The sequence below is a fragment of the Parasteatoda tepidariorum genome, chromosome 7, assembly GCF_982258835.1.
Source record: "Parasteatoda tepidariorum strain Cologne lab strain chromosome 7, Ptep-v5.0, whole genome shotgun sequence".
Taxonomy (NCBI): Eukaryota; Metazoa; Arthropoda; class Arachnida; order Araneae; family Theridiidae; genus Parasteatoda; species Parasteatoda tepidariorum.
In genome coordinates this window covers 1,274,549-1,346,637 of record NC_141761.1, presented here as the reverse complement: position 1 = coordinate 1,346,637, position 72,089 = coordinate 1,274,549, and the positions used below count along the sequence as shown (strand labels likewise).

General features: G+C 31.2%; 1 protein-coding gene across 1 annotated transcript; it reads right to left on the bottom strand.

Annotated features, from left to right (window-relative positions):
* Positions 1–26,224: 26,224 nt before the first annotated feature.
* On the bottom strand, positions 26,225–60,542 carry Grasp65 (Golgi reassembly-stacking protein 2). Its single transcript, XM_087167003.1, has 10 exons — positions 60,102–60,542; positions 52,596–52,676; positions 50,172–50,375; positions 49,860–49,946; positions 45,140–45,270; positions 40,184–40,301; positions 37,229–37,322; positions 33,523–33,564; positions 31,166–31,330; positions 26,225–27,813 (listed from the first exon to the last, which is right to left on the bottom strand). Exons 1-10 carry the CDS (start codon positions 60,162–60,164, stop codon positions 27,737–27,739), a joined length of 1,062 nt encoding a protein of 353 aa, XP_087023129.1. The 5' UTR covers positions 60,165–60,542; the 3' UTR covers positions 26,225–27,736.
* Positions 60,543–72,089: the final 11,547 nt, after the last annotated feature.

Genomic DNA, 72,089 nt, shown 5'->3' with positions numbered 1-72,089 from the left:
AAAATTTCGTCTTTCACTGGTATTTTATTCTAAATAATCAAGCAAATTTTTAAAATATTTGCAATAATATATAATTTTTCTTACACATTTAAAATAAGTAAAAAAAAACTTGCACTTTTTTTAGACTATGGGTCGAAAACGAAGTAAAAACAGTATGAGCGTTAGGAATCGTCAATAAACATTTAAGGGAGGGGGGGGGGAGAAAGCTATCAAAAACGTTTTTCTTTTTGTGAAAATTTCCGATTTTAGATCCTTTTTTATAATGATTAAGAGGCCCGGATTTTGATGACATTTGAATTTTTTGCATTTTTGGACATTTTTTGTCCTTTAGAGCATTTTTTGAGATTTATAGGGCATTTTCTTTAAATTTTGGAGCGTATTTTGCATTTTAAAGCATTTTTTAAATTTTTTGTTAATTTTTATTATTTTTTATAATTTTTTATTATTACACTGGCTTCCAAACAATGAATAAAATCTCTAGGATATTAAAAGGTGAAGCAACATCTTTTCAAATTGAAGAAGAATTGTCAGTAAGTGTGATCGTCCTTTTCAAGTACGCACCAATAACATCAGTAGACGTTGAAAGAAGCTTCTCCTGGAATAAAAATTTTCTTTCAGACAAGAGACGCTCGTTTACATTTCAGAATCTATATATATATTTCTCTTACACGGCACCAAAAAAAGGCCTCATTACAACTCCCCGAATGGCAACGTTAGAATATCGACCAATGATAGCTGCTGAAAATGTCACATGGCAAATGTCACATGAGGTGGCTCAACATATAGCGCTTTTAAAAACGGAAACAATAACCAGAGTGAGCATTATCAGGTTGTTCAATTCAGATTCATGCCTGGTCGTCGGGCTACCGAAGCGGGGGTGCCATCCCTTCCGCAGAGGATCAAAATTGTGATGGCATGTCTTCGGATCATCCTCCGGGATGTTTCCCAGACCGTCGCCAATAGCCCATTGTGCAGCTCTAGTGCGACGTAAATTAACAACAACAACAACATCAGATTCATGCCCTTAAAACATGATAATATTTAATTTAAACTGGCTCAACATATAGCGCTTTTAAAAACGGAAACAATAACTAGAGTGAGCATTATCAGGTTGTTCAATTCAGATTCATGCTCTAAAAACATGATATTTAATTTAAACTCAATTAGGAATTAATTAGGCTGGCCTTCTCCATGACTATAAATAAGTCACAAGGTCAGACTTTTGAGAAAATCAGTTTAGTATTGACTACAACAAGACAAGTTTTTAGTCATATATTTCTCTTACACGGCACCAAAAAAAAGCCTCATTACAACTCCCCGAATGGCAAACGTTAGAATATCGACCAATGATAGCTGCTGAAAATGTCACATGAGGTGGCTCAACATATAGCGCTTTTAAAAACGGAAACAATAACCAGAGTGAGCATTATCAGGTTGTTCAATTCAGATTTATGCCCTAAAAACATGATAATATTTAATTTAAACTGGCTCAACATTTAGCGCTTTTAAAAACGGAAACAATAACCAGAGTGAGCATTATCAGGTTGTTCAATTCAGATTCATGCCCTAAAAACATGATATTTAATTTAAACTCAATTAGGAATTAATTAGGCTGGCCTTCTCCATGACTATAAATAAGTCACAAGGTCAGACTTTTGAGAAAATCAGTTTAGTATTGACTACAACAAGACAAGTTTTTAGTCATGGACAACTTTATGTTGGCCTGTCAAGAGTTAAGTCATTTGACAGCCTTTCAGTAATTGCTCCAAGATGCCAATTCTATAATTGCGTTTTCAAAGAAATTCTAAATGCTTAGTGTTAATTTCTTAGAGCTTTGAAGAAAAAAATGTTTTTTGGAAAAAATTTAATTGAAACTTCTATTGGCAGTAGGCAAGGGAAACTGCCAAAATCAAAACTCCCGGATTAGAAATGCAGCATGGCGACCTCCACGTCGTATTTCTTGGGTAATGCTAACAGCCATGCATTTTAATTTATTGTATGTAAAACATCCTTATTTTGTTCTAGAATGTTACAATCACAAATGTTAATTAATATAGAAATTGATTTCAATAATGCTGATCACCAAAAAATATTTCATTTGGCGATAAAACAAATTTTTGTGTTCTTGAAAATGAAAGACTTTTTGAGGGTTATTATCTCACAAGGAAAAAGTTGGGGTTCAAAGTTTATATTTTTAAATAATAAAATTTTTTTATAAAACTTTCAGAATTTCTAGCATTAACTAATTTATTATACACATTTAGTTGAATTTAGGTGAGTAACTGCAATTTTTGATAATTTATTTTGCTTATATGTTTCTCATTTAGCTAATGTTCTGATTTTTTCACCATGTACAATCTAAATAGCTAATATACTTTTTTAAAAGCCAATAAGAACATTGATAGAATTCTTCTACATAAGTACAATACTATGTCTTTGATGATAAAATACTATGTCTTTGATTATAATATACTATGTCTTTGTGCTAGAACATTGTGTTCATTGGCGAGCGAGCGCAGCGAGCCATGGTTCACGGCGTGAATCACATAGGATTGCGTAGCAATTCTCGGGGGTTGGCGAGCGTTAGCGAGCAGGGGGCGGAGCCTCCTAGTATTAAGAAAAAATTTAATTATCCACTGTAATTCTGATATTTAGTAATATTATGAGATGGAAGTTGTTATATTCATTAAAGTTTCTATACAAAATGAAAATGTTTTGGAGTCAATATATTTTCCTTTTGTTTGTTATTTTAGGATATAAAACATATTTTTCAAATTTTAATGAGCGTAGAACAAGTATTGCATTGCTTTATATTTTTTGAAACGACTCATAATAATTTTAAAGAGTAAAACATTGTTTTAGTTCAATATTTTTACTTCTATTTAAGTCATGTCATAAGGCATTTTTAGCGCAATTTAAGGGCATTTTTCCAGGTTGTACCGTCCTTTTTTGCACTTTTTAGGGGCATTAATTGAGATTTTTTAGGTCATCAAAATCCGGGCTCTAATAATGATCCTTCATACTTTAAAGAAACCAAACCATGCAAGCAATGTTTACATCCAATCCCGATGATTAAAAAAGATTCACAGACTATCTCAACAGCTCCATGTTATCTATACTGTACAGTTCCTGGCCACATTGAGACTCACTCTGAGATTCTGTGTAAAATATTAATTATCAGGCGATAACTATACAACTTTATTGTTTTTACACGACTATTTTCACTTGTTTACGTTAGTGTATCAATGGTTTAAATAAGGCGATATATATTATAAATTCTACGATTAAGATAAATTAGAGGATATATTATATCGATATAGAATATTTATAATATTATTATATTGTAATAATTAGGTCAAATTATTAGACGAACTGCAGTTTTTTAATAACGAGTTTATATGGGCAATACTTTTATATTTAAACATAGATGTAGTGAGTTTTTTATTCAGATTTTTTACACGCTTCCTATTTATATTTATTTTTATTTTTAGCGTCACCATGTTGACCCAGTGATAGACGAACGAGTGCAAACCGCGTAAAAACACTAAAGCTGTTTCACCCGATAATTAATATTTTACACAGAATCTCATAATTTGGACTGTCTTTCAATCTTGCCCATTAGAAATGGAATCTCGGAGTAAGTATGGTTTCTTCTTTGTAATATAATTGTTGTTTCTTGGACATAAAACAGTTTTTCAACATTAAGTTGAAATTATTTACTTAAAATAAGTGTACCTAAAAAGAATTCCCATCTTCAAACATATCCTTTTCTGATTCTATCTGTTAGTGAACATCAATCATTTTATTTAGCAATCATTCTTTAAAGTAGCATCGAAGGTATACATTGTTATGAATTTGGAACCTTAATTTAATATTTTCCTTTTTTCGCTTTTCAACTTAAAGCAATTCTAATAGGGTAAATACACCGAAGATATATTACTTTTATTAGTGAATATAACCTTTTTCTCGTTTTCTTAATGGCACAGGAAAACTACTCAATAATTACCAAGGGGTAAGTAACAAAAATATATTTAAATCATTAACATGATCAATACGGTACAATGGTATACATAACTACTACTACATTACAATGTAGATGTTCTTGCTTTTTACAAAATCTTTGTTTGCAGTTACGGTTACAATCTAATGATAAACTCCGCCATCTATCGGTGGTTCAATAACAAGTATTTCTATACCTTTACCAAATAGGCTGGTGATTGTTAAGTTCTTAACAATCAGCTACGAACTTATTTGACTGTAATTCATAATAGTGAGGGGAATTATACATCTCAACCTATCAAAAGATGCCTCAAGATAGAACACTACTGAACAATATTTATAGTTATTCCCCTTCCAGAATTTTATCTGTGATAGAATTCGATGAACAGATTCCGATAGTTGATTCATGCTGGGTTTTTTTTTTCATTTATATCCATTTTTGCTCATTATATTTTCTTAATTTTTTTTTGTTGCTTATATCATTTCGCTCATAATTTTTTTTCTTTTTTTTTTGTAAAGTATTTCGCTCATTATTTGTTTTTCTTCATTTTTTGTTTATTGACTTTATTTACTTCACCGGATTTTTTCTTTCTTTCGTTGAGCAGTATATTTTTAAGCAAATCAACTGTTTAAGGTGGATTATAAATCAATCAAAAGATAGTATAATGTCTTATATACACTTGTGAATTGGTATTCAATATTTATAGTGGTAGTGTGGTGATATTTATTAACATCTTGTTTTAACTGTAACTGTGCTTGATTTTCAATTGTTTTACTATTTAATGTTTATAAGTATGTAGTCCTCAGCGGCTAGCCTAATTTTGCTAATTAAAGCTTTATTAAGTTATTATGTCTGCCTAAATTGATTATCACAACAATTTAATTAGCAAAATTATATTCTGATAAATGTGAGTACTGGTATTCATCGTCATGGAAAACTTTCTGAAACCGGAACGTTTCGACTTCGACCCCACGTGTGCTAACGCTGAAAATAAGTGGCTACATTGGAAGAAAACTTTCGAAAACTTTTTGTCAAAGGTGCCTAATCTTGCTGAAGATAATAAACTCCCACTCCTAATTAATTATGTATCAGCAAATGTTTTCCAGTCAATAAGTGAAGCCACCAGCTACTCGGCCGCTATCTCTGTTTTGGATGCACTCTACGTAGTAAAGAGGAATGAAATTTTCGCTCGTCATTGCTTGGCCTCAAGAAACCAACTATCTAATGAAACTGTTAACGAATTTCTTCAAGTTTTAAAGCAACTAAGTAAAAACTGTAACTTCACACAAGTCTCGGCTGAAACTTATAAAAATGAGTATATACGTGATGCTTTCATTAGAGGGTTGCGGAATACCCGCATTAGAGAGCGTCTGCTCGAAAATACAACAATCACTTTAGACAATGCAGTCAACCAAGCCCGTGCTCTTGAACTGGCTGAAGCTCATTCTGCTTCATATCTCACTAACTCACAATCTATGCCTTCTGCTGCACTAGACTGTACTGATGATGCTTTTGAAAAAGAAACCCTTGCAGCAATTCCTCGTGGATCATGTTTTTTCTGTGGTAATAGTGATAATCATATACGAAATAACTGTCCGGCTAGAAACAGTGTTTGTCATTCGTGTGGAAAAAAAGGTCACTATCAACGTGTGTGTAGAGCGAAAACTCGGCATAAAATAAATACTACTGCCTCTGCTCATCTAATTGCTTCTGTGTCGCCAGCCCCTGGTTGTCTCCAAAAATCCCTCACATTTGTTACAGTAAATAGTGTAAAATTGGTTGCTCTAATAGACACTGGGAGTTCACTCAGTTTCTTAAACTATAAACATGTTGAGAAATGCAATCTTCAACTGAAGTCATACTCTGGAACTATCACTATGGCCAACTCTGCTGTTACCTCAAGTGTGGTTGGGCGTGCAACTGTAACTCTTGACCTTCTAGATCACAAGTATGAACAGATTGAAGTACTGGTTATGAAGAATTTATGTGCTGACTTTCTGATTGGTCATGACATTCTTAAACTCCATTCCTCCTTAGTCATCAATTTTGACGGCAGCAAGTCGCCCCTCCAAATTTGCTCATTAGCTGTTGCTAAAATTCAACCTGTATCATTGTTTTCTAACCTGACGCCTGATTGCAAACCAGTGCAAACTAAGTCAAGACGTCTCCCTCTAGAAGATCAACGGTTTATTACCTCAGAGATACAAAAACTCATTGAAGAAGAGGTCATCGAGCCCAGCAACTCTCCTTGGAGAGCACAAGCTTTTGTGGTGAAAGGGGAAAACAAAAAATCTAGGATGGTCATCGATTACTCTCAAACAATCAACAGATTTACAATGTTAGATGCTTATCCTCTACCTAAAATTGAGGAACTCATATCTAAGGTTGCTACCTACCAAGTGTTTAGTAAAATAGACTTAAGAAATGCATATCATCAGCTCCCGATTTTGGATTCTGAAAAACACATGACTGCTTTTGAGGCAGACGGAAAGCTTTTTCAGTTTAAACGTGTCCCTTTTGGAGTTACCAATGGTGTGGCATGCTTTCAAAGAACAATTGATAAAATCGTACAAGAAGAAGGTCTTACAGATACCTACCCTTACTTAGATGATGTGACTGTTTGTGGTACAAACCAACAGGAACATGATGAAAATCTTGCAAGGTTCAAATCTGCTGCAATCAAGTTTAATCTTACACTAAATGAAGAAAAATGTAACTACTCTTCTCAATCTATATCCCTACTTGGTTACATAATTGAGAATAAAAATATTAAACCTGATCCAGAACGTCTGAAGCCACTCTTAAGTCTACCTGTCCCTAAAGATACTGCTTCATTGCAACGTGCTCTGGGAATGTTCGCCCATCATGGAAGGTGGATCCCTTCTTTCTCAAAAAAAATTCGCCCCCTCTTGGCTTGCAACTCTTTCCCTTTATCTCAGGAAGCTACCACAGCCTTCCAGTCAGTAAAAGATGATGTAGCCAATGCATCTCTTGCTGCAATAGAAAATGACATTCCATTTCGTGTAGAAACTGATGCTTCTGACTTTGCCATTGGGGCAACATTGAGCCAAGCTGGTCGCCCTATAGCCTTTTTTTCACGTACCCTAAATCAATCAGAGCAAAGACATTCATCTATTGAAAAAGAAGCATATGCCATAGTGGAATCTCTAAAGTATTGGCGGCATTACCTTATAGGGAGACACTTTGAGGTGTTTACCGACCAACGCTCAGTCTCTTTTATGTTTAATCAACAACACAATAGCAAAATAAAAAATGAGAAGATACTGCGATGGCGTCTTGAGCTTGCCTGCTTCAAATTTGATATTGTCTACCGCCCAGGAAGCAAGAATTCGACTGCTGATGCTTTGTCCAGAGTGTCCGCATCTATTGTCCCTCAGGTTTCTGACCTTAAAGGCCTCCACTTTTCTCTTTGTCACCCAGGTGTTATCAGAATGTTCCACTGGATCCGTTCTAAAAATTTACCATACTCAATCACTGATGTGAGAGCTACTGTCAACAATTGCCACATCTGCAGAGAACTGAAACCAAAATTTATCAAAAACTCTGGAGTCCTCATCAAAGCAACCTCAGCGTTTGAAAGACTCAACTTAGATTTTAAAGGCCCCTTACCATCCTCTTCTAAACATCGATTTCTTTTGACAATTGTTGATGAATACTCCAGATTTCCATTTGCTTTTCCGTGCTCCGATATCTCCACTTCAACTGTCATCTCCTGTTTGCAGACTCTCTTCTATCTTTTTGGAATGCCTGCATATATCCACTCAGACAGGGGCACTTCTTTCATGTCTCACGAACTAAAATCATACCTGACAGCTCAAGGAATTGCTACCAGCCGAACAACAGCCTATAATCCAGCGGGTAATGGCCAGGTCGAGAGATACAATGGCATAATTTGGAAAACTATTGAGCTGGCTCTTAAATCTGAAGGGCTTCCAACAAATCAATGGCAAGCCATGCTACAACCTGCTCTCCACTCGATTAGATCATTACTATGTACTGCCACTAATGAGACCCCTCATGAAAGAATGTTTGCACATCCGAGACGCTCCCACACTGGCTGCTCTCTACCTACATGGCTCACCATTCCTGGCCCAATTCTAATGAAAAACCACAATCGTAGTAATAAGTACCAGCCCATGGTTCAAGAAGTGGAGCTGTTGGAGGCTAATCCGGGATATGCTCATGTCAGGTTACCTGACGGCAGGGAAACTACTGTTAATGTCCGTCACCTGGCTCCTAGAGGGTTACTTCCTGAAAAGGCCCTTGATGCAGATATGCTAGCAACCCCTCTACTAAAAACCCCACTTGCTGACAGCTCCCACGAGGCTACTGATGATCAACTTTTGGAATCCTCACTTGATGAGACCTGTTCTTCGGAAAACACTGACTCATTTTTGAGACCAAAACAGGAAGAGACTTTGCCTCCTACTACATCCAGAATACGAAGACCACCTGCTTATCTTTCAGACTTTGTTACTGACTGATTCAAGTCACTCCCTGAACTCTTAAAATAGCTCGGGGTGAATGTGGTGATATTTATTAACATCTTGTTTTAACTGTAACTGTGCTTGATTTTCAATTGTTTTACTATTTATGTTTATAAGTATGTAGTCCTCAGCGGCTAGCCTAATTTTGCTAATTAAAGCTTTATTAAGTTATTATGTCTGCCTAAATTGATTATCACAACAGGTAGTTACGCCACAATAGTAGAAACAACTCCTAATTTAGGAACAATCAGAGAAAATTTTGATTCGTTATTTTATATATGGGTCATTCTCACAAAAACAGTCATTTTCATGTCCCCAGTATATTTTATGTTTGTTTTACAGCTTACGAAAAAAAATTCAAGGAAAGTGTACTTCGGAATGCAAGCTAACAAAAGAATAAAAATAAAATTATCAATTTTTATTTTTTATTTATTTTAGGTAATTAAAATATACCAATATGTCATTCCCTCACTTGTCCCCACTGCTGATTTAAAAAAAGAAAAAAATTGATTCTGAAATAAGTTTTTTTTTTTTTTTACAAATTCGTGTTTTTTATTTCAGAATACTGAAATATAGAATTCAGAAAATCAATTTTATATTTAATTTCTGATAAAAATATTAACGCAGCACTATTTTAAACTTTGTCCCCAGTGTTTCGCGTCATTCCCCCACAACAATGTTCTTATCACCTGCAATCTTCTTAAAATAAAAATATTTTAATAAAAACTTCAGAAGTTAACAACTGGCATCATAGAACAAAATTGCAGTATGTTTCCATCTTCAACTTAAAGAAGCTTTGCTGTGGAATAAATTTGAATGAATCAAACCAGGTAAAATTTTTTACATTTGTCATTCCCTCATGTCATTTTTTAGAGTAAAATAAAATACAACTTCATCGAGAAAGTGGATAATTATATGTTGCTTTCCTGTATGAATATAATTGTATGTGATTGACTTCAGAAATTAATTAGGCCTGACTGTTATTTTTAAATTTTCTTGAATTCGTCATTCCCTCACTAGTGTATAAAGTGAGGGAATGATTCAAGATGAGTATATTATCAAATTTTTTTTTTGTTCAATCCTGCCAGCCAATTTTATTTCCCAAACCTGTAAAAACTATTGAATATATAAGACTAAATTATAATAAATATTAGATGTACTTAGTATGTTATCATTTTCAAACTTTAGGTAGATGTAACTTAGATAAAAACATGTATTAAAATAAAATATCATTCCCTCACTATTAGTGTCATTCCCTCACTTTTTAAATAGTGAAAATAATAAATTTACTTATTAATTAATTTGAAAAATAAATAAAAAATTAATAAATTAATTTATCAATTAATTAATTTATTAATTAAATTAATTAATTAATTATTATAAATTAATTAATTATAAATTAATTATAAATTAATTAATTATAAATTAATTAATTATAAATTAATTAATTATAAATTAATTAATTATAAATTAATTAATTATAAATTAATTATTTAAAAAATTAATTAATTTAAATATTAAGTATAATTTATAGGATATATACTTTCTTTATAATGCCATTACATATTTCTATTAATATAAAAAGTTTCAGAGCTTTTTATTCACTTTACTTTTTCGGGATTTTATGAACTTAAAAATGACAGTTTTCGTGAGAATGGCCCATATATAGGATGAGTCATTTTTGAGACTATTCAATTTGCTCAAAAAATGAGTGTATGATGTATCTATTTTGAATAATGAGTACATGGCGTTTTTAAATTAGACTCTATTTGTTTGGTAAGTATTTTGAGTATTTGATACGTTCAAAAATGACAAATAGAATATCCATATTTCTCATGGCAGAGGTGGCTCATAAGTCACTTGTCAAAATTTAAGAACATATTACAGTGCACGTTAGGACATCACCAGGTTTACGGTGAGACTTGAACCCGTTACCTCTACCCTACAGAGCTACGGAATTCAGTTGATGAAAAGGATGCTCTTTTATTCGCTGTATCTTGAAAGAGATGAAATGGTAGGGTTATCGTGAAAGTAGCTCAGCAAAGATTAAGAATTTAAAAAAAAGTCTGGTTTTCAATGGGCAAACAGCAAATAGGGTGTACCAACCCTTTGGAGAGTATCAAATATTCTAAGGTACCTATTAGATAAAAAATACCATCAGAGATAGGTAGGTACTTTATTGACGTCGCACTAGAGCTGCACAATGACTATAGGTCTGGTAAACATCACTGAGATAAATGACATCGAAATTTCTGTGAGGCTTCTTCCTCAATTTAGACATAGATCAGAAGAGGAAGGAAATTTTCTCCAAATCCCTGTATCCATGGTACTGATCAGCGACCCACCACAGGACTTTCGATTCCACTGATTTTAAGAGCAAGTGTATCGCATTGACTCGATGGGTCTTAGCGGAATCCAGGATCGAACTCCGGTTCTTCCAGAGCGGAGTCCGATTCTCCAACTACTAGGTTACCACGACTCCATCAGAGCTAGTTGTAGGTGTAGTTTATTTACGTTGCACTAGAGCTACACAATGGGCGACTGTCTAGGCCAGTGGCGCGCAAACTAGGGGTCGCGACCCCTGTGGGGGTTCGCCAGAAGTTCTTTGGGGGTCGCCAAATTTTTATGAAATGCATTATCCCTGCATGCTGCATACTATACAGTGTACATATAAAGAGTGAAGCGCCGTCACTCACTGTTTAATTGCAATTTCATGCTGTCCACTCTTTCTTTGACCGTAATGTATTCTCTATCTGGCTATCCGTGGAAAAACAATATCCCGTTTTATGCAAGAATGCCATCAGAGTGTTAATACAATTTGCATCAACGTATTTATGTGAAACTGGATTTAGCAAACTAGTTTCAATAAAAACTAAATACCGCTCGCGTTTAAACCCTGAAGATGATATGCGAATTGCAATTAGCAACATACATCCAAACATCGATGAGATAATTAGAAACTTGCAGCCACATACATTTCATTAAAGGGCAATTACTGATTTTTGTGTTATACAAAAAGTATTTTCTTAAAATTATAAATAAAATTAATATGAGTCAAATATGATGACGTTTTTATTCGATGAAACGAAAGAAATGCTCAAAATATACATCGTATTTGTGAACATTTATCTCTAGGGGTTGCCAAAAATTTTCTCTCTACAAAAGGGGTCGCAGTCGAAAAAAGTTTGCGCACCACTGGTCTAGGCTATCACAAATTTTTATCCTCATCAGAGGGGACGGCACCCCAGCTTCGATAGTCCGATGACCTATGCTTGAAGTCGAGCACTTTACGGCAAAACAGTTTAATGGCGACCCATACCGCACACCCTCAGACCTTGCAGCGACTGAGGTTACCCACCCGCAAACAGATCGTAATGCTTGTCTTCGGTAATCTACTGGGAACCGTGTCTTAACGATCAGTTCACAGCGGAACCCATGAAAGGGTGAAAAAAGTTTTTCGAAATATCGCAAACAAATTATGGCAAAAGATTTTTTCCCTACTATGTAATCCTGACATTTTGAATTAAAACTTTTCAGCATTTGAAACTTTAGGGCTTACTCTGGGTTTATTCTAGATCAGAGGTGGCGAACCTTTATACACCAACGTGCCATTTTTCATAAAAAATTGTTTAATGAGGTCATAGACGTGCCGTCAAATAATTTTGCTTCCGTGATTATTGGGAAAATAATAATACTAAATACTATCAACTCAAAACTCTTTATTGACATTGAAAATAAATACATTGTGCCATGTCTCAGTTATACGCGTGAAGTAACATCAGTGTGACTTCTGTTGTTGCAGATTAGATGACAAATAACTTAGATTAGTTTGTAAGATGTTAGTTTAAGCAGGACTGTTAATTTTTTTAATAGTTATTTATTGTTAGCTTGTTTTTTATCGTTATTAATTGCTTTTTTAGCATTAATTGTTAATTTTTTTATTAATAATTGTTTATTATTTTGTTTTGCTTTTGTGAATTTTAATTTAATTGTTGCATATGCCTCATAGTGTAATAACAATTCATAGTTTAATTACAATTGTGATCGGTGGCGTGCCCAAAATATTGTGTCTCGTGCCATAAATGGCACGCGTGCCATTGGTTCGCCATCCCTGTTCTAGATTATATCAGTCGTTGAAGAGCCGACTTAATTTTGGGCTTACGATTACTCATGTTCAACTCCGAAGCCTCGTCATTTTGAACCCAATCCAGAAGACAAGGACCCCCAGAGGTATTGATTCGTTATGAGAACATGGAGGACTTTGTGACTTGACAGATTTAACGTGTATCAGTCACCATTTACTACATGGGGAGTCTTCGGCCGGATGGGATCTAACTCTAGAACATGTGCCCAGTGCCACGGCCCAAAGGTACTTATTAAAATTAACTTAAAGGGAGCAATGGTTCAACTCATGGGAAAATGGTACTTTTTCAACTAAAAGAAACGTAAAAAAACCCATCATGACGCCAATGATGCTCTATTAATTTTAATAACAGGTTTTAATAAAAATAAAAAAGAGTTATGTACTAAAAAGCAAATTTAATGGATAAAGTTACTCACTTGTATAGGAGAAACAAAAAAAAAATTACCATATTACAGTGATGCTTCATTAATTTTGGTAATAAGCATTACTTGGTATTATCAATGCAATTTAAATAGATACCAAATATTTTAACATGGGTATTACATTACTATATTTGATACCTATTAAATCCTCCCAAAATGTTGGAAAAGGATTTTAACAGCCCTCGAAATGAATAAATTATTTGATTGCATCAGATTCTGAATATCATGAATTGACCTCAATAATAATACTTTTTTATATTTCTTTTGATGGAACGAACTACTAAAAATCTTTTTTGCTTAATGTAATAACGTAAAGCTACAATGTCAGGACAAAATTGGAATTATTTTAGCTTTATGTTTACGCTACGTAAACGCTAACCTTATTTTCCGCTCTGTGGTGATATTGCAACATATTTTCAAAATCTATTCAAATATTGGAGTATGCGGATGATTTAGACATCATTGCAAGATCTGTTCCTGCATTAAAAGAAGCTTTCCTTTCTTTGGAGCTTGCTGCTAGGGATATGGGACTAATCATCAATACCGATAAGACCAAATACATGCCTGTACTTGCTAAATTAAATTTTACTGAATCCTATCTGGAGATTGGTTCCCACAGGTTTCAGACTGTTCAGAATTTTACTTACCTTGGTTCAATAGTTACTGCCGACAATAACATAGACAATGAGATTCGGAGTCGTCTAATTTGTTCAAATAAAGCTTTTTATGGTTTAAAACGTTTTTTCAAATCCTCTCTTTTATCAAAAAATACAAAACTTTTACTCTATAAAACATTAATTAGGCCAATACTTACCTATGGATCTGAGACCTGGAACCTAACTCAAGCTGGTGAAAATAAAATTGCCATTTTTGAGAGAAAAGTTTTGAGGGCCATCCTTGGTGGGATAAAAATAAATAATTCCTGGAGAAGACGATATAATACTGAACTGTATAAAATCTACAGAGAGCCAGATATTGTGAAATTCATTAAAATTTATCAAATGAACTGGGCAGCTCACATTTTCAGAAGGAATGATGACTCAAATTTAAAAAAAATCCTGTTACACAAACCCCTAACGAACAGGAAAAGAGGTAGACCCAGGCTGAGATGGTTGGATTTAGTTGAGACTGATTTCCTTACTCTAAAGGAGAAAAACTGGCGAACAAGTGTCAAAAGTAGAGAGAAGTGGATTCGAATTCAAAGGAAGGCACTGGCCCACCCTGGGCTGTTTAGCCAGATATGATGATGATGATGAGTGATATTGCGCATGCCCAGAAAAAAAAGTATGTACGTTAGTTTCAACGCAATTATTATTTTAAAAATAGAGATAAAAAAAACACCTAAGTTTGGGACAAAATATTTTTCCTCAGAGAAGTTTTAATTTCGGATACTTGTGCAGAAGGATGTACATGAAAATTAAGTCAATGCTACTAGAAAGAACACAGGAGAAGATCTGAAAGGAGACAGATGGAATTTTATAATTATTTTTATGGAATCATCAGTTGGCCAGACAGCCCAATGTGAGCCAATGCCTTCCTCTGAAGATTTCTCCATAACGACTTCCGATTTATCTTTCATCTCCAATTCTTTTCATTCATTGCAGGAAATCCATTGAGTTCAGCCCGTCTCAATCGCCTTCTTGTTCCAGTGGATCTAAAAAGAAGCATCTTTTTAATTGTATTGTCATCACTCATTCGAATCACCACCCAATTCATTCTATTTATTTTTATGTATTGAATAATATCGTATTGTTTATAAATCTCCTTCTCCAGTTATTGTTTTCATTTACACCGCGCTAAATCTTTCACATATTACGATACAATTTTCCTCCAGTTTTGTCCGAGCTTCAGAAGCATATGTCAAGACTGACCTGACAAAAGTCTTGTAAAAAGATTTAATAAATCTCCTCATCCCATTTTATGTGAATCTTAAATTATTCCAACTGATATATAATAGAAATATAACTACTTGTTCAATACTCTTGTTTATCGTAACCTTGGTCTGAATCAGCTTGTGGGGATTTTAATTATAGACTATGTCAACCTTCATCTATCAAAAGGTACCTCTGGTGGATTCAGGTTAACATGTCTTATATACTATTGATTTGGTATTTAATATTTGCAGTGGTAGTTACGCCACATTACTCCCCTTCCAGAATTGTATCTGTGATAGAATTCGATGAATGAATTCCACTAGTTGATTCATGCTGTTTATTTATTTATATAAATATTTGCTCATCATATTTTTTTTCTTCATTTTTTTATTTATAGCATTTCGCTATTTTTTTTTCTTCTTAATTTTTTTGTTTATTAACCGGGAGACTTAATTTGCTTCACCGAATTTTTTTTCTTCTCTCTTTCTTTGAGCAATTTATTTTTAAGCAAATCAACTGTTTTATTGTGGATCATCCATCGATATTGCCATGTTCTTGTCACGTCCGGAGGTCACCAATGTGGGGATTTAATCTTAGACTATGTCAACCTTCATCTATCGAAAGGTACCTCTAGATCAGAGGTGGCCAAAGTGGTCTATATAGACCCCCAGGGGTCTATTTAACAACAGCGGGGGTCGATTTGAGACAGGGGGGCGAATGGGGGTCGATCCGAATCGGAAGGGTCGATTGTGGGTAGAAAGAAAAAACAGTTCTCAATTCGCAAATCACACGTACCAAATTAAGAATGTAAAATTTGTGAATTTTTTTTATAATTGACTCAATATCAGTTTCTTTATAAAACATAAATTAATAAACGTATATTTATTGGGGTGAAACAAGTATTTACGTACCACCGCGCAGTGGCACGAACACAGCGCAGTTTATAAGTCATGCATATGTGCGTTTGTCCGAATGTCACGTGTGACGAGCATTGACGTTACAAATGCAAATATCATACACAGTTTCAGCTATCTTTGCAAACTGCGTTGAATATTTGCAGTGTCATTATTAGAATTTTTATAGTTTTGGATAATTATTGTTTCGATAAAACCATTCGTTTGGTTTAGATATCAATTTTAATTATCAATGCCCAAAAAAGAAGGTAAGCATTAATAATATGGATTAGTACAGCCCGCGACAAAACTATAGCACACTTTGCATTTTTTTACGAAAATTACAAAATTGACCAATTTTGAACCCAATATAGCGAACCTTGCAAAAAAACACCAGGCACACCCATCTCATTGATCAAGAAGCAGTTAATCTTTAGTTACTTTACTTATTATATCTACTCATGCATAATTACTTATTATTTAATAATAAGGTATTTAAATTTCAATATTAATATATTTTTCATAAAACTATTGTTACACAATGTACTATTACTTTAATAAAATCATAAAATAAATGTACAAACACAGTATCTAATAGAGTTTTATTTTAATTAACAGAAAATTACTTTTGTGGGGGGTCGATGGAGATTTCGAAAAATTATATAGGGGTCGATGATCAAAAAAGTTTGGCGACCCCTGCTCTAGATAGAGTCAAGTTAACATGTCTTATATACTATTGATTTGGTATTTAATATTTGCAGTGGTAGTTACGCCACAAGCTAAAAAGATATACTTTCGCTATTAGTTCGCGATCTGAAAAAAAAAAAAAGTATTTTTATAGTGAAATTAATATTTTTACACTATTCCTCTCTCAATCTATCAAAAGGAGTACATTACATATAATTAGAATGCACGTTTTTTACAAAATTAAAAGAGTTACTTATTCAGGTTCGAATCCCAGCTATAACTGGCCCTTACAAATTCACATCTAATGTGAGAATGCAGATTTACTTCGTAACTTTCAGAGAGAAAATTTGATCTTTATAGGGTGATGGAGCGTTCGAATCCCAGCGATGGCTGGTCGATACGAATTCCGCATCCAGCTTGCATCGACCACAGTGCTGATGTAAAATATCCTCAGTGGTAGACGGATCATGGGTGAGAGTCCCCTTGCCCTAACCGTGGAAGGTGATCTTGGTCTTTCTATCCATGTAATGCAACTGCGGGGTTAGCTCTATCAAGAAGTCCTCCACGAAGGCAAATTTTTACCCATATACTTTATCAGGAGTGTCTTTGTCTTCTGGATTGGGTTCCAAATGACAAGGTTACGCAGTTGAACATGAGTAGTCACAACCCAAAACTCTGTTGGCTGTTTAATGACGGTTATAAAATAAAATAAAATCCTTATAGGGTTCAATCTCTGTTGCGACAATGAATTTATTTTTGTTGCGAAAAAAACCCCCCTTCTTCATGGTTTTACTGAAATAACTTATTATTGTATGGAGGAAAAACTGTTGAGGCTACGGATTTTGTTCAACCAGCACAGCTGCCGGCGTTAAAACCATATATTATTTCCGTCTTTATTTGAATGTTACCAGCCAAGTTCCCCTTTAAAGGGTACCTAATCTGCTGATTAACCCTTTCTAAGGTAAGAATACTTAAAATCCATTTTTAAAGTCCACGTTAACTTTTCTACCATTTTTAATTTAGGTTGTTAATTACTTCAGCTTTCTTGAAGTGTGTTTAAATAAAATTGGCAACCATTTTTTAGTATAAGAAAAAGTTACAAAATGCATAATTCCTTCTGAAGTTTGTAACATTTATAAAATTAATTTTATAAATAAAGAAAAATTAAAGTTAATAAGTTCCGAATAGGCCGTGGTAAATATACTTACCACCAAAAAAAATAGCATTAAAATTTAAATTAATTTTTTTTAAAGCTAAATGAGTTTTTTCTTTTCTTATATCAATTACGTAATTTTCATACTTATATCTTACGTAAATTTCAATTCCAAAAATTCTTAAATTTACCTTTACTAGAAATAAATGGCCCACTAAAGAGTTCATTTGGTTGATCTGCCCAAGTGCTAAGTTTTACCTTAGGTTAGGGGTGCACAACCTGCGGCCCTTCGACTACTGAAGTGCGGCCCGCGAGAGCTTCTAAACACAATAAAAAAAATTTAAAAAATGGCAATTTTTAATCGCACTTTTAAGTCATCACGTTTTGAAACAGTCAATTTTAACAGATTCTTTAGTAAATGTACGTTTAACGCGCTTTCTTTTAGCCGATTTTATCGTAAATATAAATGATTTTTTTAAACAGTTATTTCCGCTTTTCTACGTGATTTCGAAAATCCCGAATTTTTACTACGACGCGAGTTTCAGATCGCACATTTAAATAATCACTTTTTGTGCACTTTATTTGTGACGATTTCATTTTAAATCCAAGTGATTTTTTATGCAATTATTTCTTTATTTTCAACAATTTCTCTCGGCAGTTATTGCTATGCATTCCCACGTATTATAAAAAATTCCAATTATTCTATCACGACATGCAAATTTTAAATCATGCATTTGACACGCTTCATTCGTGCTGAGTTCAGCGTAAATATATTTTTTCATAAATTTATTTAAAGAACATAAAAAGATAGAAAAGACTTTCTTAATTTTTTAAATGAAAATCTTATGCCGAAAATCTCAATTTAAATTTTTCTCATTGCCATAATTTTAGAAGAAAAAAAATTGCTATGAAAAAATTTTTATTTTTTAAAAGTAGTTTATTAGTAAAAGTAAGTTTATTTTTTAAAAAAATGCTGAGTCATAATAAAAATGCCTAAAAAAAGAAAAACAGAATTTTTTTTTTTTCTTAGTTCCTGAAACAAAACTTTAATACTGAAAATCGCACTTTTCTATGTAACTGGTTATTTATGTTACAGTACAGGGAAAGAGTGATGTGATAATAAAATAATAGTATGAGACATTCTGTTAAAATGCTGGGTTATAATAAAAACAGCAAATAATGGAAAAAAAATCCTTCTCGAAGTATCGAAAAAATGACAAAATTGACTTGTCTGATTATAATTTAAAAAAAAAAGTAATATCTATAAAAATTCAAAAAAACTTAGAAAAATACATTTCTAAAAAAATATTCTGCCGAATATTTGACTGATCATTGAACCAACTATAATTTTTCACAGAAGGGCCAAATACTCGTTAATTTAAATGCAATGTTATAGCAATTTGAGAAATTCATAAAAATGGCGGAAAACTTGAATTTTTTGATACTGCTCACTGTTTGTTCAATTTTTTGTTGCTTAAGTGATCTTTTTCGATAAAAAAAAAAGGAAAATGTTTACGATATAAAAAATCTAATAATTAATAAAATAAAATAATAAAGTACATTACAAAATAAGCATTGAATTTTATTTTGAACTATCACAGTTTTTATTTTAGGCTTTTGTTTAAAACCTATAAATTTTCTTCAATTAAAATATTTAATTTGAATTTATATTACGACTAAACTTTTTCCTACTTTCATTCTGTGGGCATTGCAGCTTTTTTTTATTTATTAGAATTTAATTCTAAAATGAGTTTTCGTATTGCATGATTTCTAAGATGAGTTTTCGTATTGCATGATATGATAGAAAAAAAATATTTCTTTTCTTCAATGTTTATTTATTTTGATAAATCTATTGTTCATATGATAAAAAAAGCAAATTTTTTTTTTTTAAAGTATAAGTTTTTTTTATTTTTGAATGAATTCTAATAATGGAATACTACTAAGTTATTGATATTACTGAGTTTATCGATAAAAAAAATGGAACGCTAATGTTTAAATAAACATTACAACATTTGTCATTAGCATGTCTAAATACAAGTGCGGCCCTTCACTCAAAAAGGTTGTGCACCCCTACCTTAGGTCATATGACAATCAGGGTAAACAAAAAGTTTGTCACATTTGTCAAATGGTGATTGTCATTGTTGTTTGTCAAAAGTAAGTCACATTTTTTTTAACTGAATTACATATCAAAAAATAAGTGAAAACAATCATAAATAGTGTGAATTCTTTGTACAAACTGCTTTTGTATTATATTTTTTTATAGCGATTGATTCTATCAATGAATGTGTTTATTTCGCTCACTTCATTATTTAAAAAAAAATAACTAACTAACAATGTGTTGCTTTAATCGTACAGAAACTTTTCACTTTAGGTTGCAGAAAACTTTGAAACAGTGAAAAATTTCGGATATTTCAACACTCCTTTTATATAAATTCAAATTATACGAAATAAAGTATTGCAATGCCACAATTACATGTTTAAAATATCTCTTTCATTACTTAAACTTATTTTTCTAATCATTATGAATCGAATATGTTATTCTTTTCTCATAGATCCACGTAAACGACTCACTTTTTATTTCAAATACCAATGTCAGTGATTCTCAACCTTTTTTTCATGGTGGCACACTTTTAACGATTTCGAAATTTGACGGAACACAATGAAAAAAATTAGTTCAAAGGTTGTGTACTTACCTATAATACATTGTGTTAAATAGTTTGTGACAATAATTTTGAATATGAAATAAAATAATATGTACTACAAAAGCATGTTTATTAAGGGGGTTAATTATTTCTTCCGACTAATTTTTTATTAGTTAATAAGCATTATTCATTTTTTGGCTAGATTTTAATTGTTAGCTTGTTTTCCTCAGTTATTAACTGTTGTTTTTTTACATTGTTAATTTTTTGTGATATCTTGTTAACTAGTTTTTTTGCTAATTATTAATTGTTAGCTTATTTTTTGTTTGTTATCCTTTGTTAATTTGTTTCTATAACTATTAATTGCATAGCTTACTTTAATGATTAGCCTTTATTTCGGTTTGAAAGTTAATATTTAGCTTGCTTTCCCTTATTAATTATTAATTTTAATAGTAATTAAATTTCTTACTTATTTCAACATTTTTTTAAATTGTGTATTTGTATTCATAACTATTAATTGCATAGCTTACTTTAATGATTAGCTTTTATTTCGGTTTGAAAGTTAATATTTAGCTTGCTTTCCCTTATTAATTATTAATTTTAATAGTCATTAAATTTCTTACTTCTTTCAACATTTTTTTAAACTGTGTATCAAAGACAATTTAAGCACTTCCTTCTTATTTTAACTAATTTTATGATTGTTAGAGACAAGACAATCGCCGACAAAGATGATCACGCGGTTAAAGCGTGGAAAAATTATAAATATTATATATATATATATATACACTTTTCTTTAATTTAAACAATACTCGTAGTAAAGAAAAAGCATTATAACTTTTATTGTATCATTTCTAACATTTGGCGGCACATTTTAAGGACTTGGCGGCACACAAAAGTGCCGCGGCACAGTGGTTGAGAATGACTGACCAATGTAAAGACTCATTCATCGAAAACAAAGATCTATTTATTATTCATTTCTTACAGCAAATATGTTATAATAATTCTCACAGTCTTGTTGGCATTTTCAAACCTAATATTGATTATGTTATAGTTTGATCTTTCTTGGATCTCTTCTCCATGCTGCCGTTAGGAATAGATTGAAATAATCAAATACTTGGTATGTTTTTATTTTATCGTAAAGTGTTTCATCCACTTGGGATGAATTATTAGAGATTTATTTTAGATTGATTCATTGAGAAAACCAGATTGACAATATTACACTATTCATTTTTGCTCTCAATCAATCCATTTCGTAAATACATTAATGGGTTAACTATATGCTATATAGAATATAAAAACTACATTATTTTTTGCATTTTATTTACATTTAATTTAGCTCTTTGCCTGCAACTTTGATATTAGTATCACTCAAATTTTGGCTCTTGCGACACGAAACATACTTTTATTTATGTTTCTAAACCATTTATTCTATATTCTTTAATTAACTGCTTCCTTGATTATCCCGGGTACGTATAGAGTGCAAAAATTTATCATTCCCAGAAATCTCTGGGTTAGTAGAATTTGTTTTATCACGTTTTTACTCCATAGGAAGAAAAAAACATTATCTGCTGAGATTGGAACTTTTATTTAAGAGTTTTGCTGAGAGTGTTTTAGATAGGGCTGAATTTTCAAGATTTTTTAGAAAATCCTCAATTTGTTCTTATTGTGATTCTCAACAAGATATAATACACTTGATTTGCCACTGCCCAAAATTTCATGCACAGCGTGGCACGGAATTCCAGAACAAAACAGAACATCAGCTATTCTCAAACTTTACCTGCAGAAGAATTATTAAAGAAATCATCAAAACTACACTTGAGGACATGTTAAATCCACCAGATTCAACTAACAATGTAACCTAACTGTCACTCCGTGTCAACAAACTCTATCAACCCATCTTACAATATTTGTTTTAGTCAAACTCTCAAGTTATCCATGACTTTTGTATCTTGAATTTCTTTGTGATTCTAATATTTTGCTTCATTTATTCTCTTATACTTAATTTTAGAGTTAAAATGCATTTTAACTTCTGTGCTTTAGTTTAAAGTTACGTAAAAATTATTTTCTATGCTTTTGTTTAAGGCATTTCACTATGCCTTTGTATTTTATAGTGTAAATATTTTCATATTTTAATTTATTCTTTATATGCCATTTATACTTGCTGCTAATGTAATTTTTTGTGTTTTATGTATGTTTTGTCTGTAGAATGTTTGTTCTACTCTCGTGTGCCTTGAATAGGGCGGGTCGAGGTATAAATAAACAATATAGGGCTGAATTGACAGAGCAATAAGAAAATGGTGTACTCCTTCACTGACGTTTGAAAAAGTATCACTGTGTTGTCCCTTGTTTTACAAACTATTATACAAAGACTAATATTTAACTTTTTTCTTTTGCTCCAGACAACTCGGGAAAGTTGTTGTTGTAGTAGTTCATTTACGTCGCACTAGAGCTGCACAATGGGCTATTGGCGACGGTCTGGGAAGCATCCCCGAGGAAGATCCGAAGACATGCCATCACCATTTTGATCCTCTGCAGAGGGGATGGCTCCCCCTGCTTCGGTAGCCCGACGACCTGCAAGCGTAGTCGAGCACTTTACGGTAGAACAGTTTATCGAGGACCCATGACGCACACCCTCAGTCCCTACACAGACTGATCCAAGTGGTCACCCACCCACAGCCAGTGATGCTTGACTTCGGTGATCTGCTGGGAACTGCGTCTTAACGATCAGTCCACTGCTGGACACTCGTGATAGTAAATTAAATGGTTCTTAAACATAAAAAAAAAATTAAAATTTCAACTTAAAACTTGTGTATTATGTTTTGTTTCAGCTCCTTGTATTTATTAATAAAATAAAAAAATATGTTGATTTTTTGAAATTTTTTTTTATCTTCAAAATAATTGTTGAGGGAAGCGGTTAAGAAACAAATAAATGTATCATAAAATATTGGTAGTATCCTTTTGAACGTAGTAGCCTTTTGCACGTATTATTGGTAGTAGCCACAAAAGTTCACTGTATACAAACTTTTTATTATCATTCCATGTTTGTTTTAAATCCTCTGTTTAAATCATCCAAATTTTCCACAAACATTATATAGTTTGAAAGCAAGGGGATTTGTCCCCCACTTCCATAAAGTGATACATTCATTCATTTATAAAGAGAGAGAAATAAGTTGGATAGAGATGGGAAGAAAAAAAAATTTAGTAGCTGAACAAAACATTTAGCAAGTATACAATAATTTATTTCCAAATATCATAAATTCAACAAACAAAAAAAATTAAAATAAATACTTTCATAAATTAGATTTCACATACGATATAAATATATAGAGTTTTGCTTATATAATCTCCACTAAAAATGCAGGATTTGAGTGCTTAAAAAATCATAACAAAGTGACTTGAAAGATATACAAGTTTGAAGGGGGGGAGGGAGATATTTTGATAATAGAGTTAGCTTAAAATACAAAACAACCCAAATAGTTTTTTTTTTCTTAAGTAAACCAACATCTTTTTTTTAAAAAAAGGATTTTCGATTTAAGGTGATGGGTCAATTTTGTGAAATTCATGTATTACTGATATTGCTCTTTTAATATGACAGAGTTCAGCAAAATTGTAAACAAATTGACTTACAAAAGAAATACAAGCTTGAAGGAAGAAAGAGGAAAAATATTTTGATAATGTTAGTCAGTTTAAAAATAGTGGATATCAAACAATCCGAGTAGTTTAAATGTAAACCAAAATTTTTTTTCTTCAAGAAAAGGTCTTTGATTCAGAGAGATGGGTCAATTTATTCAAAGGTTTTGTAAAACACATACAGGGTATCTGCTATATTTTACATTTTCAAATTCATGACTTTCCATGAATAAGTCAAAGTATTTTTCATGACTTACCAAAGTTACTATTTACTCCAACAATAACACAAAGCTAAATTTAAAAAATTATTATAACATTAATTGAAATGATAGGTATAACCAAAACTGTTATACTCTGCATCTTCATGTTTATAGATTTCAAATTTAAAAAACAGAGTAAAGAAAGAATTGAAGCCATAAAATAATTTTTTCTTCCTTCTTTTCATCAGAATTATATCCTAAAGATATTTTTCTCGTTCATTGGAAAGGAGAGAAATATTCCTGATTTTTCTATTCTCATTTCTAAGTAAAAAAAAATTCGCATTGTTTTAAGTAAATTTGAAAATTCATTTCAAATTTACTTCATTCTTATTAATTTCAAACAAGTTTTTATTTAGGTTAATCTGGACCATAAAGACCGTTTTTTGGAAGAAAATATTGGACTTGGCATCAAACTAGTTCATTTTCCTTGATATTTTGGATATTTTAATAAAATTTCTTAACATTTTCTTAATTTTCCTAGCTTGATAAAATTTCCCAATTTTTCCTTGTTTTTCAATTGAATTTTGGGATTTTTACAATCACTATTTATTACTTAAAATAAAAGTAGCATAAAATATCTTTTGATTCTTTATTATATTAAAACCAGCACTTGTATTTGTAGAACTTGGGACGTTGTGAACATACACAAAAAACAAGAACACCAAGACAAAAAGCTAGAAATCAGGAAAAAAAGATTTTGAATCGGGAAAAACCCTGGGATAGTCCATTATTTCAATAAAACTTTTTTTTTTTGTTGGTAAAAAAGAAGATTAAAGTTTACGTTAAAATATTTTAAGTTAAAAAAAGAACTGGAAATTGTACTTAATGTATGCAATGAAGCTAACTGTTCATTGGCGCACACACATAAAAACAGTGATAAAGTATAATACACCATGAAATGCAAATATACAAAAATCCATAATCTGACAAAAAACAGTCTTCTCTCCCCCTTCAAATCATGATTTCATTATTAAATTTCTTTTTTAAATTAAAAAACTAAATTTATATGCTTTTTTTGTTGCAATACTAGATTGAATGAGATAAGTGAATTTAGGGGATAATTCACAAAATTGGAAAATCTTTTATCCACACTATCTCCATATGTAACAGGAAAAAAAAATAGAATAACATGCAAAATCTATAATTTAAAAACATAGCACTCTTCCATTTCAAATAGCATTCATTATTAAAATATTTTTTAGAATTGAAAAACTAAATTCATATGCTTTTTTTGTTGTTGTAATACAGGGGATAACGAATAAAAGAACTTTGCGAATAATTCACAAAATGTAAAAAAAAAGTAAAAGAAAAATAATAGCATACAAAATCTACAATTTAAAAAGAAAGCATCTCCACCCTTAAAACAACATTCATCATTTACTTATTTCTTTAGAGTCACCAAACTAAGTTCAAGATTCTCACTCAAAAAGTATGACTTTTCATTGCCAATTTACATAAAATTAAAAAGTAAAATGTTAACTATATTTATATTTAACAAAAGTGTAAATTATATTTGTTATACCAAATAATGTAGGAACCTAAACATAACATTATGTAAAAGGGACTATTTTTAAAAATTAGTTAAAAAGTAAAATTAAATTGAACATGTACCATTATTTCAACTATCTTAATTTTCTAAAAAAATGAATATTTAAAATATTGATGTAAAACTCAATTATTCACCACATTGTAAGGCAGTGAAATTTGAGGATAATTCATAAAATGAGAAGATACTTTATACCTATTACTTCCATTTGTCATTGTGAAAAAAAAAACATGCAAAACCTATAATTAAAAATCCCTTCTCCTTCAAATAGCATTAACATAGTTTGAATTTCAAAATTAAATTTACATGCACATTTTTTTTTATTTTGAAAAAGGGAATGATTTAAAGGATAAATTATTTTATCCTTTTTAGAGATGAGAAATTATTTTTATCCACATTATTTCTGTTTTTAATAGCAAAAAAATAAAAAATAAAAGGAAATCTCATCATATAAACCACAAGAATCAATAATATATATAATTTATTTATTCAACAAATAATTAAAAAATAATGGATCGGTAAATAATTATCTAAATGTAAATGCAAAACAAAAGTTTCATTTTATGCACACATTTAAATGAAAACTTATCAAAAGAATATTTTAAGAGTTCTTGTAAGAAAAAATACTACAAAGAATTTTGAAAACAATGAAAGTAAATTAAAGCCTGGTGTTGTTGGTTGCAGCGCATGGAGGCCATTCAAATATTACAAATGCACATCCCCCCCCCTTGTTAGCACAAATAAGCAAAAACGCCTTCCATGTTTCATAAGAAATTCATCATTGTTTTATACTTTTATTGTCGCAAACTAATTTTAGAATTAAATTCAAATATAAAGATGTTTCTTAGTGCTAAGTACATATTTAGCACAAAGTTCGTAACTTAGCATAAAATACATTATCCAGGGGTCTGTCCAGGTTTTTTTAGAGGTATCTACTTTGTGAAAATTTAGACATAATATGCGATAATTAAAAGTTACATTAAAAAATCAACACCAAACTATGGTAAAACAAGAAATTATTTTTAAAAATGGTCACTACAAATAAAAATCATTTATAACTGGTCAATTTCGATATATTTTCCCCCATATAATAAAAAATAATTTTGCTACTGTAAAATTTCGAGCTTAAAATTCTATCCAAATTTAAAAATCCATTCTCCATATTTAAATTTCGACTTGCATTTAACAGTACTAGAACTAAAAGAAAATTAAGAGAACATTTTCAACTAGCTCATACAGAAAAAAGTTTCATAGGGAGAAAAAAATTTAATAAAAAATAAAGTTCTGTTAGAATAAATTTACAATAATGTTCAAATGTTTAGAATGATATTCGAATTTTGACTTGCTGTATAGTTTACAGAGTGAGAACCTCGTTGTTTCATTTCAAAAAAACTTGGGGATTTATAGTTTTTTTTGGGGGGGGGGGGGGATATAAAAACAAAATTTTAAGAGGCGGAGAATCTTAGAATACCGCTAAACGGTAGTAAATTTGTCCTGGACAGACCCTTGTCATCATTCATTTTAGAAAATGTTGAGTGGAATATTCTGTTTGAATCTTTTGAGGTAAAAAATCTGAATCTCGGAAATCTTTTAAGAAATATTTTCTTTCTTTTCCTATTACAAATTTGTACTCTTTACAATTGTAATATTTCCTTTTTTCTTTTAAAATTTTTTTTTTTTTTTTAAAAAAAAGAAGTTTTTTTTCTTCTTTTTTAACAAAAGCATTTCTCCTCCCTTATCAGCAAAAATAAGCAAATTACAAACCCTTCTTCTGTCACTAATATTTGAATTGCTCCCTGGCAGTGCCAAGTGAATACATAACATACATAAAAATTTTGCAAAATAAACACCAGTGCAGAGAGAGAGAACAGAAGTTTCTTTTTTGAAGCTAAAACAAGTCTGATGATCGATTCAGTGTTTGGTGGTAAATACAGTGAAATAGAAGGGTTATTGTTCTAGTAGAGACAAGAAATGACAAGTTCAGACATGTTGAGGTGCAGGCATAGCAGGGCCTGAATATGAACTACTATCACCATTTCCAACTTCTGTATGAGAACCTATAAGATCATGCATGTTAGAATAACCATTTTCTTCATTAAATAATGTTATTTTAAATACAGTCAAACCCCACTATAGTGAGCTCCCGAGATAGAGTGAACGAAATGTTCGCTCCCGTGCCATGCTTTACACCTATAATATTTTTTGTGGATACAGTTAACCAAAAGAGAGGAACTTTTTTCTGTTTCCCACTCATTTATTTTCTTCATTTTTTATGTAATAATTTTGAAACTTCTACTTCAAAATAAATACATATACCAATTTTCAAAACCATCTATAGCATGGAATGCAGCAACAAGCATTTTTTACTGTTTGCTTCATTATTGAATGGGTTCAGCATTCAAAGAAGCCGCAATCTTTCAGTATCTGGACAAATGTTTGAAGTTAAAGTCGATGAATTTGCTAAATGATTGGATGAGACTACTTTTATGTGCTAGAATGGCTGGTTAGACAGGTTTAAAAGCAGAATAACAAAAATTCAGGAAAAATTATGGGAGAGTCGGGAAGTGTGTTTCCACATCTGATGTGGAAGATAGCGCATCATCTAAGGATTACTATTCTTTTGTACACAAGGCGAAGAGTAATAAAAAATAAAAGTTAACAAATTTTTTTTATACTGCATATTATTTTTCAGTAATTTTTGTATTTCATTTTATGGGGTCATTTATTTAAATAATGTGTAATAAAAAAGAGGAGTTTGAAACCATTAGTTAAAATTGTTTGTGGAATGGATAGAGTGAAGTCCCGGTTATAGTGAACCAAGTTTTCAAGATCTTACTTTTTCATATTGACTTTTTTTTTTTTAAGAATATCAAGAAACTTTAGATAATGATTTTAACTTTAGGTTTGGTTAACTTTAGGTTTGACTGTATAACAGAGTTGAACCAAGTTTTCAACATCTTACTTTTTCATATTGACTTTTTTTCTTTTTAAGAATATCAAGAAACTTTAGATAATGATTTTAACTTTAGGTTTGGTTAACTTTAGGTATGACTGTATAACAGAGTTGAACCAAGTTTTCAAGATCTTACTTTTTCATATTGACTTTTTTTCTTTTTAAGAATATCAAGAAACTTTAGATAATGATTTGAATTTTAGATTTGGTTAACTTTAGGTTTGACTGTATAACAGAGTTGAACCCAGTTTTCAAGATCTTACTTTTTCATATTGACTTTTTTTTATTTTTAAGAATATCAAGAAACTTTAGATAATGCAATTCTCATGATTGTAACTAAATATTTATGAATTCCTACTGTCTTTATCAGGAATTTTTTAACATTTCATTTTATAAACCTATTTCAAATAATAACTTTACCATTTATTAAATTTCCAAATAAAAGTTAAGATTTGTATTTTTTTCTGATTCTTACAGGCAATATTTTCCATTCTGAAGTCATTTTTAAGAATTTTAATTAGGTCATTCATCAGGCCTGATTTTGATGACATTTACTGTATGCAAGTTGATCCTCTAACTTTGGTTACGAGACAGCACATTTTTGGTAAGTTTTAAAATAATTAAAAACCTAACATAAAAATTTCTAAAATTAAAAAAATAATAATAAAAAAGCTATAAATTGATACAGAGTTGTTTATTTCTATCTCATTGCTTAAAATGCATAGATCAATGAATCTCTTTTCATTATTATTTTGACTTATAAGTTGACCCGCTGATTTTTATAAAATTTTGGAGGTTTGCACAGGGATATGCGGTACTTTATTTTAGTTTTTGCCATTCTTTAAATTTTCATTTTATTATTATTATTATTTTGCATTTCAGAGCATTTTCAAGTTTAAGGGGAATTTTTCTTTAGTATTCTGATATCTAGCAATATTAGAAGATATCATGTTCATTAAAATTTAGATTTAAAAAAAAAAAGTTCAGATGTACATACATTTTCTTTCTTTTTAGCAAGTGACACTCATTTCAAATTTTAATGAATGTAGAACATGTATTGAGCATTATTTTAGTTTTAATACTTTCATCGAATTAATTGTGCAGGGTTGCCACAGAAAAAAAATGAACAAAATAGTTGCTAAAAACTATGAAAATAGTTGCCTAAATAAGAACAAAATTTGTTCAATAATATGACTAAAATTTTATTAAATGACTTAATTGTCATATACCATGATCCCTTTAGTCAAGTATGTGGCAAATATGATAATTTTTATATAAATGTTAGTGTAATTTTAATATTATCGTTAGTGTTCTAGCACTAAATATTTATGTATAAAAAAAATTTGTATATTTACAGAAAATAAATTTTTTTTAATTTTTAGAATTCATTCAAAAAAATACTTTTATTTTAAATATATATATACACATATATAGAAAAGTGATCACTTGAATTCGAAATCCATGCACCGTAATATCGTATAAAAAATTGTTTTTCTTTTTAAAAACCACGCAGAATTTCGTAGCAATAACCGTTGAAAAGAAAATAGATCTACAATGGAATCTGAGCAAATTGAAAGCATTAAAAAGTAATGACTCAAACTTGCAGTTCAAAATTTTCAACATATTTTACCTCTTTTTATTGAGAAAAAAAAATAATACTAATTGTGTTTAGAAGCTCCTGTGGGCCACAGGTTGTCAATATGTCAATACAATTTATGCTAAAGAACATCGCTAGGAGTACAGAAAAGTCTCCTTTTCCTGAAAATAATTGCTTTTCTAGCCCTTTCAGGCAAAAAAGTTGTCATAGTCTCCTCAGAGGCCAAAAATAGTTACAAACAGTCGTTTGTGGCAAACTTGAGTGCAAATGAGTGGCGTAGTTTTGGGGAAGATTGGGGGACAAAACCCCCTCTGAAATTATATATATTACTTGATTAATTAACTATTGTAAGGTAAGTAGGATGCAGATATAAAAAAAGTATTATTATTCACTTTATGTAGTTTAAGTGCTTGTTGTTGTCGGCCGTTAAGGCAGCAGAGGGGGTGCAGTTGGTCTTGTTTTCCCGTGCTGCCATCTATGGTTACGAATTTGACTTCTTACACACCCGCTTATAGGGCGGACTCATTCATACATCCACAGATTGTGATTTTGACCTGAACCAGAGAATGATCCATCTCCAATTCAGTAACCCCCAGATATATTGATTTGTCATGGAGGACTTTGTGACTCCACAGATTTAACGTGCACCAGTCACCATTTCCCACAGTTTTCTGTCGGCCGGATTTGAACCCCCGTTCTCACGAACGCGAGTTCAGCTTCCTACCAACCAGGCTTAAACGTATTGAGTATATATATATATATATCAGGAGGTGAGCGATAACCCCCCTCGAACATGCACTAAAAACTACGCCACTGGTGCAAATAAGGACAATTTAGGAGCATTAATGAGGATACATACCCGTTGTTGTTGTTGAATCAGGTGATGAGATAGTTAAATTTGCTAGAGTATTTGTGGGCAACGTTGCACTCACTGTTATCACAGGCATTCCAGGCAGACTGAGGGTTGTCGTTAGAGGCTGAATGCAAACATTATTCAGAGACGCATCCATTTTGTCTGCCTTCACTAAAAATATAAACACCTTCATTTTATTTTCTATTTCTACAACACTTTTTGATACACATGGCCACTTTTTTTTAAAAACTCTAATTTAAAAAAAAAAAAAAAAAAAATTTCTCAACCCATCGTAAACATTACAAGGTTTATTTCTCAAATGAAGAAAAATGTTAGGAAACAAGCATGGAATAAAATAATTTTCAGAATGTTATAAAATATTCATGATAAGAATTTTCATATTAATTATACGAAATAATAAAATTATGGGGTGCATTGGTGACAAAAAGTGACAGAAAAATTTTGAATCGCCATTTTACATTCCATTGCTCAGTGATTAGAGGCAGCCGTCGATTTTGACCTATACTATAAACACTAAGAAAATTTCCTTTCTTCAGATTTTCAAATCAAATTTCTTAATTTTTATAACTAGTGTGCGAAAAAACTTTACTTAGCCAAATAAAATAAAAAATAAAACCAAATAAAATAAAAGGAACAAATATACTGCATTGATTTAAAAATTCTGTTACAAATCTTGATTTGCAACTAAGTCTTGTGAAAAACTTAAAATCAAACATGATTTTGGGCTGCAAAAAAGGGGGGGGGGTTAAAGAGGAGGTAAGAGAGGAACAAATGTGATATTAACAAGATTTCGCAAAAATTATAAAAGTTACATTTACAGTTACATCAGCGAAACTCCGAGGAAATTTTCCCATAACATAAATATTTGATTTGCAGAGTTTCCCAAATCAAGGGTTTGGGGGAAATTAGTGAGTTGGTGGAAATCTCTCACGACTGCATTTTAAAGCCACTAGAGCATAATCTATTGGATTAACCAATAAGACAATTTTAGCCTTCATGAGGAAACTAGCCTTGCATTTGTATTGCATGGAAACGAAAACTTTCCACAGTTAAGGCATAGGGATTCTAACTCATGACCACTGATCATATGGTTTATATCCAGGGTTCATACAGAGATCAGAAGAAGAAAAACAAGGAGTCCAAAATTTTAAGGACTTATCAAAAATTTAAAAACTTTGTGTAAAGATAACTAGAAAGTTTTTTTTTTAATTAAAAAGAAGTTATTATAAGGAACTTGCAAAAATGTATATTTTGCATATTTTTTCTAGCCCTTTTGAAATAAATTTTGACTCTGTCAAACTTCATCAAGAAAAATAAAGTTATTACTTTTACACATAAATACATATTCCAGTTTCAAATATTTTAATAAATCTTGTTTAAGTACAGATATTAAAGATTAACATAAAAACCTACCAATCTTATATTTTTAAATTTGAATGCGTAAGAAAATCTAAGACATTTTATAAAAAATAAAAAAAATCATTAAATTACTAATTAAGTTTGCTTGAAACATGTAAAATTAAAATTATTTGCTGTAATTTTTTTCTTCTTACTCTTGCTATTAAAATTTTTTTTCTTTTAAAATTTTCCTGAAACTATTAGATTTTGACAGCTAAGTCATATTATTTAGTTTCCCTGGAGTAGGACTTTGTAAGTTCATCTATGCACCACAATAATCTAAGGAGTTTCTAAGGACTAATTTGGAAATCTAAGTAGTTCCAAGTACTCCTTGGAGATATTTTTATTTCCAAGGAGTTTCTAAGGAGTCTGTACCCACCAGTATGGTATAAAAACATCAATGCTAAATACCCCTTGATATGCAGATATAAAAAAAAAAGTGATTATTGCTCACTATGAGCTTAAAAATTATAAGTTATACATTAGGAAATCAACTTTAAAATGATCTCAATTCTTTAATGCTACTTTCTTTTAAAAATTTAAAACATACATATAATTACACACTTGGATTAGGGTGTGCACTCTATTCACAATTTTAAGTAATGAATTTCTTTTTAGCGATTGTTGATTGTTAAATCAAAGCTAAAAATTTGTTAAATGAGAGCATTTAAGCACCATTTTTGTCACGAGATAGGCATCTTTTGAATATAATTCTGAAGATGAAATCTTTTGAAAATTTCTGCAGTAAAGAAAAGCTAAATTTTTTACTTCTCTAAGGAAAAATCTTTCTGCAAGAACTCAATAACATTCTGCAACAATGTTGCAGCGTCGCCACGAATCTGCCCCTGAGCCCGCGAGTCACCACAGCTCTCCAGTTAATAAATTTAACATTCAAATTATCATACGACTTTAATAAAATAAAACAAAATATATTTAAGTATTACCAGCATCAGCCTCCATTGTAGGTATTGATGGTACAATGGGCACTATAATAAAAAAAAAAACAATTCAAAATCATGAAATGCAATAAAAAATATCAAACTTATATTTTGAGAACATTATAGCAGTTTCATACTTGAAAAAGAGACTATCACAAATATTAATAATAAGAAAAAAGAAAGTTCTCGTGAAAATGTGTTAAAAAAAATGCACTAATAGTAGTTTGATTTTCGTGTGTTATAAAAATCATATTGTAAGCAACCACTTTTAATGTAAAACCAGACTATATTTATGATGAAAAATATAAATACAAACACACTCAATTGTCTGCATAATTTATTTACTATTTTGTTACCAACAAGGGATTTCAAATTATTAAAAAATGAGCTTAAAAAGAACTTTTAAAAGCTATCAAAAATGACCTCTAAATGAAAAATAATGTACTTTTAAAAAACATATTTTCTATTAGTTTTTCTTTAAAAAAATATATAAATTTTAACTTATAAAGTAATAAATAAAATATATAAGCAATTTATGAATTAAAATAAAGTGTCAATAAATATCTTAAAGATGCAAACAAGAATTGCATTGTATCATTAAAAGCTTTTAGGTATTATTAAAACTGAAAGATTGTCTAGAGTCAAAAAGCATCTTGAAAATCTAAGAAATTTTCAAACACTTAGATCTTCATTTTTAATGATGTTATTGTATGATTTTTAAGAAGGGGAAATATCTAAGCTGTCTGAGTTATTCACAACTATGTCACAGGTAAATAATTTAATCTTGTTCAACACTTCTTGAAGAAAACATAGACAGCCAATCTACTGAATTAAAAATCTGTTGAAAAAAGTAGATGTTCTGAATAGGTAACTTATCACCATATGGAAATGCTAAAATTATTATAATATATACAGTGCGCCAAAAAAAAAAGAGATCACACTGAATAACTTTTGATTTAATCAGGGTTCCCACTCAATTTCAGAAAAAAAAATTCCCTGACTTTTCCAGGTATATGAAGTAAATTTCAATGAAAATCAATACCATCTATGCTACGAAATTTTTCATCAGAAAATTTTGATTCTTCTATCTGTAATGCCAAGTTTAGATTTTCTATGTAAAATAAATATTATGTGAGGAAGGAAGCATTTCAGTTTGTCTAAAATGTGAAATTTTTGCAATAAATAATTGTAATAGATGTTAGAATTATTTAACTCGAATCTCAACAACTGAGTACTGTTACTGATAATTTTAAGATGTTTTTTTTCCAGGTATAATGTAGGAATTTTCCAGGTTTTTGTAAAAAAAATTGCAACTTTCTCTGACCATTCCCTGATTTTTGGAGTTGAAATAAAATTCCCTGACAATTCCAGGCTTTTCCTGTTCTCCCTGACTGGTGGAAACCCTATCTAATGATCAGTCAACAGGTCATTGCAGATAAAGTAGTGAAAAAGTTACAAAATTGTTTTAAAAAGTGATAGATAGTGACTTAAAAACGATGTTAATATATAAGTTAAAACATATAAAAGTAAAAAAAAAAAAAAATACATATATAAATATATAAGTTAAAGAAAAACAATTTGTTTAGAAAAATTTAATGCTGTAGAAATGAAATATAACTTTAAATTATATTTCAATTAACTGTTATTGATTTTTTTTTAAAGAAATATTTACTTTTCCCAAACTGAAAAAAAAAGGAAAAAAAAAGGCCGAAACATTGTTGCTATCATGTGAAATCAATAGAAATTTATTAATTGTAGTTATTTGTTATTGTTTTCTTTAAATAGATTTTTATCAGAGAGGACTTCTTTTGAGGAATCTAAAAAATGATGAGTTTTTAAATACGAAGTGAAGAGCTGAGATGTTAAATAACTGTTATTATTGCACAAGAAGAAGGAAAGAAAGAACTAGAGGAAAACAAAGTAGTTTTACGATGAAATTGGCATGAAACAAATGCAGCAAAAAGTGATTACTAAAATAAAATATAATGCATTAAAGTATCAAATGTGAAAAAATCACTAGAACTGGCAGAAAACAACAAATAAATGTGGGTTCTCGATAGAATTGTTGCTAATATATTGCCTCAAAAAGTGATACTACCTCAATCTCTTCAATGTATGGAGAAAAAGTAATTCTCAAGGTTCGCACAAGTTTAAATGTACTAAAACTAGAATACCATATTGAGATCACGTCCATGTGATCTGGAGTCCCACAGGTTTTGTTTCATATAAGATACTTGTGCAGTGAAGAAAGAATTGCATGAGCATAAACTGTGATTACAGCCCTAAAGGGATTAAATTCAAAATATGCAGGGTATAATAACATCAGATAATATATATATACAAGGGTGATTGTGAGCCCAAGTCAACATTCCGGAAAATTTCTTGAGTTAAAAAAAAGAAGTTTAAATCAAAAAATATTTAAAATTTTCCACATACCTATGATGACCTGGAGAAGTAATTGAAATTTCCAAATATATCTTTCTTTCTTGAGTTTATGATTATAATAACTATTTACTGATAAAAAATTAATATTAATCTTGAACATAAGCTTATAAAGTAGCTCTGCTTACAAACAAATAAAATAAACTGTGTTTTTAAGTTCCACCTTTGAAAATTTGATTTCCGAAAACTTTCGTGATTAATGATTTTTTGAAACATCTGAACCTTCGATCTCCGGAAACTTCCGGATAACGGTTAGCAAAATATCCGGAAATCGGGATTTTTTTCCGAAGCACAATCAGCCCTGTATGTATATATATAAAATGGAAATGGTAAAAAAAAAAAAAGTGGAATCCTGACAGAACTAAGTGCGTTAAAAAGTGATCTTTGAATAAATCATTACAGAAACCTGAAACGAGCATTTCGTAACACATCAAAAATATAGCATTGTATTAATATAAAACAAAATGGATGACAAAAAGACATGGTTTTACGATGGAAAAGAGATCACTCAAATTCACATGTCACAATAACAACTTTATTTATTTATTTTTTAAAATTAGATTCTTCAAAAGGAAAAAATAATAATAATAGATAACATAATAAACACTTTCAATGTAAAATAAGAGCTTTTAAGAGTGCTTGATTTCTATGAAGCAAAATTAAAAAGCACTTTCAAAGTGCCATGGAAAAAGAAAATCCAGTTCAAGAAGAAATCCACAACATTTGAGATAAAGAAACAAAAGACAGATGAATAATTCCTCGATCGACATTTCAAGAGGTATATTCAATTGAAAGTGGAATTTCCCTATTTTTCTTCATCCCTTTTATGACCATTTGGATGAAATGCAAATTTTAAAGAAAAGTGACTAAGCTTTAAAAAGAGTGAATAAAAGTAATCATTTTTTAACATAGTGACATTAAATGAGAAAAGTGAGCCCTGAGATTAACAACAGCTATATGATTGAGGGTTGGTGAGCAAGGCGAGCCCCTACTTTAAAGTAATTTCTAAAGTGTTAACACCAATAAGACATTTTTGAGAATGTTTATAGTTCCTTAGAGTGAAAATTTTGTATCAAAAACAAAAATAATAGTCACAGACAATAAATGCAAGTGAGATTTTCACACAAATCTTTACTAAAATAAACTTTCTTCGTTTTAAAATTCATTTAAATAAGAAAGTCATTGAGGTTAGTTGTTAATGAGTCAGATAATTGTTTTGATTGTAAATAAACAAAGCTCCTTCAATGGGAGAATAAGTTATTAGAATCACCTGATGCTGCTACAGGTGGCATGCTTTGATTTCCATTTTGCTCTTGTTGGACAGTTTGTGTGATGAAACTTGGGTTAGTCGCATTCAATTGGACCTGAAAAAACACATCACTGTCATAAAATATTTATTTTTCTGAAAATAAGTAAAGCATTCTTTTTGAGTAGTTCAGTACTAGATTCTTCAATAAACATAAAATCTGCCCACTTTTTATAAGAAGATAAAAATGAGATATTTTCTGAATCATATTTTGTATTCCTAATTACTAAGGTATAATAAAAATTGGCCAGATTATAATAAAAATTGTATTTTTGGTCTCTATTTGCTCTATTGGGACTGTTTTATTTTTAGGTTTCCTGATTTTTTAAAAAAATTCATTTTCAGGCTTTATTTTTTTTAAAATAAACCTTCAGAAGTACTGTCTCATTCCTACATTTCAGTAGAGTTTTACTATTTAATGAATTGCAGATTCAGTAGTGGCTACTCAAATAAAGTTTCAAATTTATCTGATTTTTCCAAATCTTTAGCATAGTTTATTTTCATTTTTTTCTAATTGAAGAATAGGTACTTGACTTCGAAGAAAAATGCCAACATTCTAAGGTATTTTTATTTAAAATGTAGTTGTTTTCGCAAAAATATTTAAAAGAATAATTAGATCAGACTTATTTTAACAAACTAACAAGGTTTTATTTTTTCATTTTCTTAAAATTAGTCTTTTGTAAAGCATTAACTTGTCGATTCTCAAAGTCCTCCATGTTCCCATAACAAATCAATACCTCTGGGGGTACTGGATTGGAGATTGACCATTTTCTGATTCAGGTCAAAATTACGATCTGTGGATGAATGAATGAATGAACCCGCCCTATAAAACGGGCCGTGACATGTGTGGCTAAAGACGAATTCTTGGCCATAGGATGGCACCACTGAAAAAACGAGAAACACACACTTTGCCTTAAATTTGCTCGGTTTCACCAAGCAGGCTTGCCCATGTGGCAAGTGACATTAGAAACAACACATGTTTTTCACATATTTCTTCGTTCTTTAGTCATCTTTTAAGGACAAAAATAGAAATATCTTCAGAATGCACCCAACAATTATTAACTTCCGGCACAAATATTTATCAACAAAACAGTATAATTAAAAATATGTTTTAAAAGGTAAAAGCAGAATCGTGAAAATTAGTGTCAATAGAACAATTGTAACAATTTATCCTAAGCAATTTTAAGAAAAAGATGTGTAGCTTGAATGAGAAAAAAGTAATTTAACGATTTCATTGGCTAAGAGTACAAAAGTTGCTAGAGAAAGAGCGCAAAATTGTTATTCAATAAGGACCAAATAACTTTTTGAGAATTTTATAAAATTAAATACCCTAATAAATAAATAAATGATCTTTTACAAATTTTCATTAGTTTTAAGTACAATGCGCAAACAGAAGATATTAATAGATTTTTAAAACATATTGACGATTTTATTCTATTTACAACAGAATTTTATTCTTTTCCGCACTAAAGCATTCTGAAATTCAAAAATTCATTTTTTATTTTTACCCATTCTATGAACAACTAAACAGAGTTATAATGGAAGCAAGGAAAATATTTCTAAATTTGCAATATTTCAACTGTTTAGCAATAAATTTCCACCTAAATAAAGTGAGCATAATGGATGGCAAAATTAATAAAATTCTTACGAATGAAAATAGATAGATTTTTAAAACATATTGACGATTTTATTCTATTTACAACAGAATTTTATTCTTTTTCGCTAAAGCATTCTGAAATTCAAAAATTAATTTTTTATTTTTACCCATTCTATTAACAACTAAGCAGAGTTATAATGGAAGCAAGGAAAATATTTCTAAATTTGCAATATTTCAACTGTTTAGCAATAAATTTCCACCTAAATAAAGTGGGCATAATGGATGGCAAAATTAATAAAATTCTTACGAATGAAAAAGATTCTTTTTCTTTAAAATTTTTATTTAAATTTCCCTGATTTTTCTAGAAAAAAATTAATTCAAGGTATTCCACGTGGCCACCCTCTGTAAATATTTGCCTCAAGTCTTGTCGTTATTTGAAGCCAGGAAAGAGATTCAACTGTTACGTAATAAACCCAGAAAACATGTAACCTTACTGAAATCTCGTATTGGAATTTTCTTTTCATTGTCACGAAAATGTTTGTACTAAAAACCTTTTTTCAACAAAGCAAAAATATTGCAGTTTCAAACCTTTCTTCCTAAAAGGGTCAAAAATTATTTTTGAAACTTTTTAAAAGAATAATGTTATTGAGGTAAAATGGTCACTTTAATGACGTTTTAGCTGATGTCACACTAGCGATAGGATTAAATTGCATTGCCCATAAAAACTTCACAACAAGGTGGATTTTAACTGAGCATACAAGACGTTGTGAAATGAAACTTTATAATTTCCTAGATTTAAGACTATTTTCACCTCGATCCTAGCCCTATGAAAGGATTTCTTCACGCTTGAAAACCACAAGTCAACCTCGATTTAGGGCTTTTATATAGAAGGTTGTTTTCAAAGGTTTTGGATTAGGGTAATGTGCGTTGAATAGAGCAGATGGTCACAGATCTCGTTTTAAGATTAGAAGGTTTACACGTAAACCGCATAAAAAGCCTTTTTAGGTTTACATTAAAAGGTTTTTACTGGGTGAAAATAAACCTTAATTTGACATCTGGGAAACCTCGATTAGAGTACACTTCAAAACCAATACTTGTTTAGAACGAAGTTGAGAGAAATATTTATGATCTGGCAGTAGGCTCAACTAACAGCCATCAACTGAAAAGATTACTAGTTGTCCATTATACAATGACTATGAAATTCAACGTTCAATTACAGCAAAAGTTGTTTAAATAACAGTTTCTGTTTCAAAAAGTTTTTTTAAAAAGCATTGCTTCTGTCACTTAATTAAAAAAAGGAAATTCAAAATTGTTGAAATTACTGTTGAATATCCATCACTCTTTTGAGGCATCTGCGTATATGGAGATTTCACGACATCCACTTTTGCAGGTCTGGTCGGGATTCGATGAAGATACCCATATCCTATTCCACATCCTAAGCTGTAAAAATTATACAGAGCAAAGTTAGAAAGCGTATCTACATTTTTAATGGCAACCACTTGTTCAAAAATTGAAAATTCTAAACAACCAAAAAATAGTTTAAACAATTTCTAAAATGAATAAAAATTATTCATACATCTCCAAGTAAGTATAAAAATTAAGCAACTCATAAAAGGTTTTAGTTTTGAACCAATAATACAAGTTATTAATAAGTGCTTAAAATTTGTTCTTTACATCTGATCATAACTGTGAAATGACATTAGATTAAATTAAAATAATATAGACCATAAACGCAAAAATGTGTAGAACAGAAACTGAAGAAAAATAATAAAAAAATTTAAATAAGTCATTGAAAATAAAATAGTGCTACAAAAGAGAAAAAAAAGATATTCAGAAAATTATATATTTAATGCCATCTAAAAATCTATTTTCAATTTGGAATGAAAACACATTAATGTATTTTAATGACTATAATCATCTGTTGTTTATGTCTGTAGAAATAAATAAATAAAATAATGCAGGTGAGCAATTAAGCAGTGGTAGAGAAAATTGCCCACTGGATTAAAATATTTGCTCAACACTATTTTCATGAAAAATATGAACAATTTTATGAAATTTTCGGTAATCAAAACTAGAGAAGGATTTACAAAAATTGAATCATATTTATTACAAAAGGAGAATAATAATAACATGATTGCAAAAAGGGTTCCAATAGTTCATTCACCATTAAAATTATTAAATGAAAAGAATAGCAGCAATGTTCCTAAACTTCATGTTTGAAGACCGCTGCCTTTCAATACTAAAATAACATATATCAAGGTCAAAATATTTTAGGGACTCAAAAAACATAATAGAAAGAAGCAAACTAGATTTGAAATGAGAATTTGTATCGAGTCTATAAACCATGCATTAGAACAATTTATTAAGCACAGCAATAATGATGTGGCTTATAATTCAAATAATCATTTAACAGATCTTTAAACATTCTCCTAAAGCACTAAAAGTTACAGCAGTACATTACAAGCAAATCAAAAGAAACATAAAAATTTTTTCAAGAAATTGCAAACATGTTTCTAAAACATCACTATTGAAATTTTGTAAAAAAAAAAAAAAAAAAAAAAAAAAAAAAAAAAAACAGTGCTTACACTAACATTTCTGCAAAATGGTTTTTTAAATAATCTAAAAAAAGGAATTCACAAAAACCTTTTTGATACTACTATACTTATAAGGATTTTTTTGACCATGTGCAACACATGATTTTGCGCATTCATTTTGCTGTAAGCCATTCCAGTTCAAAAGTTCATTATAGTGGCAGAATAATTCTCTAGTTATTAAAAATATTTTGTTTATCAGTCAGTCAGCATTATTTAATCTTTTAATACCTTTGATGCATCAATAATAGCTAATTTAAGTAGGTAGTGTTAGTAAGAATAATTTTAGTTAAATAATAGTACTATCTATCTTATGAATCAAATTTATTCTCGAAATTTTTAAGCATTATAGTATAAAGCATATTTTCAGAAACCTTTTTTTATAGCGTGATACTTTTCCTCTTCTACTTGTTACGTTAAGAATTTGGCTGTTAAGTATTAATACAAAGAAATTAAATACTGATTTCTGATTGTATTCTAATTTCTGTAAAATTAAAATGACCAGAAAAGAACCGAACACACACACACACACAAAAAAACTATTAGTTTTAACTCAGAATTCTACGTAAGTCATTATCACTAATTGAAATTTTCTGTTCCTGCTTCTGTGTAAAAAGTTTTTATCTCATTATTCATCTATTCCTAAGCAAATTATTAATGCTTTTTAAACACAAACACACACACACACACACATATATATATATATATATATATATATATATATATAATAAATAAATAAATACAAGAAAACACTAAGAAAGTTAAGAAAAACAAAAAACATTTTGAACCTTTATATATATATATATATATATATATATATATATATATATATATATATATATATATATATATATATATAATATATGTACTGTTAATTCTGATGAATATAAATACCATAAATACCTGAAATTTGCTCCATGTTTGTAACTTAATTTTTTTGATGTAATTTTTTTTGGTTTTGATTAATTTTGAAATATTAATTAATAATTTTAATTTGTGTTTTCCTGAAACGGTTGTAACCAGGGTTCTTTGATTTAAATCAGCTTGATTTAAAACAAGGGAACTTTTTAAAATTATCATTGATAAATTAATTAATTTTTTAAAGTAATCATGAATTATTCAATTAAAATTAACTAAGCAATATTCATATAAGATTGTTTAAAAAATTTGTTTTTGAAGTTTTAAACTATTGTCTTAATTGCTGTGTTAATAAATTTTAATTAACAAATATACACCAGAACTTCATGAGTAATAAGGGAATAAATTACAGCACTTATAAAATAATATTTTAAAAATCTTACAAATTTTTTAGAAGGCAAATTAAGAACAAAGCTAAAGTTTAATCTAGTTGATTTATTTCATATTTATATACATGTAAGAAAATTGCTATTGAATAAGGATTGTTTTACAGAGGGAATGTAAGAAACAATTGACCAAAAACCTAATTTTTAAACACTATTGTCTCAAGACAGCATTTTAATTCAATATTACAACTTTTTTTTCTTAAAAGTATTTACTATGCGTTATTTATGTTTATATTATAGAAAATTTTCATTACTATATAGCATAAAACTCTTTTTTACAAAGATAAATACAGATTATAATTATTTAAATTTTACATGAAATTATTTTTGAATTAACGAATTTCATCACTTAAAACAACACACTTTAAAATGGCGCACAAACTTTTGATTGCTCTCCTGACTAAAGTATTGAAACCACATCTCCAGTGGATCCCCCATATTTCAACCAAATCAGTCAAAAAAAATTATATGTTTTTTCAGAAAATTAATTCCTTGAGAGAAATTTGCGATTATTTTAATACCTAAAAATATCTGCAGTAATTGATTAGCCTATTTGTGGTCACCTTTTGAACCCCAATAACCATTCTACTGCTCCACAGTCACATTTGCTATCACAAATTGCAAGCTTTCTGGAATTTAACTGTGATATCGAAAATCTTTCAGGAAGTAAACGTACAAAAATAATGATCTTTTTGCGATGTTATGATTAAAAGGATTTTTGTTATGACGCAGACATTTTGGTGCAATCGAAAGGGATGCAACATTTAGTGCTCTGTGAGTATTTTTCCACAAGAGTTTTTATTCATATTTTCTTTGTTTCAATTTTTTTTTTGCCTTTAAGCAAAGCAGATGCAATAAAACAGCTTTTAAATTTTTTTATCAGATACTATTAATGACAACAGGACTGGAAATTAACACACTGGTCCATGGCCTCTAAAATGCAAAAATTTATGTGAAATTTAATCAAAGTGAGACAATTAACACAGTTTTCTAATATATGAGTATGTGCCACATAACATACGAGTAAAAAAAAATCCAAATTACTTTGCTTAAACATTGTTCACATAACCGAAATATGTAACACAAAAAAATAATATTGACATAAAATAATACGAAAACTAAGGCCTCGATTGATAACATTTATTTATAAACATTTCTCTTGTAGTGAGAAAAATTTCACATTGCTCATGAGTTATGGCACAGGGTGAGTAGCCAAATCTTTTTAAAGCACTTTTTTCAAGCACTAAAAAAAAACCATATACATAAACAAAATGCAAAATAATTTTCAAAGACTTTATAAGATGACAAAGAACTCTTTTCTTGATTATATTAGCCATTTAAAATGTTCGAGAGATTTTTCGTTTCGATATCAGAGGGTGAAAAATGAAGCCTGAAATTGAGAATATCTTACAAAATGCAGCAGAGTTGCACACGAGAGTGCAATAATCTCACCGAACCCAGATCAGTATATGCACATGCGGACTTACAAGTATTTCCTCAAACATGTAAAATCATTGGTGTTTTTATACGCTATGGACCAATGGCACGCCGAAATCGCTTGCGGCTGAATGAATTGTTAATAACGTTGGATAGAACAATGGGAAAAGCATGCTTTTGCATAATACATGGCAAAAATCGACATGGTAAAGAAAAAAAAATCTCATTTTCGAAAGGAGAAAATTAAGCACTTTTTAAAAACACCCAATGAAAAAAGCACCTTTAAGGGCGATATAGCAGCAGTAACTGTTTTGTATAATATAGAGAGACAAAAATGTCTATGTTTGCCCACACGCAAGAATCTACCAGACTTCAAAATTTTCCTACATTTACAGGGGTGATCGTGAGAGCAAAAATCGTGAAACTTTCTTGAGTAAAATCATTCAAGACGCATTTCAAAAAATAAAAGTCTTCATAAATTTAAATCATTGATATTTTCAAAGCAATTATATGACTCTAACTCTATACAATATATAACAATTATAAACTCTAATGAAATTATATGCAGCATAATTTAAATGAATAATTATTTATCAGTTCACTTTTGTCTCTAATCACATTTATTATTCCACTAGAAAAAAAAAACATTTACAAATGTAAGAGATGCCAAGTATAAATTCTAGTTCTAATACTTTTAAATAAGATATACAAGACTTTCTACACAAAAATGAGATCGACGATTTCTCAAAACTTCTGGATTTCCGGAAAGCGGTCAGTGAAAGGTTTTCCAGAGCACAATCATCTCTGCATTTAGATGAATAACTCTTCTACTCAAAAACTATTGACTCAATCTACATTATTTTAATATCAGAATGAAACAATTCTTCAATTGCTTTATCATTTACTCAATGGTTTTGAGGAGCAGAAAAATGAAATAACAACAGACCTTCCTTCTCCTCCCCAATTCTTGTTGGGTGTGATGACAACTTCTCTGCACAGGTCAGACACAACATTATAAACATAGAGAGTCAGAGCTTTGCCCTCATGAGCTTCAATAAGACTAAAAAGATCTTCTGACTGAAAAGAGAAAGAATAATTACTCTAGGAAAGATTTCATGATAATTGTTGCATAATGTACTTTTCACACAAAACATTTTACAGTTATGATTGACATTAAACGTGCTTGAAATGTTATGAATTAAATTTACTCATAATTTTAAATATTAATAGGTTAATATCATAGTTAAGATTTTTTTAAAAATTAACTTAAAAAGAGAGCTCTAAAGAAAAATAAACTGAACACTTTAGAATGAAAAAAGTTTGAACTGATTTCTACAAATGAGGTTCGCTTCATTATGTATTAGTAATACTTATTTAAATATTCTAGCAAGCAATAATCTGTCAGAAATTCTATTTCAATGGGGATTTTTTCAGGAAACTTACTCAATTTCAGGGATTTTTCTAAAATATACAAAAACCAGGAGAATTTTAATTAAACCGGTAGACCAGGAGAAACTGACAAAATCCAGTAGAGTTGGCAGCTATGTGCTCTATATTCACCTTGGATCTTAGATAAATCCCAAATGGATGAAGTTAAAACCTATAATTTTTTTTAAATGTACACCAATTGTAAAATACTCCCATAAAATACTAAAAAATTCAAACTAATGCAGAAATCAAAATTATGAGAAATTAAGGAATTGTTAAGTTGCAATTCGGTCTACATCATTAACCCAAATATAATTGTGATAAACAGGAATAAATTGAAGAAACTATTAGAGATTCAAAAGTAAGTTCAATTAATGACAAAATAAAATAGAAAAAAAAATCATTTCCTGCTTATTGATCAAAGTGTTATATATTGATAAAAATATATTCCTTTTTTTACTTTTTTTTAAAGTTTAAAACTAGTCTTCGCAATCAATATTAAATGGTAATCCTGGAGATAGATATAAAAATAATAGCGCTCTTTGCTCTGAATGAAATAATAAAGCACACATTAGTAACATAGCTCTAATCAGTTTATGTGATAGTTTCTGTTGATTCTTTTAAACTAGAACTAACCAACGATCAGCATTGTTTTTTAAATTTATATTAAGCAATTTGCTATATTTTTGTATTTGCTAGATATTTGTATTACCCAAAAATAATATTAAGACATTTGATCAGTTCAAATGTGTGTAAACTTAATATAAGCAGTTTCTGGCCACTCAAATCAGGTTTCAAATTTCCAAGTTTTCTTAAAGATTTTGTTCCTAAAATTTTTTAGGTCAGCCAGTTTTTTTTTTCATACTGTGTAGGAAGGGTTTTTATAACACCCCCAAAAAGTGTTAATACTCTAAAGTATTTTACGTGAAAGGTAATTTTTTAATTAATAATCTTAAAAAAATAATAAGACATGTATATTATTTTCTTATATGGAAAAAATATTTAGTTTGCAAATGGTAGCAAACAAACTATTTGAGCTACCTCTATATATTTCGCTATATAGAGGTAGCTCAAATAACATACTTCTGCTATAATGTGCTATAACATACTTCTGGAGTAGATTAAAGATAAAGATTTCTTTTCAAAAAATTTCATATTTCATATACAATGAAATCAAAGTATATTTTAAATTTTAAAAAAATGTATTCTCTTTGAAATTTTTTAATTCTTTCTCCTACGTCAATACATGAATTGATCATCTACATTAAATGAACAACAATAATTTTAAAAGAAATTTATTTATCATACTTGCCAATATTGGAGAAATAAAAAAATGAAGATTTTACTAGCCGACCCAATTTTGGGATAACAACTACTGTAACAACTCCGTAGCCCTGTAATTTTGAACCCAATCCAGAAAACAAGGGAACTCCTGGATCAAGTATTGGGTGAAATTTGCCTTTGCGGATGCTTTCATCAAATGCTTTCCTTTTTTAAAAAAAAACTACTTCAACAAATACAGAGAAATTTGAGAATATACAGGTAAACGGGAGATAAATACAGGAGTCTTTGTTAAAAAACAGGAGACTTGGCAGGTATGAATTATTATTCAGAAGTGATATTATTAATTTATTTTTCATTTCAATGCATAACACTATATATTTTATATAAAATCTGTATACAAAGAGGTGTGTTACCCTTTTTGAATTATCCTAACTTTCAAGTGAGTTGATACGAATGCAGAGTTTAATTGCACAAAGAATGTTGAAGCAGATCAAAATGTGAACAACAATTTTTATAAACTAGTTTCAAAACTAAAATAAAAGAATCTGTTTTTATTCATATATCATATGGCCATGTGATGAATACGTAGGAAAGAATTTTTTTAAAAAAAAATTTTAATTTGACATTTATTAAATTTCCTTTGGAATCCTTGAGTTTATATTTTTCTTTCCTCCAATTTATTCCTGTTTATCACAATTATTGCGTAAAATAGACAAAATAGGTATAATGGTACATAGGTAATAAAAAAAAGTGAATAAAATCAGCTGAAACAATTTATATACAACATAAAATAGGAAGCAGAATTACGACCTTTTACCTAACAAATCCTTCATGCATAAAATAGTACTACTAAAAAAGAGGGATAAATAGTTAAAAATGTGATGAAGAATCATCTGCATTATTATGTAAACAGGAAAACATTTCTAAACATAAACAAATTTCGTGTGAAGAATAATATTTAGGACCTTTTGTAGCTGGTTTCATTTCTTAAGGATTAAATAAGATTCGAATCTTTAAAAATAATTCACACATTTTTAAATGCAAACTTGTGAATCATTTCTATAAAAATCAAAGATAATATCTATTTAAAGAATAATTATTGTTCTTATGTAGAAAATTATTGCAGTTAAAATTTCAAAATTGAATTATTTCAAATTTACAAATAAAAAAGAAATGCATAATATTTAATAACAGTATTTAACTTAAATTTCAAAACTTTATGATAAACAAAAATTATGTTGAATTATTTAGAAAATTATTGCAGTTAAAATCTGAAAATTGAATTATTTTAAATTTACAAGTAAAAAAGTTATGCATAATATTTAACAATATTTAACTTAATTTTTCAAACTTTATGATAAAAATAAAAAAAAAAACATTAATTAAAAATTAGATGCACACATCACATAATTTAAGTTATGTTTTAGAACAGTTTTCCCAGTCACTATTTCTGAGAAGAGAAAATTAAATATTAATTAAAATTACACTATTCAAACTTATCTAAGAAGGAGCTTCACAACATTAAAAAAAAAAAAAAAAAAAAAAAAAAAAAAAAAAAAACAACTAAAATATCAGTTTATTTCTTCATTTTTCAACTATATTTATTCCTTTAACAGTTTTTGCTCTTAGCTTCAGCATTTTTGCTCCTAGTTTTTTCAGTTCTTTTATTCTCTATACTTCTGATTTCACTTTTTCTATTTTTAGAACATATAAAGCAAGTGAATTGGGATAAATCATACCAATAGTGATTTCAAATTCTACTTTTTGTGAGACATCATAAACCTGTTGTAAAGCAACCAAACTTAATTCTGAATGGTTTTCAATAACGCATCTTTTTTCCAATAATGCATCGACAGACAGAGCAACTGGTTTATTTACGTTGTAATATGCTAACTTTGTAATTCTTCCTTTAAACATAAGAAAGCATTTTTTTTTTTTTGATCAGATGACCAAATAACATTTTTCTGAAGAACTCTATGCAATGAAATAGTTGATGAAGGAATTTAGAAACATAATTCACCATGTCAACAAATCTCTGTCATTCAACGACATAAGTTGGGAGTTTTTAACTTTGTAACAGCTGTAATTCTTGGATGCACCAATTTCAATAACTTCTGAACTAAAAATTTTAACTTTCAAACGCAGATTATTTCTTTGTTTAGGCTTTTTCTTTTGTTAGACTGGTTAATTCGTCTTCTGCGTTAGCCCAGATCAGCCACTGAATGACTCGACGTAACCAGTCAAAATCAATGGCATTACTCGCTGAAAAATCTCTGGGGCAGAGGCTAACCAAAAGGGAACTTTCAAAAATGAATAATGCCCCCAAGGTGTATTCACAGTTAAGTAATCAAAAGTACTCTCAGTTACTGTCAAATCCCCGATAAACCAGAGTGAAAAATCTGTCATTTTCAATACAGAAAGCAATGTCAGTTTTAAACCCTTAATTACTTCATTTAAATCTAATGGATCCATTGTCACCTTTTTTTTAACTATAACTAACGAAGGGGGTGAGACTTGTAGACAAGGAGGCAATTTTTTAATAATATTCAATGATTAATTTAGATACATTAAACTATTCTAAGTTAAAACTCTAAGTTCTCTTAAAACAAATTAAGTTAAACAGCAACAAAAATGTGTGAGTAGCAAAATGTAAACATTCGTTCTTCTGCCTAAGCTTTCATTTAATTTTATATGTATCTTAAAAATATTAAATTTAAGTCATGATAACTTATCAATGATTTTAGAACTTCTTTTCTCAATTCAAAAAGTATTCACATTTTAAAGAGATCTTATAGATCAGTGTTTCCAAACAATAAGAAAAATATTTTCTGAATTTTGTAGCTGTCAGAGGGAAATTATTTGTTCAGAAATTACTTGAACCTTAAGTGTACACTTCTAGACAAAAGGTAGTCTTTTCTTACTGGTTAACATACAAAGAGAATAAAAAGAATTACCTCATGAAGGACAGAATCTGCCCCAATTATGTAATCATCAAAAGGGTAAAGACCAGCCAAGTCTGCAGGGGAATGTGGTTGAATTTCCTGAAAGATATTCAAATAAATAGTTTTTATGAACAATTATGCATACTTTAAAACATTTCATTTAAAGAATGTTTTAATTGTGCAATTAATACTCAAAATCATTCTAGAAAAAGTTTGACTTCTGCCGTATTTTATTTTAACTGTCACATAAATAGTAGTCAAAGAAATGAGGGCTGGATTCATTTAGGTTGAAATAATTTAAGAAGAATGGGGATGAACACCTACCAATACGTGCCAAACGTTTTCATTAACACCTTCAAAGGAACAAAATCTGATGCTGACACCAAGAAGTCCCTGCCCTCCCCAGGTATTTGAAGGAGTGATCTCTACGTCACGCACCGTCTGACTCTTAGTGCTGTACACCGTCATTTGAAGGGGCCTCTCAATGTTCACTTTCAGTATCTCTTTTAAGGTATCATTGTCTTGATTCTAGAGTCATTGAAAGCAAAGAATATCAGTCCACAAATATTTGATTTGATTATAATAGAACATTGACTACACTAAGAAAACCATAATACAACACATTTAAAACTTGGAAGAGATATGCATCATATTTATTTACTGACAAACAAATAAAAAGATTAATTCATGTTTATTTATTTTTTTAATGTTTGAAATTACCAAATTGTGTTTTGATGTAGAATAACTCAACTAACCTATTTATTAAATGAAAAAAAAAACAAAAAAAAAAAAACAAAGCTTTAAAAAATATAGACTTTTTCTTAAAATTAATATATTATAAAACAATGAATTATAAAACAATGAAAACTTTAAAATGTCTCATATTATAATTCTTTGCAAATCAAACTAGTGATTTCTTTAAAAAAGTAATTTAAAAAAAAACTAATTAGTAATTTAAAAAAAAACTTTTGATTTAAATTACTTCTTCTTCTTTTTTTTTTTTTTACAATTGTTATTTAAATCTATGAAATCTCTTATAAGATATAAAATATCAAAATTATCAGTCCAGCACAATTGCTTTATCCTTTTTACACAAATTGAAATATTAGTGAACACATCAGCAGTGGTCTCTAAAGTGGCTTAAGTAAATTAGTAATTAAAAAATATAATTTAAGTAAGAGTAAACTAATGAGAAATATTAAAAAAATTTCATTCATAAATGGTGGTGCTGATAAATAATATCACTTGAAACAGAAAAATTATACTTTTTTTTTGCCATTCCAATTTAGAAAGACAATTAATAAGAAATAGTAACAATTATAATAATAGAACAATTTGTAATTATTAAAAGATTAAAGAAGTAGCACATTGTCTCATTTTTTTTTTATAATGATAGAATTAAAATTTAGTAGCTTCACACCATAAGTGATCTATCTCTAAGCAGGGTTTGAGATTTTTTTAAAATTTTTTATATTTTTAAAAAATCAAATTTTTTTTATTTATTTAAATTGGAATTTTTTGATTTAGATCAGATTTTTTTTATTTTTATGCAAATACACTGTAAGAACTTTGATTTATGATTAACAAAACTTTATATAAAATTTTAATCAAATTAATATTAAAACAATATTATAACAACATTTTAGAAGCTCTATCTACCTGAAACAATTTTTCATTATAATACATAGCTTTGAATGCATAGGAATTATTTTGAAACAAATGCATGATTGAAATTTAAAAACTAGGTGAAATAGAGAATTTCAAGAATACTTTAACTATTAAAATAAAGTTTCAATTAGCAAACCATAATTTTAATTAAAAATTGTGATTTCTTTTTCTCTCTCTTCATTTTTAAAATGAAAAAATAAATGTAACAGATTGTGTTTTTAAATGTAGTCATTCATCAGAAAATAAATAAATATTTAACCCATATATTTTTGTATTAAAATATTCACTTTTAATCCTATATCAAAATAGATAAGTTAAGCTAAAAAAAATTTTAAAAAATCTATGTACTCATTGGAATTTTTTTTCACAAAATTTCTTTATAGAAAAGCTGATAATGTCAAATATACTGTAAACATATTATGAGAAAAAAATAAGAGTGAATAACCCCACTGTTTCAAATAGACTTTGAAAAGGAAGAATAACACTACATCAAGAAAAAAATATCAATTCAGCAGCATTTCTTTTTCTATTTTTGGCAATTAGGGTAATTTATTTTTAATATAACCTCAAGCTTTAGAAATATACATTTCCCACCAATAAAATATAATGCAAATTTTAATTCCAGCTTTTTCAATCAAAAGGTAGAATTTTAATTAACATTTTTTTTTGTGGAAAAAATTCATGTTTATTAATTACTTTCTACAGCTATGCAAGTCTATATTAAGAGAGCATTAAATGTTTACTTTAGGTACTTTAAAATGTACTTTCAATCTCAAGAATTAAAAGATTTTTAAAAATGCTATTTTAAACGTGTTGGAATTTAACACACACCAAAAAAGAAATTTTGTTAACTAAAATTAATTAATGCAGCAATTTATTTAAATTAAATTTTAATACTAAGAAAAGAAAATAATAAAAGTATCAAAAATTTAAAACACTGTTTCTGAACTTTTTAAATATTATATATATATATAAATCAGTTGATTTAAACACCAACAAACCCTGTCTCTATGCTGCAATTGGTTAAAGAAAAAATTTACATTTCATTTCAAGTATAAGAAGACAAAAGAAATGATTTACTAAGCGAGTAGTTCCAACTGCCACTATGAAGTCAAAGAATGCCTCTAAGCCAGCCTTGGATCCTGGTGAATTGTCTTGTACCTACAAGTATAATATGAATTAGTTTTCATTGAAAAGGAACAAAGGATATTTTCGGTTTAAACATAGAATTAACTCATTTAATTTTAAATAATCCCACACACATGGTGAAGAATTAAATTCAAGCAATAATGATGAGTAAATTCATCTACCATTAATTTTACAATTCAGAAATGAATTAACAATTCAGTTCTGAAAAGGTTATTAAAAACTTGTTAAAATAATTTATTTTATATTACTGGAGCTGTTGAATAACTAAAAAAAGACGTTCATGACAAGTACAAATTTTAAGAGGAAGCCATGCCGTAGAAGGAAATTTTCGTCACAAATTCTCTTTCCCCTTCATTATTAATTTAAAATTTAAAAGAAAGAAAAAGTTCAGGAAAACTTAGAGTAAGTCATAAAGTTTCAATTACTGAAAAAAATACCTCAAAATTTTAAAATGCAAACAAATTATGAGAAGAGAACTTCTCTGTTGCGTAATCTCAAGTTATCATCCCATAATTTATTTTCATTTGCATATTTTAAGTTTTTCTTTTCAGTATTTAGATTTTCTTGGCTTACTCTATGTTTGTCTGAACTCACTTTTTCTACACTTTAAGATTCAAGTTAGTAATGAAGGAGAAAGAGAATTTGCGAAGAAAATTTTCTTCTAAGTAGAACCTTTAGTTTCCAAGTAGAACTTTTTCTTCTACTTGGCTTCATGCCTATATCCATTAACTGAAAATATCATAAAGCATGAGAAAAAATTTGTGACCAAAAATGATGTAAACAATTATTATTATTATTAGTTGATACTCAAATGCTTTAGCATTAAAATTTAATGAGTTCGAAAGCCTTAAAATTGAAACTTTGTCCGGACGAATAAGAATGAATATATTATATTTAACATTGCCACTGAGAGTGAAATGTAACATTTCCGATAACTTATGCTTTCAGCAGGTAGCACATTTTTTCACTTCTACACTTAATTAGTAAATTTATTTCAATTTATAACAGTCACTGAACAGCCGACCCTATTTTTTGAGTTCACGACTACTAATGTTCAACTTAATGGGCTTGAAATTTTTAACCCAATCCATAAGACTAAGGAATTCCTGGATCAGGTATTAGGAGAAATTTGCAATCGTGGAGGACTTTTTTTACAGGACTAAACCGCATTTGTGTTACGTGGAGAGGAAGACCACAACAGTCTCTCACGGTTAACCTAACAGCAAAGGGACTCTAACCCATGATCCGTCCACCACTGATGATATTTCAGGCCAGCACAGTAGTCAGTGCACGTCAGATGCGGATTCGTATTGACTAGCTATGGCTGGGATTTGAAAACGGTTCACCTCATTGGAGGGCGAATGCTTTTTCCACTTAGCCATCCCAGCTCAATGAATTTAGCAAGCTTTAAGGATATTCAAATTTTTCATATAGTAGCTTCGTCTTCAATTTTTGAAATATTTTGTAAAAATGCAGTTTCATGACAGCACACATTTTAATCTATGTTTGAATTTTAATCCTTTCACTGATTTGCATTTACAGTACTGAGGCTACAGTATAATCGGCACCACATAGCAAAACACTCACTGAGATTGTTAAAAACTATCCCTTTATTAGATAATTTCTTTTCACAGATATATATATTAACTTGAAAAATAGAAATTCAAGTGTTGCAATAATTTATTAACAATAATATAGACAGGGATGAAAATATTGTAAATAACAGCCAAAAAAACTATCACGAAGACGATGCAGATAATTATGGAATTGTGACAAATTGAGCAACTGAAAAAGTGATAACTTGAACAAATCCTTAATTTTATACTTATGTGCATTACCCAATGTTATGGAATCAACACGAACTTTCCGAGTGACGAATAATAAAATGATAAGTAACTGCTGAGAAAACTATCACCAAACAACATGACATTAAAATTGATTGAATTGTAATGAACAAAACCTGTCAGAAAGTGATAAGGGAATATTTACGTATTGTGATCTGCATGCAAACTACAATCACCAAGGTGCCAAATAAATTTTAAACATGCAAATATTTAAAAAAAAAACAACATGTAGATGTTTGCCCAGGGGCAGCTACGAGTTGGTCTCTTTTGATGTTTTTTTTTTAAGGTTCTCGCAGGCAGCTGCTTGGAACTTACAAAAACTTGACATTGGTCCATTCATTATTGCAGGGGTGATTGTGAGCCCAAATCAAAATTCCAGAAAATTTCTTAAGTTAAAAAAAAAAGAAGTTTAAATCAAAAAATTGGAAAAAAATTTAAACAAGGTTTTTTTCCTTTTTCTCAATCTTTCTTTTACTTAAAATATATTTAAAATTCTACACATACCTATACCATTTACACATACCTATGATGACCTGGAGAAGTAATTGAAATTTACAAATATGTCTTTCTTTCTTGAGTTTATGATTATAATAACTATTTACTGATAAAAAATGAATGTTAATCTTGAATATAAGCTTATCTGGCTCTCCTTTACAAACAAATAATATAAACTGTGTTTTTAAGTTCCACTTTAGAAAATTTGATTTCCGGAAACTTATGTGATCAATGATTTTTTTTAAACGTCTGAACCTTCGATCTCCGGATCACAGTTAGAGAAAAATCCAGAAATCCGGTTTTTTTTCGGAGCACAATCACCCCTGTTATTGAAACAAATCAGGATACTGGAATCTCCCCAGTGATAACTCGAAATCAAAATTAGCACATCAGGGGGAATTTCTGTATTGTGATCTGTGGCAGAATAATTGTCAAATCTTGGCAAATTCCATGCAACAGCCAGCGAGAAACTATGAAAAGGAAAATAAATATCACCAGGGGTCTGTTTAGAAGAAATTTGGGTCCGTCAACGGACCCTTCACAAAATATCTTCTCATAAAAACGGACCTTTCACAAAATATTTTAACTTAATAACAGACCCTTCACAAAATAATTTATCTTTTAATCGGACCCTTCACAAATTTGTTTATCTTCATTATTGTTTTGTTAATCGAATAAATCCTTCCCAGGAAGGAGGGGAAAGAAAGGCAGATGTAAACGAACTAAGTTTTGTTTTCAACACACGCTTCTTCCTTTATTTGTCCGAAATGAATATCCTGCGTTCAGCAGTATAAGCTAAATACCAAATACTTTATGTTGCATCGCTAATAATTGCAGTTTATTTTTGATAATTTAATTTTATTAATTATAATTTTACAGTGTTGAGCATGATCTTGTATATCTATAACTTAACAATTTAAAAACTCCTTGAAAAAGTTTTTGCAATCGCAGGACCCTATTTGCGCAAATTCACAAAAACACGACCCTGGTTGAAAGAATGTGACATAACATTTACTTTATATTCACAAATTACTAGTAATTTTTTCACAATTTTACAATTAACCAAGGTTGCCACTCAAAACTGGAAAAAAAATTCCCTGTGTTTTCCCTGAACTATTATACACAATATATTAAAAGGAAACAACAATTACTGTGCTCTTTTGTGAGCTATATAGGGCTAACTATATTTATTAGTTTTAATTGGTGGGATTTCACTTACTGTAACATATTTAAATAATGTTATAGTAAGTGAAATAGTTTAGTATAGCTGAAATATCATGGCTAAATATCCCATAGATTACGCTTTGAGTGGGTACCATTTTTTAAAAGACAAAAATAAGAAACAAAATTCCCTGTATTTTCCCAGTTTGCAAGGAAAAAATCAAAATTCCCTGCATTTTCCCTGTTATTTTAGGTGATTTTTAAATTCCATGTATTTTCCCTGTTCTCCATGTACAGTGGCAACCCTGTTAACGGACCTCTTACAAAATGTCTGGACAGACCCCTGATCACAGAAAGGGACCAACCCGAAATGTATAACTTGCAGCCATTCCTGGGTAAACATCTACATGCCTTTTTAAAAACATTTGCAAGTTTAAAATCTATTCGGCACCTTAGTCAGGGATGAGAGCAGTCAGAAAGTAAAAAAGAGGAAATCCCAAAAATAAATAAATATATATATATCTATATATATATATAAGCAAAAATGTGATAAAAAAAATTGCGATTTTTAAACTTGTAAACCATGTGAATATAAATCCCGATATGAGACTTTTAAATCACGTAAATATGAAACTCTACACCGAATTTAAAAAATGCGAAAATACAAATCATGATTTTTTAATTTTTTGATCACGATGCATAATTTTTAAATCGCGCGATATTACAACCACAAAAACGAATCACGATATTGGATTTTAAGCTCGCGTGAATACGAATTGCTACATAGGGCTTTAAAAGCTCTTAAATACAAATCGCGATATTGATTTTTTAAATCTCGTAAGTAAGAATCGCAATGTATAATATTTAAATCGCCTGAATAAGAATCGCTACGTTCAACTTTTAAATCGGGTAAATACGAAAATCGAGATTTGATAATAAAATCGCGATTTTAAAAATGCATAAATACAAAACACGATATTGGGTTTTAAATGTCGTAAATAAGAATCATAATATACGATATTTAAATATCGTAAATAAGAATCGCAATGTGCAACTTTTAAATCAGGTAAATACGAAAATCGATGACTGATATTAAAATCGCGTGAATAAAAATAGAGATATTTGCAGAGTCTGGACTTGTGATTTCTAAAAGGCTTGTTTGTATTGTTTTTGCTTAGACATAATAAATAAAAATTTACAAGATTAATTGAATGAGCAAATAAATATTTTTACCGCAAATCACCTCTATTTCTTTCCTCTTTTTTGTTTGTTTTCACGCCAGAATACAAGAAGCAGCGACGTCTGAATTACGAAAATACGAGCTATCCAGCCGACGGATAAAAAAGTACGGAAAAATTTTCTGAGCGTGAAATCGGAGAAAATAGCTAAAATAAGTAAAAATGCGGAAGGGTTAGCAGCTAGGGCGTAGATTGAATTTTCTGTTTATCTTTGAAAATCGTAAATAAATATAATTATTTTACTTCAATGACTGAATTTAAAAAAAAAAAAAAAGCGGGATATTAATTAAAAAAAACGAAACTTTTAGAGAATCGGAGTCTTTGATAAAAAGGCTGAAATTCGAGAGACAAAAAAAATCTCATCCCTGTATAAAGGTCAACCAGTTTTATCCCAAGGAAATGATTTTTAGAGAAACTTCAGAGGGAGGAAAAGGGACTTCAATAATTTCCCTCCGCGGAAAATTAAATTCCTCATAAAACATTTTAACTTGAGCAAAAAAAAATTTCAGCAGAAATTAGCGGAAAAATGGAAAAATATATAAGCAAAAATGTGATAAAAAAAATTGCGATTTTTAAACTTGTAAACCATGTGAATATAAATCCCGATATGAGACTTTTAAATCACGTAAATATGAAACTCTACACCGAATTTAAAAAATGCGAAAATACAAATCATGATTTTTTAATTTTTTGATCACGATGCATAATTTTTAAATCGCGCGATATTACAACCACAAAAACGAATCACGATATTGGATTTTAAGCTCGCGTGAATACGAATTGCTACATAGGGCTTTAAAAGCTCTTAAATACAAATCGCGATATTGATTTTTTAAATCTCGTAAGTAAGAATCGCAATGTATAATATTTAAATCGCCTGAATAAGAATCGCTACGTTCAACTTTTAAATCGGGTAAATACGAAAATCGAGATTTGATAATAAAATCGCGATTTTAAAAATGCATAAATACAAAACACGATATTGGGTTTTAAATGTCGTAAATAAGAATCATAATATACGATATTTAAATATCGTAAATAAGAATCGCAATGTGCAACTTTTAAATCAGGTAAATACGAAAATCGATGACTGATATTAAAATCGCGTGAATAAAAATAGAGATATTTGCAGAGTCTGGACTTGTGATTTCTAAAAGGCTTGTTTGTATTGTTTTTGCTTAGACATAATAAATAAAAATTTACAAGATTAATTGAATGAGCAAATAAATATTTTTACCGCAAATCACCTCTATTTCTTTCCTCTTTTTTGTTTGTTTTCACGCCAGAATACAAGAAGCAGCGACGTCTGAATTACGAAAATACGAGCTATCCAGCCGACGGATAAAAAAGTACGGAAAAATTTTCTGAGCGTGAAATCGGAGAAAATAGCTAAAATAAGTAAAAATGCGGAAGGGTTAGCAGCTAGGGCGTAGATTGAATTTTCTGTTTATCTTTGAAAATCGTAAATAAATATAATTATTTTACTTCAATGACTGAATTTAAAAAAAAAAAAAAAGCGGGATATTAATTAAAAAAAACGAAACTTTTAGAGAATCGGAGTCTTTGATAAAAAGGCTGAAATTCGAGAGACAAAAAAAATCTCATCCCTGTATAAAGGTCAACCAGTTTTATCCCAAGGAAATGATTTTTAGAGAAACTTCAGAGGGAGGAAAAGGGACTTCAATAATTTCCCTCCGCGGAAAATTAAATTCCTCATAAAACATTTTAACTTGAGCAAAAAAAAATTTCAGCAGAAATTAGCAGAAAAATGGAAAAATCTGAAAAAAAAAAAGCGGAAATCCGCGAAAGAATCTCATCCCTGCTTAGTGTTCGTAGTTGGCGTGACAGTTCGGGTTACGGAAATATCCTTGCATGTCGTAATAACACCATATTACTATCATACACAGCTGCCAACATCGATAGAAAAAAAAACCCGGTATATTTCATGAAATAACAAAAGCATCATGATAAATGTTGCAAAATATACTAAATATTTTACACAAAGGGAAATTTAATGATTTTTATAGTCATCAAAATAGAAAAACTGCAATATTTTCCAGTCATGACATTAAATGATCTTGAAATGCTATATATTATGCTTGTTCATAATTTTGAATAGTAATAGGCATTTAAATCATCAAAGATAGTAAACTGAATTTTATAAATGAGGCTCGCTTCATTTATTTAACAGTTACATTTATTTGAATAATCAAACAAGCAATAATCTGCACAAAAATTTTATTTCAATAGGGATTTTTTTAAGAAAACTTACTCATTTTATGGAATTTTTTTAAAATTGTACAAAAACCAGGAGAATTTTTATTAAACCAGTAGACATCCAGAAAGTGGCAAAATTCGGTACTCTACTGGAAAATCCAGTCGAGTTGGCAGCTATGTGTCATATGTTCACTGTCTTAATTACGCACTTACAGATGAGTTCATTCTCTGAAATACAAAAATCCATCTGTGTCCATTTTCTTAAACACTGCAACCAGAAAAAAAAGCTCATCGACGTAGTGTCGACTTCATTTTAACGACAAACCGGGTATCGCAGAAGTGAAAATAGCATAGGAAATTAATACGCTTGACTGAAACAAAGGTGTTGCATATAAAGTCAATTCAATTATTATCTTATTAAACTAAAATAACAATTCTTTGCATTTACATAAAACATAAATCATTTGACGATAGATACTTACACGCAAAACATGATAACCTTCAGTTCCGCCACCAGGAACAAGAGTACTTTCTCCACTGCCCATAATGGGCTGTATAAATGATCAGATTTTGAAATATTACTCAAAGTAAAAACTTTATTCAATTGATTTTAGAAAATTAAAGGAACATAGATTACGTGGCAACTTGCTGCTAATTGTCAACAAACAAAAACTACGGTCAATAGCAAACGTTGCCAAGTCTGCTAATCAAAAATAAAAAGATTCTGGTTACTTATCTTTTCTGCTACTGGCAATCGAAATGGGCTACAGATGGCGTAAAATAGTTGTTGTAGTTCTAGTTCATTTACGTCGCACTAGAACTATGACAACATTTTACATGGTTTCATGGTTGCATGAGTAGAGTCATAGTTGCTGTTTATTTACATTGCATTAGAGCTGCACAATGGCCGGTTGGAGACGATCTGGGAAGTATCCCTGAGAATAATCCGAATACATGGCTTCGTAATCTTGATCCTCAGCAGAGGGGATGGCTCCTCTACTTTGGTAGTCCAATGATCTGTAAGTGAAACTGTGCCCTTTACGGTAGAACTGTTTATCGAGGACCAATACCGCACACCCTCAGTCCCTTCATAGCTTGATCAAAGTGGTCATCCCTCTACATGGGCGGATCGTGAATTTGTGGGGCCCTGGGCTGAAACTACTTAGGGGCCCTAATAGCCATTTTGTCGAAAAATTGTTTTCTATAGTGATGTAGATAAGTATATAGAAAAAAATAGGGCACTAAAATAATTTTATTTACTTTTTTTTTCATTTATTTTTATTTGTGTATACAAACAGCCACTGTACAACATTATTGCAAAAGAAATTGACAGGTTATGTGTAGTTATGTTATATAAATTATAAAGCAACTTTTCTGCAGTTTTGTGCTGCAAATTTCTTTACTTTCTCATCACATTGTAAGTCCTTCGTTAAATCACAATTCAGGGAAAGAACTGATAAATGATTTAGTCGATGGTTCGACATTATTGTCCTATATTTGTTTTCTATATATGACATCCTGGAGAAAGAGCGCTCCGTTTCACTGCTAGTGATTGGCAAAGTTATAAAAATCTTTAAGATATAGCAATTTGTGAAAACATCAACAAGTTTCTTTTCATAAATTAGCATACAAATTTCACTGCAAGTGGTGTAAGACTCTGGCTTAGACTGAAGTAAATAAGATTTTAACTGAATGCACTCATTCACTAAATGCTCATCTACGTCATCTGGATAATAATCAACAATATTACGTACACTTTCCAGATCCATGTTTTCCATATTTTTGTCTTGTAAATCCATTAAAAATTTGAATTTCTTGCTATACATCTCATAGACTTGACTCCTTTTATTTAAATCCATAATCAGCTTATCCAACGCAACGTTTAGCGTGTCTCTTTTAAATTTTTCTGCTCCGTATACTAAGAATTTATCTGTAGACTTATCTGAAAATTTTGGAGTAATGCGTCTCTTGTTTATGTCATTGTAGTCTATTCCCACACTAGTACTTAATTTTTTAGCTTTCTCTTCGTATTCCTTTAGCTTCTGATCGGATTGGTGCCTTATGTTGTTCACGAAGTCTTTTAATGACACAATTAACTTGTTGCCTTCACAAATATCTAAACCAGGGCTCTGTATTTTTTTATTAACTAAATTAAATCTCCCCAAAATTTCTTCCCAAAAAATAATAAAAATTGCAGCATCGAGTTTTGCCATTTTATTAAATAAATTTCGTGCCTCTTTCCGGAAATCAACTTTCTCATCCTCATTTTCGCTGAAACTTTCGAAAATTTTCATAATGTCATCATAATTATTTTTCAAATCTTTGACAACATCATAGTGACAAGACCATCTGGTCTGGCTTAAACTTTTTAACGTAAATTTGAGTTTTGTTTCACGATTTAACAGTTCCCATCTATGGGTCGAAGTAGAAAGGAAAACGTATATTTTTTGCACTACTCCAAAAAAGTTCACAATTTCGGTTGCAACCTTAACAGATTCTTCACCAACAAGGTTAAGGTAGAGTGCCAGTACACCATTGTAGCGACCCGCCATATTAGCAGCGTTGTCATAAGATTGTCTCCAACAATTATTCAGTAGGAATCGATTTGTTTCTAAAAAGTCTTGTAGAATATTAAATAAATGTAAGCGAGTATGACTACTAATTTATATGAAGGATACACATCTTTCATGCACTTTTCCCTGAAAACAGTATCGTAATACAATAGCAAGTTGATCATTGTGAGATAGATCTGGAGTAGAATCCATCACAATTGAATAATACTTTGTGTCGTCGTTATTTATTTGAGTTATAATTTATTTAATTATCTGTCGGCCCATAATCTCAACTATTTCCTCATATACTGTTTTTGATAAGTACGATATTATCGGTTTTGGTCGCAGCTCTCGTTGATCAATGTGTTCACGAATGAATGGATCGAACTCTGCCAATAGCTCCAGAGCACCTATAAAATTACCATTATGTGGAGAACCAAATACTTCCTCGGAACCTCTAAATGCTAAGCCCCTTATACTTACAAATTTGACCACTGCAATAACCCGTTTTAGGACATTGTGATAATATTCTGTTTCTTTTCTTAATTGCTTTTGAAGCTGCTTGTCTAAAACAGATCTGTTTTCTTTTAGTGTCAACCACACTAACATTGATTTCTTTATGTTCATTAGAATTTTTATGCTTTTCTAAGCAAGCTCCTATGTGTTTCCAATCAGAAAATCCGGTTGTGTATTGAGAAGGGATTTTAGAAAAAAATTTGCAAGTCAGACAAAAAACAGTACCAAACATGGTTGAATAACATAACCAAGATTTTTCCAGTTATTGACCCTTTTTCATTTTTTTAATGGAATACCTATTTGAAAATGTTCTGTTTTGTTCTTTGTATTTCTTTATTGAAACTGAAAAAATATTTTTCGGATCTTTATTTTGAAAGTCAGTCATTTCATGTGAGAAAATGTCATTAATAAAATCATTATTTAGAAATTCTGACCACAAGCCCACGTCAACATATTTCTCAGACTCAAACTTAATATTCTCTAAATTTCTTTCCACCTCGGTATTACCGTCCTCTTGCTGAACACCAATATAGTTTTCAGTGGGATCAGAGGGTTGCTGGTAGTCAAGACTTTGCACATTTTCATCACTTGTATTTTGTTCCTGGTGTTGCGATTTTCTGCTCCCTTCAAATAGATTCTCTTCGGATAAGATCCCTTTCTTTTCACTTGTTAATAACTTTGTAGCTATTTCATTCTCGTTTTTATGTTTTAATTTGAAAAAAAGTTTCAATTTTTGCACATTTCTTTCTTTCTTTTTCTCGATCTAACTGTAATTTCCGTTTCTCAGCTCCACTTTTACATTTTCTACCAGACATATTATAAAATAAGACTTTGATATTTTTCTGAAAATTAACAATGAACTTGATAATTTTCTGGTAATAAACAGGGAACGAGATAATCTATGTAATATTGTTCTTCACGTCACATTTTAATACTTTGTAATGAGTGCAGTAATTCACAAATTATCATTGAAAATCGATTAAAAAGTTAATTTAGTATTGAAAAAATACATTAAAAGCAAAAAAAAAAACGTGATTTATAATTCTTTTTACTTACCAACTAAGAGCAGGAAATCTTTTCTTATACTGATTATGTACTTTCAATTATAAGTAAAATAAGAGAAAGGTCCGGTCTTTATAACTTTTAAGTTATCATTCATTAGTAAACTAAACAAGTTTGTCACTTTGACGACGAGAACAGAAGTGCGGAAGAAGAAAAAAAATTACGTCGGGCGTTAAGCGGCGTGGCCCCCGTAATAGACGCAAAAAAATACACTGACCAAAATCAAGCGACGGGGAATTCGCCGTTCCGTTCAATAGACGCGCACATGCATGGGTTGATTGATCTCAGGGTTGCCAACCTTATAATATTTTTTTTAAATATAAGATATTTTTTTTTAATTCAAAATATCACCTATTGTTTTCAGTGGGGACTGGGGCTCTTTGTATCCACGGGGCAATGGGCTGCAGCCCAAAGAGCCCATACGTAGATCCGCCCCTGTCCCTCTATAAATGACACTTGACTTTGGTGTTTTACTGGGAGCCGTGTTTTATGTTCCTAAGGATCAGAGAGTCATAGGAGATGGTGGCGCGTTAGTTTCTGTCTTCTTATTTTTTTTCAATTAGTAAAAAAAATTTAAGTTAGGAAACTATATGGAACTGAAAACTACATTAAACATAGTTCTAAAAGGCAGCGTTTCGGAAATTAAAAAAAAAATGTTTTTAACAATTAAATACGAAAAATATTGAGAAAAGGGAAAATATCGTAGTACATTCTTCCGAAAAGAGAAGGAGAGGAAAGGGCAAAGGCATGGAACCAGTCAGATGACGTTTTCGAGTGTGGCAATCGCAAATTTTAAATGTTCTTGCTGTTAATTTACGTCGCACTAGAGCTGCACAATGGGCTATTGGCGACGGTCTGGGAAACATCCCGGAGGATGATCCGAAGACATGCCATCACAATTTTGATCCTCTGCGGAAGGGATGGCACCCCCGCTTCGGTAGCCCGACGACCTGCGAGCGAAGTCGAGCACTTTACGGTAGCACAGTTTAACGAGGACCAATACCGCACACCCTCGGTCCCTATGCAGACTGATCCAAGTGGTCACCCACCCGCACACTGACAGCAGCCAGTGATGCTTGACTTCGGTGATCTGCTGGGAACCGTGTCTTAACGATCAGTCCACTGCGGGACCACAAATTTTAAAAATTTGTTTTGTAAAAACTTTTCATAAAAAAAAATATTTTTAATTTTTAGAAAAATTTATCCGTAATCACAGGCATTAGTTTTTAGTGGCTCGGTTTGCTTGTGTGGATTTTTGGCTGAATGTAAACAATGGATGGTTGACTGAATTTGCACAATAATTAATTACTTCAAACCGAACCGATTTTGACTGAATTTGAACAATAATAAGCTACTTTAATAATGTAATTTGTGATTGGATTTACTAGTAATTTTACCATTAGTAAGAGTTTCCTGCAATTTACAAACTCGAACTGGTTGTGAACCTAAAGCAAATTTAAGAGTACTGTTTGTCATGTTTTGAGTTTTATCTCTTATTTGGCCATATTTGAGTAAAGTAGTGCCTTTTGTTATTTTTTGGGCAGCATTATATAAAGCTTGCTGAATCTTCCGAATATTTTTGTTGTTTTATAAAATTGAATAAGCGTGTTATACTGAGAACATTACAAGTATAATACAAGGGGTGATCAAATGAAAAGGTACGAAACGACACGGTGGGTACAAATGTAGACTTTATTCAAAATATACACCATAGGCCTGTGCACAGCGATCCCACTGATGAACAAGCCGCAGGATTCCTTGTTCCAAGAATTCCTGTGGTCTTGACGAGACCCAGTCCTTCACAGCGTCCTTGAGTATGTCGTCCGAGTTGAAGAGCTTCCCTTTCAGGTGGACCAAACACATGGAAATCGCAGGGCGACTAGTCCGGATTGTAGGGTGGATGGTCAAACGTCTCCCACTTGAACTTGGCCAGTTCCATGTGTGTGAGACTGGCGACGTGTGGACGCGCTTTATCATGGAGCAGAACCACACTCTCCGTGAGCAGCCCCGGTCTTTTGTTCTTGATGGACCTGCGTAGGCGTCAGAGTGTCTCACAGTACACATCGGACTTAATGGTTTTTCTGTGCTCGAGGAAATCGGATAACTCCTCGCTGCTCCTCAATCGTTGAATTTTGCAACGCGAACGCCATCCAGTCCTCATACGGACTGCCGCATCATTTGGACGCCGCTTTTGATAAGAGCCTTTCTTCTCTCCTGCTCATGCGGGCACCAGCGCATGCTCCGATCCCAGTCAGAGACTCCAATCGCGTCCCGAGATGTCTCGCTACGTTCTCCCATAGCGGAATATGCAAATATTTAACTGTTACGTTTTTACGTCGTTTCGTACCTTTTCATTTGATCACCCCTTGTAATATTCGATGGCGTGCTTTTTCACGCTTAGGCTTAAAAATTATTCTGAAGAAAGTCTTCCTCTCTCTTATCTCGCAAGTCTTGCGATGAATTTTAATCCCAAGCACCTTCTGTGCTTAATTTTATTCGGTCAACAATCCATTATTCAGTCGTTGAGGCCTCCTTCAAAGTTCAAGTCCCGCAGTGGACTGATCGTTAAGACACGGTTCCCAGCAGATCACCGAAGTCAAGCATCACTGGCTACGGTCAGTGTGCGGGTGGGTGACCACTTGGATCAGTCTGCGTAGGGACCGAGGGTGTGCGGTATTGGTCCTCGTTAAACTGTGCTACCCTAAAGTGCTCGACTTCGCTCGCAGGTCGTCGGGCTACCGAAGCGGGGGTGCCATCCCCTCTGCAGAGGATCAAAATTGTGATGGCATGTCTTCGGATCATCCTCCGAGATGTTTCCCAGACCGTCGCCAATAGCCCATTGTGCAGCTCTAGTACGACGTAAATTAACAATAACAACAACCTTCAAAGTTCAAACTTGTAACCAAATTTAACGTTCGTAATGCGACCAATAAGTTTAATTGGTTTAGTCATTTTTGGAAAAAGACTGAACAAGATCTTAACTTCCCAGGTAACTAAAGAATGATTGGTATGATAAACCGAAGTGGCAGGTGACTGGGAATGGCTAGCGCACCCATCGGAATGGTGGGCGACAAAGGTAAGAGGTCAGTTTTTAGGGAACAGGTTAAGTGGCACTTGTTTTTTACCACTAATTAAGGTTTTTTGTTAATTTTTAAGTGGGAAATTCGGTCTATGATAGAATAACGACCCGAAAAATGCACGGTGGATGACAATGGTTCAGGACAACGGCTGGTGGGTGATAAAAAAAAAAGTAGGTTACAAAAGATGGGAATTTTAAGCGGGACCCTCGGTATATAATAAAATAGCGCGTGGAAGGAGACAGTGGTGGGCAGTAGAGCTAAATGGTGGGGGACAACGTCTGGCGGCTGATAGAATGAAATGGTGGGTGACAAGTGCTGGTCGGTGATAAACCAAAAAGGTGGTTGACAAGGACCGGACGTCAGTTTTTGAGGACAGGTCAGCATGCAGTCATTTTGGAAACTAATTGAAATTTTTTGTTAAGTTTTAAGTGGGGCACTCAGTCAATAACAAAATAAAGCACCGAAAAGCGCATCCTGGGAGACAATGGTGGGTTGATGAGAAAATGGTGGGTGACAAGAGTCGGAGATCTTAAATGGGACACTCGGTATATAATAGAATAAAGTGAGTTGTTGGACAATGGCGGGTGACGGAACGAAATGTGAGTGATGGAACAAAATGGTTGGTTACAGAAGGAAATGGTGGGTGACAGAGTGAAAATGTGAGAGACAACGGCTAGTGCTTGATAGAACAAAATGGTGGGTGACAAGGGCTGGTGAGTGATAAGCCGAAATGGTGGGTGACAAGTGAAGGAGGTCGTTTTTTTTGGACAGATAAACCGGTAGTCGTATTTGGATATTAATTAAGGTTTCTTTTAAATTTAAGCGAACACTCAGTCTATAATTGAATAACGCACAGAAAAACACATGCTGGGGGACAATGGTGGGTGACAGAGGTTTTAGTTGGGGCACTCGGTATATATAATGGAATAAAGCATGTTGGGGGACAATGGTTAATGACAATGGCTGGTGGGTGATGAACCGAAATGGTGTGTGACCGGAAATGCCGAGAGTGCCAACCGAAATGGTGTGTGACAATAGCTGGAGGCCAGTTTTTCGAGAAATGAACAATCGACACTCTTTTCTGCCCTTATTAGGGTTTCTTGTTCACTTTTAAGTGATTGTTGTTGTTGTAGTTCATTTACGTCGCACTAAAGGTGCACAATGTGCTATTGGCGTTGGTCTGGGAAGCATCCCCGAGGATAATCCGAAGACATGCCATCCAAATTTTGATCCTCTGCAGAGGGGATGGCACCCCAGCTTTGGTAGCTCGACGACCTGCACGCGAAGTCGAGCACTTTACGGTAGAACAGTTTAACGAGGACCTATACCGCACACCCTCGGTCACTACGTAGACTGATCCAAGTGGTCACCCACCCGCACACTGACGCACCCGCACAGTGATGGTTGACTTCGGTGATCTGCTGGGAACCATGTCTTAACAATCAGTCCACTGCGGGGCAACTTTTAAGTGCAACTCTCAGTCTGTAATAAAACAACGCACCGAAAAACGCACGCTGGGTGACAATTGTGGGTGACAAGGGTCTGAGGTTATAGTTGGGATACTTCGTATATAATGGAATAACGCACGGTGAGGGACAATGGTGGGTGATAGGACAAAATAGTGGGTGACAAAGTCTGGGGGTGATAGAATGATATAGTGGGTGAGAAAGGAAGGAGGTTGATTTTTCGAGGACAGGTCAACCGGCAGTCGTTTTAGGCCAGTAATTAGATTTCTTGCTACCTTTTAAGTTTGACACTCGTTGTATAATATAATAACACACCGAAAAACATACGATGGGTGACAATGGCTGGTTACAACAGCTAGTGTGTGATGAATAGAAATGGTGGGTGACAAGAACCAGAAAATTTAAGTGGGACACGAAGTATATAATAGAATAATGCAAATGGGGGACAATGGTGGGAGATAGATATAAATTGTTCGCGTCAACGTCTGGTGGGCGATCGAACGAAATGGTGGGTGACAAGGCCTGGTCGTTGATGAACCGAAATTGTTTTTGACAAGTGCCGGAGGTCCGTTTTTGGGGACGGGTCAACCGGCAGTCGTGTTTGGCCACTAATCAAGGCTAGTTGCTGACATTTAAGTGGGACACGCGGTATATAAAGGAATAACGCTTGTTGGGGGACAATGGCGGGTGATAAACCAAAATGGTGGGTGACTAGCTCTCCAACCGTAATGGTGGAAGACGAAGGCCGTCGATCAGTTTTTAGAGGACAGGTCAACAGTCATTCGTTCTGAAATTCAGTATATAATAGAATAACGCACGATGGGGGACAATGGTGGATGACAAAACGAAATGGTTTGTGATGAAACGAAATGGTTTGTGATGAAACGAAATGGTTTGTAATCGAACGAAATTGTGGGGGACAACGGCAGATGGCTGACAAAAAGAAATGGTGGGTCAAAAAACAAAACTGTGGGTGATAAATCGAAATGGTGGGTGACAACGGCATGTGGCTGACAAAACGAAATGGTCTGTCATAAAACAAAGCGGTGGGTGATAAATCGAAATGATGGGGAACAACGGCAGGTGGCTGACAAAACGAAATGGTAGGTCATAAAACAAGGGGGTTATTCGGTAGCATTATTCTTAATTTTTTTTTTGTTTATTAACCGGGAGACTTTATTTACTTCATGGGATTTTTTCTCTCTCTTTCTTTGAGCAATTTATTTTTAAGCAAATCAACTGTTTTATTGTGGATCATCCATCATGCTGGCGAGTTCGTATCGCGTCCGCAAATCACCATATCTAGGTGATGAACCGAAATGGTGGGTGACAACGGCAGGTGGCTGACAAAACGAAATGATGGGTGACGGGGGCTGGGTGGTAAACCGAAATGGTGGGTGAAAAGGGTCAGAGGTCATTTCTTGATGACAGGTCAACCGGTAGTCGTTTTTGACCACTGATTAAGGTTTCTTGTTGACTTTTAAGTGGGTGACAAGCGCCTGAGGATTTAAGTGGGACTCTCGGTATATAAGGGAATAACGCTTGTTTAGGGACAATGAAGAGTGGGCTGGTTGGATGACAAACCGAATTGGTGGGTAAACTAATAAATCCGGTTATTATTAGTAATAACAGGGCAAAATTAATAATAGCCACTTTTTCTGGACAAAGTGAGAAATAAAGAGGAGAGATTTCCGTTTCGTGATTGGTTTCAAAACTGTCGACAAGTTTTGGCAATTTCCGGGCAGCGACCAGCAAGAAACTAGAAAAAGAACACCAGAGAAGGAGACGAACTCAAGGGATACAAATTTTAAACTCCCCCGGTAAAACATCAATTGGTCATTTTTTAAAATTTTCTTCGCATCAAAATCTATATAGCGCCTTGGCGATTGTAGTTGGCGTTACAGATCACGATAGGAGAAATCCCCTCCCCAACAACTGCGAAAGAATATCATTGACCAAACATTTTTGGTTATTATTAATAGTGACGGGTTAGTATTAACCATAACCGACTATATATATATATATATATATATATATATATATATATATATATATATATATATATATATATATATATATATATATATATATATATATATATATATATATATATATATATATATATATATATAGGTTATTTGACATCTCAAATCAACACTCACAAAGTTTTTGAAGAATAACAAATAAACAAACCTTTGGCGAGTTTTACTCAGATTAGAAATTTTCATCAAATTTAAAAATATGTGCTTAAATGTTTGCTGTTGTTGTTGTTCATTTACGTCGCACTAGAGCTGCACAATGGGCTATTGGCGACGGTCTGGGAAGCATCCCGAGGATGATCCGAAGACATGCCATCAAAATTTTGATCCTCTGCAGAGGGGATGGCACCCCCGCTTTGGTAGCCCGACGACTAGCACGCGAAGTCGAGCACTTTACGGTAGAACAGTTTAACGAGGACCTATACAGCACACCCTCGGTCCCTACGCAGGCTGATCCAAGTGGTCATCCACCCGCACACTGACGCATCCGCACAGTGATGGTTGACTTCGGTGATCAGCTGGGAACCATGTCTTAGCGATCAGCCCACTGTAGGACTTGAGTTTGTAAAAAAAAAAGAAGAAAACGGACTAATAAGATAACATATAGTGGAGATAATCAACCCATAGATATTCTTTGGCATGAGAAAATGCAAAGCTTTTATTCAACTCGTTTCAACTTCAGTAACTTACAGAGTAATTTTAAACCCCTCAAAATTGTAATAAAAAAAAATAGAAAACGAATAATTACTTTAGTGCTGGTTTTTTTCACGATTTATTTCTACCCTATTAGAAACAATTTACAATTCAATTGCAGTTTAAGACCACAGTATCTAATGATCTGAAAAGTGCTACAATTACAAAGGAATAAAATAAGTGCAAAAATGTTCCATTAGTGTCACCATGCAGAGTAGGTTTCGAAGCCTCCGAATATTTTGATACAAAGAATTGTCTCTAAATATTTTCCTTGAGAAAAAAAAAAACAATAGAAAAATCTGGGGGATAAAATGGGTACCCAGTGGGGCATTTTCTGACCCTTTTACCCCATAACGACGGAAGTACGTTCATTTTTTTTAAAAACACGCTTATTATTTCAGTATCAAGTTTGTTTCAGATGTGGATTCTTCTAAAATTTCATTTAAATTTTCAACAAAATACAACATAAGAGATAAACAACCTAGCAACAACGACCTAGATAAGACAACCTATAATGAAATGAATTTGCACCTGGTCATAAACGTTTTTTAACTTTATTGTATAATATAGGGCAGACCTTTAAACAAGCTTCCGAAATGTGTTCCGCTGAACCCTGCTTATTCATGTAAGGGGGCACACTAGGCTCCTGTTTGGTATATGCAAAAACCCTATAAAGAGAAAAAAAAACAAGAGTTGATCGAAAATCTTATTCAAAATTATGTATGACAGAATTCGGAGATGCGCAAAAGGATGTTTTAAGACAACTCATTTCCGTAATTGTAGATCTAATTGGTTGGAATACGTTGTGAAAATGGCTTTTTTGAGTCATATATTTCGATAAATAGAAGACAAGGTTTCACAAAAAAGGTTCCATCGTTTAGGGTTCCATACCTGAAAAAATATTGGGAGGTCTCGAGCAGGCACAACCCTACTTTCTCTTGTATCTACTCAGTCTTTTACTTGATGGACCTAAAGCCCTGGATTACCTAGATTAAGAGGAAGCCATAGCATGGAAGGAAATTTTTCTCTCGAATTCTCCTTCATCACTAATTTAAAAGAAAG

Excerpts from the sequence above, each read along its gene's own strand:
- Grasp65 (XM_087167003.1), bottom strand. The coding sequence starts at position 60,164 with ATGGGCAGTGGAGAAAGTACTCTTGTTCCTGGTGGCGGAACTGAAGGT. Across the intron at positions 49,947-50,171 it reads AAAACGTTTGGCACGTATTG|GAAATTCAACCACATTCCCC; the intron begins GTAGGTGTTCAT and ends AATATCTTTCAG. Across the intron at positions 27,814-31,165 it reads TGATTCAACAACAACAACGG|GTTCTCATACAGAAGTTGGA; the intron begins GTATGTATCCTC and ends ATGATCTTATAG.